General features: G+C 39.2%; 1 pseudogene across 1 annotated transcript; it reads left to right on the top strand.

The window, feature by feature from the left end:
* The first annotated feature begins 23,268 nt into the window (after positions 1 to 23,268).
* On the top strand, positions 23,269 to 29,182 carry LOC149173598 (G-type lectin S-receptor-like serine/threonine-protein kinase At5g24080; annotated as a pseudogene). The gene is made up of 5 exons (XR_016259302.1): positions 23,269 to 23,445; positions 23,776 to 23,963; positions 27,181 to 28,482; positions 28,569 to 28,749; positions 28,906 to 29,182. The product of XR_016259302.1 is annotated as a G-type lectin S-receptor-like serine/threonine-protein kinase At5g24080 (transcript).
* The last annotated feature ends 42,907 nt before the right edge of the window (positions 29,183 to 72,089 follow it).

The raw sequence follows: 72,089 nt of genomic DNA on the forward strand, positions 1-72,089 counted from the left end.
CATGGTAAGCAGGCTCACAATGAGACCTCTTATATTTTAAGTTTAAATATATTTTTGGATTACACTCTAGAAAAATAAGACATTTTTGGACAGGGAGAATCATTGACTCCTTAAGAGTTAAGAATGACAATTTTAGAGTTAAAGGTACTTTGCTGTAAAGTGTCTTTACTTAGTTAAAAATAACTTTTCTTGACTGATAATAGAATTTTGAAAATTATTAATAAAATATTGAAATCTCAAAATAATTAGAATTTTGATGACAAAGAAATTTTTCAGATTTTATGATACTTTGTCAACTTCTCTTGTTTTGTAATCTCTTCCCTAAGTATGTCTACCTTCATAATAATAAAAACAAACTTTATTAAGAGATTTTAAGAAAAAACCAATAGTAGACTATTAACAATTTATCCCTATGTATGTCGACTATTGTTAGGTAACAAAAAGGCCTTCCATAATAATCATGTCAAAGCCACCAAATTTTTTTTTTTAACAATGTCGGCTACTCATATATTAGAAAAACTTTCTGAAAAAAGATCTAGTACATAGCGAGGGAAAGTATGAGAACTGAGGCACAAAATCGGGTACGCAGACCCATTATCCTCATAGTTTCTCTTAATTGAACACAATACAGTAAACAAGCGGCTATACTGCCTTACATAGGAACCTCCTAACCAAGCAAATTTGCAATGCATGAAATCAAGGGTAATGTTGAGTGACCGAGTCTTCCTTCCGGGCGCTGGCTCTAGTCGAATTTTCTGCTTGTTGGCTCTCAGTGAGGGTGCGCAGATGGTCTATAACCGCCTCCATGTGGATACAGCGATCTTTTAAGTCTTCAATTTCCCTTTTCCTTTTTTCCAGCTTCTTTCTTTTGGAATTCCTATCCGCGTGGTAATCTTCTGTTAGTTCCTTCACCTGAGCTATTAGACTGTTGATCATTACGGTGTGTGCCATACACATATTGCACTCTTTGTTATTGAATATGTTCCCCAGTGGATCTTTGATCTGGGCCTGGTTGGAGGTCTGACCTTGCTGTCCCGCCATTGGAGTGACCTGAGGGATAAGAGGTGAGTGCGTGCTTTTGAAGAGGGAGCCTGAGACAGCCTTGGAGGGCGCGGGACCGCTGAGGAGCTGAGGATTTAGGAGGAGACGAGAGGGCCTCTCAAACTTCTGGAAATCACTGCTGGAGGAACAAGAACCACTGTTATATAAAAACAAATTCACATAAAACTGGTACTGTCTTACCCCAGGTTCTGGACCGATGACAAGAATCCTTGAAGAGGAGAGAGCTTCCGAACTGCACCAAGAATTTGGACTGGCTGTAGAAGCTCGATCACTAACTGAGGAAAGGTTATGGAGCTGTCCACTATTTGTAGATGAAGGGAGGTTCTTCGCGCTGGTGGATCGGGACTGAGTAGGCTCGAGGATAGGATGAAAACGTTCAAGGGCCATGATTACCCTTTTGACTGTCTGAGTACGAGAAGTATGGGCATTGCTGAAGACGCAAAGAGAGCCTGCCTTGGAAGGACGAGGAGTCACGCGTGCTATTAGGACGATGAGAGATTTAGAGGCCCGAGATTGAGAGGCTCTGTCATTGAGCCAGTTTGTGCAGCTTTGAGATATTGAGAAAGATACGATAAGATGGCTCGGATGCCTGAAATGACTTCTCCCCTGATAAGGGACGGCGGAGGGCTTGTAGTTACGGGATATCCTTGACATAGTATGAATTATTCTCCCTGACCTGGCCGATACTCCTTCTGACCGCTTGATTTGCTTGCTGGTCTGCCTCCTTGTTGAAATTCCTGAGGATGTGTTTGAAAGTAACTTCTCCTAACACTCTAACATTCTCCATGATTCGATTCTTAATATTGTTGAGGGCCAGGTGTTTGAAATCTCTCCCTGTACTCATGGCAGCTATTATTATAGCTGAATCTCCTAAGATGAGTAGGTTCTGAAGGCCGAGATTCTTTGAAATGAGAGAGCCCAAAAGGAGACCATAGGCCTCTGCTTTGTTATTGGGCATTTGGCCTAATCCCCATTCAAAGGATACCATAGTGTTCCCCTGCAAATCCTTAATGATCCCACCGGCCCCAGCTTGACCCGGGTTCTTTTTTGAGGCCCCATCGAAATACAGGATAGGCCTTTTTTGATTTCTTATCCAATTACTAATTTCCTCTTCGGTGCCACGAAGCTTCCAATTCTGACTGCCCTTCCTCTCTCTGATACCAGCACATGGACTTGGTGTAAGGTTGAATTTTCCCAGCCAATCCTTGAGCCTCTCATCCTCGACCTCCAAGTCTTTCTTAGAAACCCCTATTGCTTCGAAAGACTCAGCAATGAGGGCAATAGATTTAGCCACAATGCCTGAAATGGAAGGCTTTTGGTTATTGAAAATGCACTTATTGCGTGCAATCCAGATTTGCCAACTCAGATTAGCAGGGATGCTGTTCCAGATCCTGTGCACTATGTGATTACCTTTTTTGGGTTGATGTAGTCTTTTGTCCCAGTTTTTATGGAGGGTCGAGATCTGAGGAGGGAGGGCTTCTGAAGAGATAGCACCAGAGAGGAGATGCCAACAAGCTTTAGAAATCGGGCACTCAACGAAGAGATGAGTGATGGTTTCTTCTGCTGACCTACAAAGACAACACATAGAAGGCCCCTGGATACCTCGCTTCCTGAGGTTCTCAGCAGTTAGGATTTTACCGTGGAGAAGAGTCCAATTGAATAATTTGACCTTGGGGAGGCATTCAGGGCGCCATGCAGCTTTGTACAGGGACCAATTGTTTACCACTGAGATGTCCTGGAGGGCTTTGTATCCTTCTTTGGCTGAGTAATTGCCCCCATTTGGGTCCCAAACGAACTTATCTTCTTTCCCTCTGTTGGTGGGGGCTGAACCACTGAGGGAGCTTTTGAGCTCGTCCCAAAGCTTGGCTAAGTTCAGAGGGAGATTGGGGAGGGACCAGCCAGCCCAGCAATCATGATCCCATAAAGAGATTTCGGAGAGAGAGTTGAAATTCGATTCAGCCATCCACCGTTGGAGGGGAAACAGATGACGAAGTGTTTCTCTGGCCTGTGACCCCATTATTCTATCTCTCCAGATGCTTATTTCGCTGCCATTCCCAGGAGCTCTAGAGATGAATGGCTTGCAAAGGGGGAGCGATTTCTTGATAAGGTTCCAAGTTGGAGTGCCTTGTCTTTCTATAATGTTTTCTGTTAGGATATTGCTGTTTGGACCGTTCAGGTATTTCTTCTTCATTATGGAAGTCCACCAAGCATCTTTTTCGTTTAGAATCCTCCAGATAAGTTTGAAGCCCAATGCTAGATTTGCTAGCCTAGGAACCCTTATTCCTAGCCCGCCCTTTTCCACTGGAAGGATCACCTTATCCCACTTGACCAAACTGAACTTCTTGGTATTCTGCTTGCCTCCTTGCCACAGGAAGCTTCGGATTATCAACTCCATATGTTTATGGATGCTTGCCGGAGCTAGAGCGATAGCGAACTGATAGATGGGAAGAGAAGCGAGGACGGACTTGATTAGTATCGATCTACCTGCTAAGTTTAACCAGTGCACTCCCCAACTTTGCAATTTGCCTCTGAGTTTTTCGATGATCTTGACCCAAATCCCTGATTTGATTGTCTCTTTTGCCAGGGGGAGCCCCAGATACATGAAATGGGACCAATTTAACTGAGCTGGAATTTCCATGATGAGGGATATGCGCTGTAAGATATGATTAGGAATGTTCCAGGCGTATAACATGCATTTATTATTGTTGAGTTTGCCACCTGAGGCAAGAAGAAAGAGGTCCAAGACTTTTTTGAATCTTCTCGCCATTATGCAAGATGCACCTCCTATGAGGAGGGTATCATCCGCAAACAGAGAATGATTAATTCCTTTCGACCCTCTGACAATTTCAATCCCTGTTATTTCTCTTTTTCTCCTCAAATTTTCCAGCTTCGAGCTTAGAGCTTCCGCCATGAGAATGTAGAGGAAGGGAGAGAGCGGGCACCCTTGCCTCAGGCCCCTTGAGCTTTTGAAAGCTTTGCTGGGTCTTCCATTAATGAGGGGGGCAGTCCAATTGCCCGATATGCACTCCCGAACCCTGCTTATAAAGAGCTCGGATATGCCCATCTTTTTAAGGACAGCCTGAAGAAAAGAGTGGTTTACTCGATCGAAGGCATTGGCCATGTCCAACTTCATTATCATACCCTTTTCTTTCCTAGTGATACTGCTTTGAATAGCCTCTTGGATGAGAATTACATTGTCAGCAATTTGCCTCTTCGGGACAAAACCCCCTTGGTTCTCAGAAATGAGAGTAGGAAGAATGGATTTAAGCCTGTTAGCAAGGATCTTAGTTATGATTTTGTAGGAGACATTACAGAGGGAGATAGGGCGAAAACGGTTAAAGGAGAGAGGGTTGGGATCTTTGGGGATTAAAGCTAGGAAGGAGGATTTCATTCCACCACCCATCTTGCATCTTTGGAAGAAATTTCTTACTGCTCTGATATAATCCTTTTTGATGATGTCCCAATGTGTCTTGTAGAAGTCCACAGTGAAACCATCGGGTCCCGGGGCCTTGTCTGAGGCCATGTTGCGGATTGTTTGCTCGATCTCTTCTTCAGTAATCTCTTTATCCAGCTCAGAGTTTTGGTCCTCAGAGATTTTGCAGTCCATCGTGTCAAGGATTTCCATGCCATCACTGCTTTGCTGGTCCGCGGTGAGGAGTTCTTGGAAATGAGCAGACGCAGCCTCCATGATTTCCTTTTGCTCTTTTATTTCTACTCCATCCACTGTTATTTTGTCTATATTGTTACCTGCTCTCCTCATTTTCAGATTGTTGTGAAAAAAGGAGGTGTTCCTATCTCCCGACTTGAGCCATAGACACCTTGACTTTTGTCTTTGTTCCTCTTCTTCTTTTCTGTTCAGCTTGTACAGTTCCTTTTGAAGTTCCATCTCTTGGATCTGCTCCTCTTCCGTGTCTTGTCTGCTATCTTTCCCTTGGTCCCACTGCGTGAGCTTGGCTTGGAGTGCTGATTTGTTTCGATTTTCTTCTATTGCCTTGCTTTTGGCCCAATGTTTTATGGCCCAACGCAGGATCTTTATTTTGGATTCCCAGACATAGTGCGGGGATCCTCTGATCTCTGTTGACCACTGTTCTTTAATCAGAGCTCGGAAGTCTTCCTGGTTATCCCACGCTTTGTTGTATCTGAATGGGAGCGGACCCAGGTTTGCTCCTTTATCCAATTTAAGTGCTACAGGCTTATGATCTGAGAAATATCCTTGGATAATGAGGCTTTTGATGCATGCAAATTTAGCCACTATTCTATCTTGGACTAGGATTCGGTCCAATCTTTCCTTGATGTTATTTCGACCTGCTCTCTTGTTGGACCAGGTAAAGCGCCCATTCTGAGGAGGGAAGTCTACTAAATTGTGATTTAGAATGATTTCTTCGAGGGCTTCCCTTGAGGGATCAGCCAAGAAGTTTCCCCCCATCTTTTCTTCAGCATTCCTTATTAGATTTAGGTCTCCCCCTAGAAAAAGGTTCCGTCCTTGTATCCCCTGGAGGTCTGCCGCAATTGACTTCCAGCAAGCATCCTTGTCCCGGAAGTGGGGAGGGGCGTAGACATTATAGATAGTGTAATCTTCTGTCCCTGCTGTGTTTTGTATATCTGAGCGGATCCACCAGCTGCTTTGTCTTTGATTTAAAAGGTTCCATTTTTGTTTGTTCCAGATGGTCCCTATGCCACCTGAGGCGCCAGATGCGCTTACTGCAATTCCTTCATAGGTTCTGCTATTCTTTAGGTAGTTCTTGAAGTCCTGCTCATTAATTTTGGTCTCCTGGAGGAGGAGGATGTCAGGGTGTTCTGATTTAAGAAGATCGCGGACTGCATTGACTTTGAGGGAGGAGCCCATCCCCCTACAGTTCCAAGAGACCAGATTCATCACTTGATTGATTTGGTATGGGAACCTCCTTTCTCTTTCCCTTTCTCTCCATTTCCTTTCATCTTGTCCAGATAGGTGTCCATTGGCTGTTGAATCCCTGTTGTCATTTCTTTTGCTGCCGCCTCATCCCTTATCTCCTTATTTGATTTCCTTCCGACTTTTCTTGGTGGTTCTACAGATGTGTTGCTTTCCTTGGACTTGTTCCGGGTTAATATTCTCTCTATAGTGTGGGGAGGGGAGGAAGGCGGGGGGGAGGCGGGGGTGACAGGGGGGGCTCTCGGGGAGGGGGGGGGGGAAGGAGGATCAACCTCGGATAGGGTTTCGAATTGATTGGAGGATGAGGGAATAGTCGGTCCTGACGGAGAAGGGGGGAGGGGGGGGACTATAGGGTTATTGTTCTTTCCGTTTGGAGGGTTGGGCCTCTTCTTTTTAACAGTTTCCCAGGCTTCCTCTGCTGTTTCAGGGTTAGATTCAGAAACATTTGCATTTGCTTTACTACATCTATTGGCGAAATGTCCGTACTCGTGACATACCTTGCACTTGAAAGGGAGCTGTTCGTAATCGACTTGCTGAAGGTGCGTCCATTGGTCGACTCTGAGCTTGATGGCTTCTGGTAGTCCCTTTCCTAGATCCACTTCTACACAGATTCTTGCACATGCATGCATGTTCTCCTTAGGTTCCGATCTGTCAATATACTTCCCTATTCCATTTCCAATTGCCTTCACTGATTCATCTCCCCAGCAGTGAAGGGGCAGATGCGGGAGCCGGACCCAGACGGGAACCGCGTTGGGGACGTCCATCTCCGGATCGAAGTCCGGGGTCCATCTGTTCAGGTAAAGGCCTCTTGTGTCCATGAAGTATGGGCCGTTCCTGAAGATTAGGTTTCGATCTTCCACTGTTTCGAAGAGGAAGGTGAAGAACCCTCTTCCGCAGAAGCGAATCGCGATCTTGCCTTGAACGATTGAGTTCCAGTTTCTTTCCACCCATCGCTGAACGGTGCGAGGGGAGGGCCATAAACCCGTGAACTGACCGACTAAACCTCTATCGGCTAGAGCTACCGCCGCCCTCCTGGGAAGGGCAGGGGGGAGCGGGATTTCAGGGATCTCATCCATTTTTTTGACGAAGCGAGAAGTAACGGGCCTGATCCTTTCCGAAGAGTTCTCCTGGGTGAGGGAAGCGAAAGATTTCATTAGTTCGTCCGGATCCGGTCCTGAAGGGCCCAAGGCCGCCATGGTCGGGGAACAGTCAGAGGCGGGCGACCTAGCAGCTAACGCTGCTAGGCGCAGGAGCGAGGAGGGGCGAGGGCGAGATCAGAAGAGACGGGGGAGGTAAGAGAAGGGGAGAAGACACGGGGATAAGGAAAAGGGGAAGAACGGGCTCGGGGGGCAGGAGGCCCGATCGCAGAGAGCGCAGGCCTCGCAGCGAGGCTGCAAGGCGCGGGGCAGCGTGAAGGTCAGGTCAGGAGGCGGCCATGGCAGGGGAGCGCGCAATCCTCCTCTCCAATCTTCCTATTTTGGTATTATTATTATTCTAAAAAGGTAGTGGGCTTGGCCACGGTTCGGTTACCTTTTTGCACGACGAGCACCAACCTTGCTCGGGATCGAACACAAGACCGGTCCGTCATAACGAGGTCGACCTTACCACTACGCCGCCTCCACGACCTTCGTCAAAGCCACCAAAATTAAAACTGAAAACAAAAGGAAAATAATTCTTAAACTAAAGTGAAAAAATAAATAAACAAACAAAACTAAAAATAAAAAAGTAAGAGCAAAAAGGAAAATCCAAGTTTTGAAAGATAAACTTCAACAAGAATGTTTATACCAATGTCTCAACAAACTGAAGCAAAAGAAAATAATCATGTAACCATTCCTTCTTATGTCGATATTTAGATAAATTTTACCTTGCAGGGTTGTAAGCGTTTTAGGCTTCAGATAGTAGTGATGATAAAATTCAGCCACAATGAAAAATTTTTGTCTAGTGTCAATCTTCTTGTTTCAAAGCATCATCATAATCATTTTCTAATAAAATGAATGCTTAAAGAAACAAACTAAAGGTTTAGAAACTTCCTAGTGTAGCTGTTTCAATGAAGATTATTTCTGCTTCTTGAAAGAAAACCACGACAAGAGTATAGGGCTTCAAAATCTAATATGGTGGAGGATTGAAAGCTTTTATGAAGAGCTGCAAAATAGATTTTATATTAGCAGAAAAAAACAAAAAGAAACTAAATTAAAGTAATGAAAATAAATGAAAGTGGGTATATGAAACTTACCATTGGAGAATTGCATTTAATCTTACCTGAGAGGTATCAGTTTCTCTAATACTAACTGACTTTTTCTTTTAATTAACATTAAAAACATGAAGAAGTCAAACCAGCCAAAATTGTATAACCCAAAATCATTATTTATTTTATTTAAACTAAAGCAAACAATAAAATGGAAAAAATGGAATGTTTTTTGTTCAAGGGAATCGAAATTAAAAAAAATGCATCAAAAATGAGGATGAGAATATGCAGTGATGAATGTTCTCAAAATGTTATAAGTTTCATATAAACTCTATGAATTTTATAAATTTTCCAGAATTAAGACCAAATCCAAGATGATGAAATTTAAATGTGAAGATAGAGAGGTCTTGAATTTCATATTCAATTATGGAACTATATATTTCAAAATGAAATATATGAGAAATCAAAAATATGCTGCAAATTTGTTATCAACTGCTTTAGTACCATAGTGGTTACCTAATATTGCTTTAAAATATTTCATACAACACAACGCCTTATCAGATGATTCACATTACATGTTTCTTCACCATGTTTAAAGTTCAATCTACAAAATTTCACCTTTGCTGATATACCATATATCGATTAAATGTTAATGGCATGGGGGCATGCATTGGAGTCTATCACATCGTAATTTTCAATGGAAAATTTGCGATATGAGAACATGCGATGAGAATAAATGTGATGAGATGAAGTGATCACAATATTGAATAAATGTTATATCGAGGATCAGGTGACATTCATGTCGTGCTTTGTACTTCGCATATCGCACATCGTACATCGCACATCGCACATCATACATCGCACATCGTAAATCGCAAATTCAAAATTGTGATATGAGCATCAATAAAAATGCGATGAATCTATTGCAATATTGGCATATTAGAATATTGGAAAATAACCATGTTGGAAATGCCAATATGATTTTTGCAATAGCAAGAATGCGATGGATGATGGGGATCTTAGGTGGGACCAACTTTAGATCTCAAAAGAAATTGGCAATCGGAAATTTTAAGTACATGATGTAACTTTGTTGATACGCCTATGTGCGATGAAGAACGGACCCGATAAATTTATTATGTGAATTTTAATATCGTATTGGATCCGGAACATTGATACTTTTAAAATTATGCCCCTACCATTATTGCGATTCAATGGATGTGATATTTTTTATAAATTTGATTTAAATTTCATATCGGGTCCATAATTGTGTGAACATCACAATATTGGTAAAGTCATTTTATCGGAGAATAAGTGAAAAGGAACATCAAAGATGTATGGACTTTGTAGTATCGGCGATATGAAATGTTCCAATATGAATCTTCCGCTATTATTTTAAAGGCCTATTAGGTTTTTAATGAATGAAAGAAAAATTAAAAATGCTCAAATTTTGATGAACAACAAATAATACTTCCCTAATCACACTGCAAATCTGAAATGAGTTTGCTAGTTATTTCAGGTTTGGAAAATGAATGAAAACCTGCAAATGAAACGGAAGAAGAATAAGAAATAAACTAAGGAAAAGGAAAGAAGCAACAACAGATGAAAATGAACTGATGAATGTGTACTTGGAAGGAAATTTTCTATAGATTTTACCTCATGAATCTTCAAATTCTTCCTTCGATTTATCAAAATTCTGACTTTGTTCAAAATCATCTCATTATTTATTCTAAATTAGAGTGGACAATCAAGCTGAAGGAAATCAATTATTCATGATCAGAAAATTTGAAATTCATAGAATCCATCAGAAACGAAAAATGAGAATATGCTCCCTTTTGAAGTGCAATAGCAATTTATTATCTCTGCTCATTTTGAATTAACTTGAGAAAAATTTGTATTGTTATAGTGACTGTTCAATAATGCCTTTAGTAAATAAATATGATGTGTATTACAACATCCGATAATAAACTAAAGATCAGAATAGGATAAAGCCACTCATTATGAAATAATATATTTACATATTCAAATGTGTGCACATAATAGCATCGACAAGGTCATTTTAACCAATTTCGAGGAAAATAACATAAGCTTCATGTGATTATAGTGAAAAGTTAGACTGATTAATAATAATCAAATTGGTATTAAGTTTTTGTGCTTAGACAGTTATATTTTTCACGTGATAATGATGTTAAGAAGCTTTGTATTATCAAAACCTTTGATATATAAATTTCAAAAGAAAAATTTTAGAAGGAAATCTCGAAATGAAGAAAAGTGGCTTTGAGGTGATCGGTGCCAAGTGCAAACTCAATTGAATTTAGTCAAGACATTATTCAAAATAGGCAGAGTAGAGGTATTGCTGCAATATATTTTGATTAAAAAATGGGAAGCAATAATTAAAAAGTTTCCGATGAGAAGAAAATGTTTCACTGAACATGTATGGGAAGGGATGATTGCTTTGCTTTATTATTATTTTTATTTGCAGAACTATTAAGAATAAATTAACTACATAAAACAAACTAAATCAATTTTACTGCTATTCTAACCATATACATAAAAATGACTAGGTATAGTCATATTTCCAGTGTAACCATTCTCTCATTTTAATTTCTGCATATAGGTACATTTCAAACATTAGTAATAGAAATACAAATCTAATTAAACTAAGAAAATTAAATCTGTAATCATAATGTACAGTTATTGTTAGCAGCTTATTTACAATCACCTTCTTTTCAAATGTCTTTTCCAACTGAATTCCAATTGGATCATTAAAATCTGGATGGGTTTCCATTAAGGATTGGGAAATGTTCAAAAAAGGAGATGATAGGCTAGATTGGGGATATGAGCTTTTAAATTCAAAGGCCTGGAATGTATTTTTAGTATTATGTGCAAATGTTAAGCTATTAACAATCTTCCTTGAAGGAAAAATTTCTAAACAGTTTTCAAATAGGTTAATGAAAAATTGATGGAATTCTATCAGATAAAATGGAAAATCATTAAATGGATTAGATTGCTGGTTAGGTTGTGAGAATGCACTCTCTTGTTGACATTGCCTTGGAGAAGGAAGACGCAATTTGTTGTTGGGAAAAGTATCCATTCAGAATGCCCCTATCCCACTCTAAGGTGTGATAGTGCCTTAGCAACAAACAAGGAAAACTAATTGAGTATTTCTTCTTTATGAAACGTAAATGAGGAGAAAGGATGTAACTAACCTGTGTCTTCTGCTAGTTTGTTGATCCAATCGCTCCTCTCTTCAGTGGCTCCCAGCCTTGCTCCTTCACCGGCCCAGATTCACCGAATTCCTGCAAGATCACAAGAGAGAGAAACCACATGAAGATATAGATATACATTCATAAAAAGCTCAAGATCAGATTAAGCTAAACATGTAAGCATAATAAAACATCATTGGTACACAACATGTAGGAGAAACTCAAATAGTTTATTGATAGAATAAGAAAGTCCAAGAGGAGATACAACCAAGTGAGTTCCGATCCAGCATCTACCTCCCAGCAAAGGAATCCCTTCCTCTCCTCCAACAAAGCATAAATCACCCAGTGTGCTAATCTCAATCTCAAACCAACAACAATTCTCCGCAAAGTACAAAATTCCAGCCTCCTGAACCTCTGGGTGAGAGATCCATATATAGATTTAAGCAGAGAGGATGAGTCAGCTTATGTTTTGACTTGTGGCTTCTCTCTGTCAGTTCTTGCTTCCACTTGGAGGTTGAGAGCCTCTTACTCATCACTAGTCGAATTCATTGAGGCAAGTGTCATTGGAGAAGATTCTCGAAACTTCCATGGTCTTTCCACCTCGTTGAATGAGCTTGCCATTTTTCATTTCCCGCTCAGCGCACCCTGGTAGTGCTTCCACCTACGTTGCAACGCACCTAGCCGGTGTAGCCTCTGCATTTCAACGCAGGCAGCTAGTGGAGCCTCTGAATTGATCCCGATTTGACTAGTTTTGGGTAGTTTCTGGTGGAGAACTTCTGGGAGAAGCTGTCATTTGTTGACCTTGTTCCTTTAGGAGCTGTAACAACATCTTTAGGGACTTTGGATCCCTTGAATTATGGACATTTCATGCTTATAGCTGTAAGGCACAAAAATGTCTATAACAGTTGCCCCCTAAAGTATGAGGCCGTTTATCGGGTGAAATGCTTTATTAGGAGCATCTGAAGTTCATTCAATGCTGTGAGGAGACCTGTAATAAGATACAATACAATACATTATTTTTCATACTGTTTTCATGATCTAGCTGAGGCGGGCATTCCCATGCTCAACTTTATAAATTCATTTTTCTGTACATAGGACAGACAATAGTCTGATGGTAGACTGATGATTTTGATGAAATCATCATCTTTTTGGTAGGATGATTATCTGTGCTGCAATGCTGTACATGTCAATGTCTTTATTTTTCCTGAATATATATCGCAGCCCAGATGGATGAAACTAGATCCAGGGTCTTCAATCTCGTCCGATCTTCACTCTAAGTACAAGTCGATCCATGTGAGAAATGTTCTGAAGTCGAACATGGAAAAACATCCTTGATTACCAGTCAATGATGTAAACCGTTAACAAGCACGAGAGGAATCACCGATAATGATAATGACCCTCAAGGTACTGCAGTACAATGCACGTGGTGTGAATAAAGGACTTGGCGTCGAACACCATGCAAAATCTTTCGGTCGAAGGTCATTGATGTATACCTGTCGCCGGAAGTGAGAAACTTGCCATTGAGGCATGCAAGTTTCAAAGTACTGAAGGGGTTGTTCCTAGATCAAATTCTTGGATAATGAGCTGATGTCGACAAGAAGCGATCCGTCAAAGGAGGGCCTTAATGTATCCCACATCAGTGACACGGAACGGAGCAAATGATTTTGATGGAGGTGAAAACGATCTGATGATATATGGTTCAGGGTGGCGGTCATGAAAGAATGAAGGATAATGTATGGTAGTGGACGGGACACGGTTGACTTCTCTGGATGAATTCTCTTGAACATATCGGCGACATTTACGTGATGGATTGGTAGCATTTACCCCAAAGATGGATGGTATGGCGAGACCATGGCGATGTGAACGGTGAATGAAACAACCCAACCCGACTCAGGCACGGAGTGGAAGTGTCATGTTCAAGAGCGACTTGCTACCAATAAAAGTTCTTTGAGTTTCTCCCAATTTTCCCCAGTCATTGCTGACCAGTACCTCTTTATTTTTGTCAAGCTTGAGGAGGATAACATATGCTTGTTCTATAATTTGCCCTTCGGGCAAACCCATCGCTATGCTTTAACGAGCCTAGCGATAGTGAAACTCGTTCTCGTCTAAAGACAAGTTTGTCGCTATTAATGTTTTTTAACGAGTCTAACGACAAAGATAACTCGGTCCTTTTCATTTTTAGAGAGTTTGAAAAGGTACGTAAAGATAACTCAAGAGTTCCTTTTTCGTCATCTAATCCCTTAAGTCCAAAAAGGTATAAAACAATACAGAAGGGATGAATTTTCGATAGTTTTAACGAGCCGAACAAAACAAGCGCTCGATCTTTTTGTGCAATAATCCCTCAGGTCCAAAAAGATTAAAATCTAGAGGAGGGATAACACTTCCGGTCGCTTTAACGAGCTGGAAGGCCAAAACTTGGCAATCTTTTCATATTTTACGAGTTAGATGAAAAGAGCTTAAAGAAGACTCGTCTTTTGAGGAACGAGTGATAAAACGGGTTAGCAGCTGATTCCAGGTAAGGGTTGGAATTTTCCAATCACGGCAGTGTCACAAGGATGGCTAGTGAAATCACTCTTCGCAACTGTTCCTCAAAATGGGTAAACAATCAAATGGAGGTGAATGATCGGCCAATGGAAAAGTGGAGGTGACGGTGCAAACACGACCAAGGCTTTAATGGCTGATAATGTTACATTCACGGTGGTTATTTACCGGAGGATAGTTCATTTTTTAACGAGCTTAAATGCGGGTTGAAACACTTGCTCGATCTTATGTTTATTTTTTACCGAGCATGAACTATGTGCTAAAACTGCTCGATAATCCAGTCATATGATAAGAATGTCTCATGTAAGATTCCATTTTTTATGGAGCTTGCGCCTTACAAATCTATGCCCCACATCCTTTCGTTATGCAAGTTCGGAAACGACTAATCCTACGAGTTTAAAGGGTTAGACCTACAGGTTTAAAGGGAGGACCTAAAAATTTTAAAAATAAATAGCCGCCCCTGGCTTGCACTCCAAAAGGTTTGCATGCCCCCAGGTATAAAACAGAGTTTCAAGGTTACCTCTACTTCACTTCCGCCAAAACAATTGTTTTACCGAGAGAGGCCTACCTCTTTCAGGTTACCCAAAGATTGTTCTGTTAATCTTTCAAACAAAACACTTCTTTGGCGATGTCTACCGAGATAAACAAAGGTGAGCAACGAGGCCCGCCAACTCACATAAATTTGACAAAATAATCTTATTCTAGAATAACCCCTATCTCAATCACGGACGGGGTACATACTAGTCATATTCTCCCGCGGAAACCTACCCTATACCCAAAGTTTTCCTGCCGAAGCAGACCAGGACGCATGCCCCCTGGGTTCCAGTCATATCCCTGCGAATTACTCGCGCTCATCGGGAGGACAGACCGTGGGTTGAGACATTTCTTGTGTGAAGAGACCATTTAGGGACGGTATATGACTATTTGCGATGCGTGATCCGGGAAATGAAAGTTGGTCCACGAGCTTGACCACTCTTCCTTCGTGCGGAAAACACATTACTCTAAAGAGTGAGGAGACGATGGCTCCCATGCAATATTTATAGTCTCGTACAAGGAGTAGGTTATAATCCAAGGGTCCTTGAACGACCATCACGTTCATTTGAACGGTCTTCCCTTTCAATGTGATGGGTACATTGGGGAGGATCCCTAAAGGTCGACTGGTTCCTTTATCAAAGCCTGTCAGATTTCTCATTTTAGGCAAAAGCGTTGGCGAACCAAGCGCTTTCCAAGCAGTAGAGGAAAGGATACTCACAGATGCCCCCTCATCAATGATGGTGCCAGCCATGACCATTCTGTATATTTGGACGATAATTCTGAATGGTATTCTTGCTGGCAAACAGGGTCTGCCTAGTTGGTTCCAGTCGAAGGAGACAACTAGGTTGCTTGGTGGTGGGACCACGTAGACGGCTGGGTATCGCTCTGATGAACTTCCTTCCTGCGATAAAGGAATGGGGGGATTGCCCCCGTGCTCGTCAGAGTCTGTGTTGATGAAGAGAATTTGGATGGTGTCATCTTTATCCTCTTCAGTGACTGTATCATTCGAAGACAAAACCTCTGAAGGCAAGACCGGGTCAACTGCCGCCTCGACCTTTTGACTTTCGTCGAGTATGGATTCAGCTGGTTCATCTTCAATGACCAACGCTTCAGCTGACCACTTGAGCGGTCCAGCTGGATTTTCAACTAACGAAGGACTTGGCAAGAGTTTTTTATATCCAGGAGGAAGTCGTAACGGTGAAACCGGACGATCATCCAAAACTCTTTTTTCTTCGTCTAAGAAGGGACAACGGTGGATAGCATGATTGCCTTCGCACAGTCTACAGGGAGATCTAGCTCTCCCTTTTTGTCCTGGGACTTCACTTTCGCTAGTTGACGGTGTGCATTCAACATGGCTATCAGAGGTTGATGCCACCGGATTGTGCAAACGGGGAGACCAGTCCCTTAGTATCCAAGGGATGCAGGGACAATCTCTGTGGAAGTGGTCTCCCTTGCATATGACACATGGCGATTTAGGCCTAGTCAGTGCTGTGTGTGGATTTTTGTTAGACGACACTTATTTGCCCCAGTCGCTTTTGGCTCCTTCTCCTTCTTCTCTTTCTTCTTCTTTTCCTTCTTCTCCTTAGGAACTCGGTTTTTTGTTTTACCAGTTCTGTCAAGCGAAGAAGAAGGGGGAGAGGAAGAATTAGAGGAAGTAGAAGGCTGGTGGGTAAATTTGGACTGGTCTAACTGCTGATTCGACTGTTCAGGAATAGTGGTGTTCTGAACGACATTGGTTGAGAAGAGCCAGACCGGCAAGCCAATTGTCAGTCCTGGAAGCTACAATGTGGCCATATGGGGCGCACCAACATCTCCCCAAGAGGAGAAGGGACTAGGATTTCCACCAAGGGGAATTCCTTGGTTGGCAGGCTCCATTTTCTCAACCTAAAGATCAACGCAGGAAAAAGGGTATGAATATTCCGTTTAAAATAAATTTTAACGACGCTTAGACACAACTTGCTTTTTCAATTTTAAAGAGTCGAGAAAAAGCAAAAGATGACTCCAGTCTCCTTCAATGTTTTAACGAGCCCGAAGTGACAAATGCTCGGATGGACTTTTTCCGTTATAGAGTCTGAAAAAGGCCAAAAGGAACTGCTCTGGAGTTCTAGGTAGAGGGTGTGCCAAACTTTTCGCAAAAACACAGAATACTTTTTAAGGTATGGACGGTCAATCTTCCCGAATGCTGTGTTCAGTGCATTGCGATCAGTAGGGCGGCCGACACGGCTTCCTAAGGATAAAGGTTTTATGCCTATCGGGGTCTCCCAATATATACTCGACGGTATGTGGGAGCACAATCCGTACTGGTGCTTATCGTCTCTCAGGAGGAATCACCCAACCATCAGCGAGATCGACAGTCACCAGGTTTTACGACGCCGGAACACATCTCTAGCCTAGACCTCTATGTTGTGCGTTAGGTTACAAAGCGTTGTTAAGTTCATTCAATTTATTTTAGGTTGATATTTCTTAGAAGTTTGCCTTTTTGGATCACCACGAGATGTATGATACAATTCCTAAATGCAGTCTAAAGATGATAAGCAAGCTTTTATATCTCTTCAACAATGAAAATCCTAGCTACAAGGGGAAAAGAAAGACACAATCTTTTCTCAAAGAGCATAGAGCACACTGTAAATGCACTTTTCCTAAATCAAAGCATGCAAACTATCAAAATGCAAATGCACATATGCATGTATTTGTTTTCGCTTTCTTAATATTGATGCCTAAAAATAAAGCTGTTGTACAAATTTGAATTTGATTTCAAGTGAAAACATAAACAAACTCCTTTTTCGAAATCAAAAAGACGATTACGACACTTTATGATTTTGAAGTAAACACTTGTTTCGACACTAGAAATGCATAAATTCAAACCAAACGACAAAAGTAAAAGCTTAATCAACTATGAACAACAAACAAACTCACTCCTAAGATCAAAACGACACTTACGACAGGTCTAGATCTAAGGGCGACAGTATGACTAGTTTACTTTTGTAATGGGAAACTGAAAATGATGTAACAAATACACAAAGAACAAATATAGTTTCTTTATACAACTGAGGCAGAATTGAGGCAAAGAAAAGGGGTTTCAGATAGGTACACTGGCTGATAACAGGCTACAAAAAACAGAGATAAAACTGAGCAAAAGGAAGCAGGGAACCACAGCTGCACAAGGCAAAGGCTGATCAACGCACCCTCAGCACAGAGAAACTGAACTTCAGCGCAGGTAGCCTTCACGGGACCTGCGTTGAAATGCAGAACCTCTTCACAGAGTCTGCGCTGACGCAGAAATGAGAATTGTCTCTGGGTTCTGGGTCACGGTTTGCAGTTTAATCTACAGTTTTTGGCCGAATAAAAGCTATCAATTAGGTACAATTAGGAGGATGATTTAAAGGAGGACTAAGATCTATCACAAAGGGCTATTAGAGCACTTGTGGATCAGCTGTTCAGATCATAAAAACAGGCCTAGTGAGGGGACTATAGTGGCAGATCTCTACTTTGCATTTGAAAATGGCAAATGCATTTCGATTCGGCACTCCTGAGTTTATGAGAAGAACAACAATAGAAACACAAATAGAATAACAAGATACGTTCCCCAGTGGAGTCACCAATTTGTTGTTGGGAAAAGTATCCATTTGGAATGCCCCTATCCCACTCTAAGGTGTGATAGTGCCTTAGCAACAAACAAGGAAAACTAATTGAGTATTTCTTCTTTATGAAACGTAAATGAGGAGAAAGGATGTAACTAACTTGTGTCTTCGGCTAGTTTGTTGATCCAATCGCTCCTCTCTTCAGTGGCTCCCAGCTCCTTGCTCCTTCACCAGCCCAGCTTCACCGAATTCCTGCAAGATCACAAGAGAGAGAAACTACACGAAGATATAGATATACATTCATAAAATTCTCAAGATCAGATTAAGCTAAACATGTAAGCATAACAAAACATCATTGGTACACAACATGTAGGAGAAACTCAAATAGTTTATTAATAGAATAAGAAAGTCCAAGAGGAGATACAACCAAGTGAGTTTCGATCCAGCATCTACCTCCCAGCAAAGGAATCCCTTCCTCTCCTCCAACAAAGCATAAGTCACCCAATGTGCTAATCTCAATCTCAAACCAACAACAATTCTCTGCAAAGTACAAAATTCCAGCCTCCTGAACCTCTGGGTGAGAGATCCATATATAGATGTAAGCAGAGAGGATGAGTCAGCTTATGTTTTGACTTGTGGCTTCTCTCTGTCAGTTCTTGCTTCCACTTGGAGGTTGAGAGCCTCTTACTCATCACTAGTCGAATTCATTGAGGCAAGTGTCATTGGAGAAGATTCTGGAAGCTTCCATGGTCTTTCCACCTCATTGAATGAGCTTTCCATTTGTCATTTCCTGCTCAGCACACCCTGCTAGTGCTTCCACCTGCGTTGCAATGCACCTAGCCAGTGTAGCCTCTGCATTTCAACGCAGGCAGCTAGTGGAGCCTCTGAATTGATCCTGATTTGACTAGTTTTGGGCAGTTTCTGGTGGAGAACTTCTGGGAGAAGCTGTCATTTGTTGACCTTGTTCCTTTAGGAGCTGTAACAACATCTTTAGGGACTTTGGATCCCTTGAATTATGGACATTTCATGCTTATAGTTGTAAGGCACAAAAATGTCTATAACACAATTGATAAGAGATGAACATCGATTGAAATTGAAATATTAATAGCTTTTGATGTTCATGGTTATAATATGAAACTTTAATTTCCCAATAAGGCAATGCATCAATTGAGTCTTCACTATTAAAGTTCTCAATATGCCAACATAAAGTGTCAAAATTTTGAAAAATAAAATCAGAAAATAAATCTAAATTTAAACAAAATAAGTGTAAAAGAAAAAATAAAATTAAATCACTATTGATACAACTAATGTTACAACACAATTGGGATTATTTTGAAATAAATTTTTTCACAAGGATTGGACAGAATAATGGAATTTGAATAATTGCCAATTCCAACTTGTGAATTAGAAAGAGAATTATGATTCTGAGTAGGAATGGGAGCTTGATCATGATATGGATCATAAATAGGAATGTTTTCTTGAATGGTGAAATCATGAAGATAATTTGCTGGTCTAGAATGAGGATTGGTTGGAATAATTTCTAAATTGAAACATTCATCACTCTCAGATGTTATTTGAATTTTCTCATGAGGATAGAAATCAACATCCTCAATGTCATAGTAATTATCATAAACGACTTCACAATATTCTCTAGAATTTCCTTCGATTTCATCCAATATATCAAAACAAGGAGGAATAAAAATTTCATGTTCATTAATGGCAAAAGAATGATCAATAATTGTTTCTCTATCTTGATAAAAACTTATTGGCAATTCATTTAGATCAGCCTCTTTATTTTCTAAAACATTATTACTAACAAGATGAGGAAAATTACCATCAGTAAAAATATTATGGTAAAGGGAAAAATGTGAATCTGAGACAATGCATTTAAATATGTCTCTGTTTGAGAACTCTTGTACATTATGTTTATTGTAAATTTCATATTGTAGATCATTCCTTTGTCTATTCATGCTTTCTTGAAGAATTGTGCTTTGGTTCTCTGAATTTGGCACTTGTTCATCATGAAAAAGTTCAGAAATTTGTAAAACAATTTGCGTGTTATTATTTATCTTGATTACTGCTTGTACTTGATGATTTGCGATCTGATTTTCTGAATTTATGCAGAGTAATTTTCAGATTTCAAGGAAGCTCTTTCTCAAAAATTGTTGTTGTTGTCTTCTTGCATTTGGATAGAAATGTTTTCCAAGCTTTGTGAGACCACTTCATCATAATTTATTTGCACATCCAAATTGGAATTCTCATTTATGTTGGAAGGGGATGGAACAAAGCTTAAACTAATTTCATATGGATTTGGAATGGGAGGAAGGGAGAAAAAAAATACAAACCAATCTAGTGATTCTTCTTCCGTAGGTTTATCATCGACTTTAAATTTTAAACAATTCAAATGAAATCGAATATTAAAATCTCTAACAAACTCATTTTCAAATCTTCGTAGACATTCAATTTCATCACATACCTATTCATAATCATAGCCGTTAAATTTAGAAATGAAAATTATAACAAATTGATCCCAGCTGTGAATTGAAGCAACTGGAAGAGTTCTACACTAGTTTCGGCTTTTTCCGCAAATGTGAGAGTAAAAATTATGCATAAAGTGTCTTCATCAATTCCTTGAAAATCATAATTTGAAACTTTTTGAATAAATTGAAAGACATGATTAAAAGCAGAAGAATTCCTCTTACTGTTAAACTTTACCTGAGACAAGAGTCTTACCACTTCGGGTGGAGTATTGGAAGATACACATCCATGGATACAACTCCAAATTGGAAGTATAAATTCAAAATACTCTAGTAGACAACAAGTTTCAGGCCGTCCTTCTAGCGCCAAAATGTTGAAGCCTCGAAAATCGCTGCAACAACATGGGGGATGACCACCCGATCCACACCTTAAAGCAGCTCCTTTTCCGTTTGGAATGGTGGTTTCGACTGGTTCAACTAGGTCCAATAACCTTCTCTCAATCTCCAATGGCTTTAAATATGACTTTCATTCACCAATGGAGAAGAGACATCAGATCAACCCTCTTGCTAATCAGGGAAGAAAGTGATTCTTAAGCTGATTTGGGGCTCAACCAATCCACTACTAAAGTTTGCCTCTTTGGGAAGAGGACTTAAAAGAATGAAGAAATTAATCTAAATGCAAACTTATTCTAAGATGTAAGCGAAATTAACTATCTTCATGTTATCTCAATTAGGCAAATATAGATATAACCCAACTAAGAGAAAGATATTTAAAGTATTGGGATTTAAATATGTCTGGCTTATAATGAATATCAAGCTAATGAAGTAGTTCAATTAACTAACATTATGAATATTGCACACATCCTATTGGGACCTCTTAACTGAAATAATCAATCAACAACACTCAGGAAGAAGTTCGCGGAATGATTTTGATCATTTAATCAGTAACTTGAATTATTAAACAATAATATGTGGAAGAAGTTCACAACATATCACTATTTATTAAACCAGTATTAAAGACAGATTTATGAGTAAATAGTTACTCAGAAATCAGAATTCAACCCATAAGAGCAGAGACAAATAATAACATAAAATAGAGACAAATTACCCATACCAACAAAAGTGCACAAATATGTAAGTAAATTGACACAATTCTATCATCATAAAGTAAAACCAACATTTAAAACAATAGTATTCGAAATACAAATTTATTGAATCCATTTCTCTGGCTCTGGTCTCTAATAGTCTTTTACAATCCCTGATCTTTTGCTTTCAAAACCAGAGCTACAATAGTGCAAACTCTGTTTATTATACATAACTCAGAATGTAAAAGAAAAACCTCAATAATCTCCAGATATGAGATTCCACTCCTCCCACCTACAACTCTAAATCCTTATTACAAAAGTGCTTTTAGAATTCCAGAATTGCAGAGGAGAGAAGCCCTTATTACATTTTTCAATCTGTTATTTAGAATATTTGCAAAGGAATTCTTTACAAGAATGTTCGTTGAAGAAGAGATTTTCTCAATCAATTTTCATCTGCTGAAAATTCCATTCTTTAATTACTGGAGCATTCTCATTTATTGAGATCTTGTTCTCCTCATATTTTCAACTTTTTTCCTGCAAAAAAAAAATCAAAACAAAATTGAAATGTAAAAATAAAATCAAAATTCCAAATCTGGAATTAAAACAAATCTAATCAAATTTAATTAAATAAATAATTGAAAGGAAATCCAAGCTTTCTATTGATTCTTGTGATGATTTAATTGGCCAAGGATATCATTGACGAATGGATTTGCATTGAGAAAAGGCTTGAGCAAATGAAAATGAAAAAGATAAAGCTCAAGAAAATTAGTTTTATTCAAAATTCGGAGCTTGGTATTCTACTGGATTTTAGATCTAGTTAATAATCAAATCTGTTAATGGAATATCCCCAGAAATGTTCTCCATGATTTTATCTTTCCAATGAGTCATCCTAGGGCTCATTTGGCCAAGTAAAACTTAATCTATGAGTCTCCGAAGTTGATGAGTCAAAACTGCCAAAATTCTGGAAATTCTATTGCCTAGGCCAAAAATCAAGATTTGATAATTAAATTCTAGTCCTAAATTAGATTTTGATTATTTAATAATTAATTCTAAATTAATTATTAACTAACTAATAATTAATTTAATTACACCGTAAGGCGTTCCCTCTGAAATGAACTCCCCTCCATGCCATCGTGTCTCGTTATGGGCCCTCAGATCGATTGTTAGACGATCAAATAATCTCCAACCATTGGATCATCGGTGAAGAATGTTGTAGGCGGTTTAGAATATAAGAATGTTCTAGGTGGTTCAGAATATTGGAATGTCATAATTCAGAGTTCCAGGACACCCCTTGGGTGCAGCACAATCCCAAATCCAGGTGCATGCACCTGTGTGCACCTACTCCTCCCTCTATATTCGACACTACCCTCGCTCCCTTCATTGCTTTTCCAACCTCCCAAACCCTCCTCATTGGCGTTCCAGGAAAATGGGAAGCACTGACGCCAATAAGCCTCTAAAGATCATTTCAGGAGCTGATGACTTCGACTGCACGCTCAAAGATTCCTTTGTCGAACACCTTCGATCAAAGGGCATCGAGGTCCAGGATCTCGGCACCAATAAGTACTACAATGTCGGGGAAGAAGTCGGCATAAGGGTGAGCGAAGCCGAGCACAGTGAAAATCAAGTGGAAATCAAGGGACTGGTGGCCTGCGGAACCGGTGTCGGGTCTCCATTTTTGCCAACAAGTTCCCAGGCGTCTATTCTATCACCTGCGATTCTATGGAGGATGCCCAGAACTGCAGGTCGATCAACAACTCGAACGTTATACCAGTTGGAGGAATGCACACCATCCCCGAAGAGGGTTTCTGTCTCAGACCCCACTTCACATTTCTTTGACAATGGAGGGCAATTCAAGATAATGTCTGGTACAACCCTCCGCCTGCCCAATAATCAAAATCCCTGTTTCCAATTTAATGCAATTCAAAATCGACCTTTTCGAATTAAAGTTTGGATCAGATTGGACATTGCTGTCCGAATCAGTTCAAACTCTGGTTTTGATTCTTATATATACATGTATAAACTGAGTGATACATGTGGCAGTGGAGGAGGAAGCAGAAGTGGGAATTGCATTGATAGAGAGGCCATTATTATTAGAATCATTATTTACTGATTCAGTAGTAGTAGGAATGTATTCATATTTAGCCCTAATAACGTTCATGATAACCTGCTTCATACCACCCTCCTTGCAATTTCAGGGTGAGATGACGACGGGTCGGGTTTCCCTCAATTCCACAATTTCAGTGAAGGGGCAAAAGTTTTGGATGTCCAAGAATGGGACCTTTGCATTAGGCTTTTATCCCGTCTCTTGCCAATTGTATGTGTTGGGCATTCTGTATGTAGGCATACCGGGCAATAATAACAAACCTGTTTCGATGGCAAATAGGTATGTTCAACTCTGCATTTTTATTTGCAACATTTTGTGTGCTTGTCGTTATCATTAAAAGAGATTTGATGCCATTAAGATTCAAGAGATACAGCCAATGGTGAATAACTCCTTTCAGGCTATCATACAAACTAAGAGAAAACTTCCCCCACATAAAACCAGAATGCCTCTTATGAACATAAGAATCTGTTTATTGATGCATTGTTGGGTGGCATGTTGCCACTTGCCAAGGTTGGATTCCCTCAAGAATAAGTTATTTGGACTGAGTGCAAGTCCCGACGATACTTAGCCAAATGAAGGTGCTTGCTTTAGGTAGCTTCTTCTTTTTAAATTTGATCTAAACTCAAATAGTATTACATTTCTTAAAAAGTATTACATTTCTTTGAGCTTGCATACGTCGGTTTCCTGGCATGGAGCAAAGCCAACAGTTAACTTTGTTTCATTCTCTTTGGGATGTCTGGAATCTGTAATTGAGATAAAGACGTCTATTATATTTAGCTTAATGTTAAGTATGAGGAACTTGCTAATAATCATATTTCAAAAATTTGAAAAAACGAACTACTTGGAAATTATCAAACCTGGTGTTGCTATGTTGCTATTTCTCTAGTGAAGCTCACTGCACGGAATGATGGGAGAGTATCATCAATTCTGGTGTTGCTACTTCTCTCGTGAAGCTCATGCGTTAGGAGATGAAAAAAATTACAAAGATATGAGAACAGCAGACGAGAGCTCATAACTCATTATCTGAACTTCTTGCTTATTGATACCTGTACCAGAGAAAGTCTACCCTCCAAATCCCACCAATTAGGATCCAAAGCCTGGTGATTTTCTGTTGTGTAGATTGCTGGTTTGGGCCATCCGAGTCATCTCCTCTATAGCTATCTCTCCTTTTCACCATAACATCATACATGACAACCCAGTACCTGTGTAACCTCAACATCTTGTAGAGGATGTATTTCAATTCCTTGCAGTCCTTTTTGCCCATCCTGCTCTCTTCACTTGTTTACTCCTCCTGAGATTTATTTCGATCATCTTTGAATGAATGAAGACTTGAGGAGCAGGATTTGAATTTAGCATCTGAGGTGCATGCATTAATATAGGACTATGATGAGCCAGCCATGTTACACCAGCCTTCAACTCTCTGTCATTGCATTTAGTGTAAGGTCCTAATCATAGCTTTTGAGAAGATTGTTCCTGTTGTTTGGCTGACATGCAGCCAAGCTGTTTCTTTTTCTCATCAAGGCGTGATCATTGGCCTTAGTACCATATTTGGTGGGCAATATTAAACATCATGTAGTAAGTGAATGTTTGATTCTTTCTGTCCTGTTCATTGAATATTATTTTATTCTCATTCAAGAGAGAAGATGTAAAGGCAGTGAGTGAATCAGTAACTTACTATATGGTGCTTAATATTTGCTGTGAAGGTGCATTTTGTGTGCTTGTCATTATCATTAAAAGAGATTTGATGCCATTAATATTCAAGAGATACAACCAATGGTGAATAACTCCTTTCAGGCTATCATACAAACTAAGAGAAAACTTCCCCCACATAAAACTAGAATGCCTCTTATTAACATAAGAATCTGTTTATTGATGCATTGTTGGGTGGCATGCTGCCACCTGCCAAGGTTGGATTCCCTCAAGAATAAGTTATTTGGACTGAGTGCAAGTCCCGACGATACTTAGCCAAATGAAGGTGCTTGCTTTAAGTAGCTTATCCTTTTTAAATTTGATCTAAACTCAAATAGTATTACATTTCTTAAACAATATTACATTTCTTTGAGCTTGCATATGCCAGTATCTTGGCATGGAGCAAAGCCAACAATTAACTGTTTTTCATTCTCTTTGCGATGTCTGGAATCTGTAATTGAGATAAAGATGTCTAATATATTTAGCTTAATGTTAAGTATGAGGAACTTGCTAATCAATCTTATTTCAAAAATTTGAAAAAATGAACTACTTGGAAATTATCAAACCTGGTGTTGCTATGTTGCTATTTCTCTAGTGAAGGTCACTACATGGAATGATGGGAGAGTATCATCAATTCTGGTGTTGCTACTTCTCTCGTGAAGCTCACTACATGCCTTAGGAGATGAAAAAAATTACAAAGATCTGAGAACAGCAGACGAGAGCTCATAACTCATTATCTGAACTTCTTGCTTCTTGATACCTGTACCAGAGAAAGTCTACCCTCCAACTCCCACCAATTAGGATCCAAAGCCTGGTGATTGTCTGCTGTGTAGATTGCTGGTTTGGGCCATCCGAGTCATCTCCTCTATAGCTATCTCTCCTTTTCACCATAACATCATCCATGACAACCCGGTACCTGTGTAACCTCAACATCTTGTAGAGGATGTCTTTCAATTCCTTGCAGTCCTTTTTTCCCATCCTGCTCTCTTCACTTGTTTACTCCTCCTGAGATTTATCTCGATCATCTTTGAATGAATGAAGACTTGAGGAGCAGGATTTGAATTTAGCATCTGAGGTGCATGCATTAATATAGGACTATGATGAGCCAGCCATGTTACACCAGCCTCCAACTCTTTGTCATTGCATTTAGCGTAAGGTCCTAATCATAGCTTTTGAGAAGATCATTCCTGTTGTTTGGCTAACATGCAACCAACCTGTTTCTTTTTCTCATCAAGGCGTGATCATTGGCCTTAGTACCATATTTGGTGGGCAATATTAAACATCATGTAGTAAGTGAATGTTTTATTCTTTCTATCCTATTCATTGAATATTATTTTATTCTCATTCAAGAGAGAAGATGTAAAGGCAGTGAGTGAATCAGTAACTTACTATATGGTGCTTAATATTTGCTGTGAAGGTGTGTAAAATGACAGGGAGAACGAAAGCAGTAGGAATTATATTAATGTCCAAAGATCACCAAATCGGGTCGATGGGAATCATGAATGCCAATTCCTTATCATCAAGTACAGAGATTAGTCAGCAATGTTCAAATTGGAATTCATGGAAAAATAGCCCCCAAAAAATACACCCTCTGTTTTTGCATTTTTACGTTCGTCTCTTATGTTTGTTACTGTATTGCTTTTGTATTAGCCGACTCATCTTTCATATATGTTATGGTAGTGTCTTTATATAGTGAAATTTCCTATTTGGATGCATAAGTTCTTGGATTGCAGTGATGATCGACTTTTATTATTGTATTGTCTATGTATCTGTTAAATTTGAAGGTTTGTGGTTTTGGGTTTGTCAGAGACCAGCCAGTAAGTGAAGAAGGATTCCTCACTCTTGGCCAAGATGGAAATCTTCAACTGGGAGATGGAAAATCAACGGTCTGGATGGCTGAGACCACTGGATTGTCTGTTGAGTCAGGGGAGATGCAAGATTCAGGCAATTTTGTTCTCTACAACTCCGACTCAGACATTGTTTGGCAAAGCTTTGCATCTCCAACAGACACACTACTACCAGGACAAGAATTGACACAATCTTTAAACCTCACCAGCTGGAATTCTTCTACTGATGTATCTAGAGGCCGTTACTTTCTCAAAATAATGCAAGAGCCAGAATCTCTGAAGATTGCATTGAATTACAATATCCCTTATGAATTTTTCAATTATTCATACTGGTCAGGGCCCATGATATACAACGCGACCGGTTCTGCGGTTGCTTTCCTCAATCTGTCTGGAAGTTTTAGCATGAGCTTTGGTGAGCCCTCAAAGGAGTTGGTATATATTTATCATAACAAAAATAGTTTGGCTCAGGACGGTCGAGCGTTGAGGCGGATCACTCTCGAACATGATGGCAATTTGAGATTGTACAGATGGGATGCTAATGTCAGTTCCAGCTGGATTGTAGATTGGGTTGCAGTTTCGAATCCCTGTAGTATTGCTGGAATTTGTGGGAATGGTATCTGTTGCCTTGATGCTAAGGGTAACCCACATTGCAGCTGCCCACCTGGATCAAATCCAGTTGATTCAAGTAGACCATTTCTAGGGTGTTTGCCTATAAATTCTTCACCAGATTGCGTCAACGATATTAATAATGAGTATTCAAGGTACAAGATTGTGACTGTTCCACAAACAAATTACTATGGTGGAAGTTCAGTCATTTTCAATTACAGAAATATTTCTGCAATGTCTGCATGTCAAGATCTCTGCTTGTCTACATGCTCATGTGTAGCTTCTGTATATGGGGTTTCTGACCTGAAACCCTACTGTTGGACACTAGGAAACCTTCTTTTTGGAGGTTTGCAAAATCCCAATTACACATTTTTCATGAAAGTCAGCCTCATTAATAATAGCAGAATGGGATCCTCAAATGGGTGCCCTCTCTGGCATTCGAAATATCAATCCCATCTAAAGATACTTATTCTAGGAACTATTCTTGGTGTTGTATTTCTGGTGTGCGTGTTTATCTTATTTGTTGTAGCAGCATAATTATGATGAAAAATAGACGAAGCTTGGATGCTTCCATTTTTTTCCTGGGACTCCTGTGAATTTTCCCTTTGTGAATCTGTAGATTGCGACAAACAACTTCAGAGAGAGGCTTGGAACTGGTATGAAAGCCTAACAATTTATCTGCAGAATATAAAGGTTTTGATTTTAAAATTTGTTTTTTACTAATGGGAGACCGCTTTGGCAGGAGGTTTTGGGACTGTATACAAGGGTTCACTCTCAGACGGAACTTTGATTGCTGTGAAAAGGTTGGAGAGATTGCTGCCACAAGGAGAGAGGGAATTTAAAACAGAGGTGACAACGATTGGTGCCATTCACCATAGGAATTTAGTTCGTCTCTGTGGATATTGCTCCGAGGGATTACAAAGGTGAGTGTTTGTTTGCATTCCTTTTGATTTTTCACATCTTCATCTTAGCAAAGAATAGGCCAGAATCCCAGATTACATGTTAAGGTAACAAATCCCTGCTAAAGTGTGTATCACAGAACTACTACTGAAATTTAACTTGTAAATTATTCATTTTAGGCTCCTTGTCCATGAGTTTCTGCCAAATGGATCCCTGGATAGATGGATATTCCGTTCATCTTCAAATGATCCAAGGTTTCTAGATTGGGATACTCGCTACAGCATCTCCTTAGCTACAGCTCAGGGAATTGCATATTTTCATGAGCAATGCAGGGATAGGATCATACACTGTGACATCAAGCCTGAGAACATCTTGCTGGATGAGAACTTTTGCACTGTGAATAGTTGTCAGATTTTGGGCTGGCCAAATGGGCTTCAACAACATCTGCATATATGACACGTAGTGATGTTGTAGGTAAATTTGGGTAAATATCCATTTCTTTCTTTACACCAGCTCTTTCCTTAGGAAAATAAATGTCATTTATAATCAAGACTTCATAAAACTAGCTGCTATCATATTCCAGGTATCTGGCTCCAGAATATTTCATGTATGGCAAGGTTAATGAGAATACGGACGTGTATTCCTTTGGAGTAGTTCTTCTAGAGATAATAACTGAAAGAAAACCAATCAATGACAAGAATCCTAAAGGCCAAGAAAGCCTGGTTATGTGGGTAGGGCTCTAGTGTCCTTGCTTGTTTTTTATTTTATAATTTTGGATTCTTTTGGTTTCGTTGCCTTGGTTCAGAATCTTAATCTCTTGTAAATTTCAAAATTTAGGCAAGGCCATTAATGGCAGATGACTTTGTAAAAGAACTTGCAGATCCACTTATGGAAGATGCTTATGACATGAGCGAGATGAAGAGAATGGTCATTGGTGAAGCATGTTGTCCAAGACAGGCAGCTCAGTTTCGACCTCGAATGAACAGAGTAATTACTCTTATTCTCTTTCGTTGCGTATATATGTTTCAGTTTCTGATCTTATGTCAAATTTAGTTTCTTGAAGACGTTTCCTTTCCTGCGAGGAGTTAGTGTTAGAATTGTTTTTGCCCATAACGAAGAAATTGTTTCATTAATTGGTTACTGTGTTGAAGAGGAGTGCTTTTTGGGCTACAACTTGTTACTGAGAGGAAGTATGGAAGAAACTCTTTATCGTATGTAGTATGCCAATTTTCATGCATGTATCATGTTATGTCCTTCGATATTTTTATTATTTTTTAGTGTTAAGTGTTGTTCCCAGTTCTCAGAAAAAGTTGGGTTACAGGAGGAAAGGACAAGCCACAGGCTCATTGGAAAGGTAGGCTGAAAGTGGCCATTGGAATTGCTGAAGCTTTGACTTATCTGCATGAAGGTTGTTCTCATCCTATCATCCATAGAGATGTGAAATCATTTAATATTTTTCTTTCTGAAAACTTCGAACCTTAGGTATCTTGATCTTTGTGAGAGAAACAAGTTCTCAAGCTTCTGTTGAATTGTTTGTATTTTTTGGTTGGAGATTTTATAATAAGATTTGCTTGATCATTAACTAGCAAATCATATTTCGATGGATTGTTAACTAAAGATATTCTGTGAATAGTTGTCAGATTTTGGGCTGGCCAAATGGGCTTCAACAAAATCTGCATATATGACATGTAGTGATGTTGTAGGTACATTTGGGTAAATATCCATTTCTTTCTTTACACCAGCTCTTTCCTTAGGAAAATAAATGTCATTTATAATCAAGACTTCATAAAACTAGCTGCTATCATATTTTAGGTATCTGGCTCCAGAATATTTCATGTATGACAATGTTAATGAGAAGACGGACGCGTATTCCTTTGGAGTAGTTCTTCTAGAGCTAATAACTAGAAGAAAACCAATCAATTACAAGAATCCTAAAGGCCGAGAAAGCCTGGTTATGTGGGTAGGAATCTAGTGTCCTTGCTTGTTTTGTATTTGATAATTTTGGATTCTTTTGGTTTCTTTGTCTTGGTTCAAAATCTTAATCTCTTGTAAATTTCAAACTTTAGGCAAGGCCATTACTGGCAACTGGCTCTGTAAAAGAACTTGCAAATCCACTTTTGGAAGATGCTTATGACATGAGCAAGATGAAGAGAATGGTCATTGGTGCAGCATGTTGTCTGAGACAGAAGCTCAGTTTTGACCTAGAATGAATAGAGTAATTACTCTTATTCTCTTTAGTTGCGTATATATGTTTCAGTTTATGATCTTATGTCAAATTTATTTGCTTGAAGACGTTTCCTTTCCTGTGAGGAGTTAGTGCTAGAATTGTTTTTGCCCATAACGAAGAATGGCATATGAAATATCGAGTTGATGGTGGATTATGGAAAAATATTCAAAGCCTCAATTGCCAATAATCTCTTTTTCCATTAATGAAATTTAAGATTCTTTGAATATTAGCAAAAGAGATTACATCATATCTCAAACCAAATCTTCAGTATGCAAATTAGCCCTCCCTGAATAGGCAAGAAGAGCCAGTATATCTGCTTTCGTTCAAATATCAAGAGAGTATATATCTTTTCTGAGAATCACTATCCTAGCTAAAATCTGGATTGCAAGATCTGAATTGAAAGCTTTAGTTTCCCCATATAAAGTGGCCTACCTTTGCATTAAACTGGCTTTGTCAAATTTCAAACAATGGATAAATGTTAATGTAAGAACGTGAACTTATTCTTCCTCATTGTTTGTCTATAAATTATTATTTGAGATTTTGAAATTACTACGAGGAGAATGAGATGACCTACCTTATTGGACCAAGAGGAAATTGACAATGTCCATGGAATTAGATAAATTGATTGAGGATGAATCTAGAGCAAACTCTGGGATTTGTGACATCCAAACTCATCTATCACTTGCAATGCTTGGAGTTGATGATGATTTGGTATCAAACAGTAGTCCAGATCAAAGTGTAGATCTTGTACATGAGAGCAGAACCTTGGAATATTATTTCTATGGATGTTATAGCCATTCAACAAGCTTTGATTGATTTAAATCTACTTATCTAAGCTTCATAATTTTTCTTACTCCTTGCTTCTGTAAAAGCTTCAATATTTTATACTTGGTGTATCACTGTGAGCCAATGTCACTACTTAGCTGTGTTCAATTTCAATCACTCTACATATTGGCTGAAGATGTGTTTGAAGTTGAGTGGAGTCCATGTAAAATCCCTTCCATGTTCCTTGTATAAATGTGAAAGTCATTAGTGGTCACTAGTTTTAGTGACCCACTGGTGCTCACTAGAGCTGAAAATTTTCTTGTCCTTGCCTTTGGAGCAATTGTATGTATGTGGAAGGAAAACCAATTATGATATCACAATTGATTTTCCAAACCATTGTTATGTATTTTTTCAGGTCTGAAGATGTGTAACTTGTGGTTTAGCAGAACTGTCTGCATGACAGAACTGCATTGGGCTTGAACTTTTCTAAAAAATTAAGTTGTATTTAAAGAAATATGGTGTCCAAAAAGCATAGAACTCCAAACATCAAATCTCTTTGCTCCTTGTAGACTTGAACCAATATCTCTTCTTAAAGAAATTCAACAATTCTAATTTAATAATCCTGTCGGCCTCTTGTTGTACCTTTTGGGACAATTGCTAGTAATAGCCAATGTTATTTGGTTATGTTCCTTGGTAGCACAAATAAGAAGAGTAGCTCTCGCCGCCTTTTATTTTTATTCTTTTCTGGGTTTTCAAGTACACGTGCAACCTTAAATTGTATATATTTTTGTTAGTGGTTATGTTGATGTCTGGGATGGAGTGAATGTGTATTTAAATTTTTCCTAATTATATTTTCTTTAATATTTGTAATTACATTTCTATGTGTTTTTAAAAGTTTTTGGTGCTTTTGAAACAAAATGTAATGATTGCATGATCTCGTCTTCTTTTTATTTTCTTTAATATTTATAATTACATTTCTGTGTGTTTTTAAAAGTTTTTGGTGCTTTTGAAACAAAATGTAATGATTGCATGATCTCGTCTTCCTTTTAGAGGAATATCAACAAGTAATTTTGTGTTGTTACAAAATGTTGCGCTGATTCCTGTTTTTTTTTCCACTTCAAGACAATGAATTTGAAGTCGTCAACAAGATTGTAGGCAATTTTCTAAGGCATTTGTCAACTTACCTTAGAGCTTTGTTGGGTTTTCGGTATGGTATCTTCTTTATTGTTATTGCTTCCTAGAGACTGTTATTGTAAGATAAATTCATTTAATAATATCAAATTTACCTGAAAGCTTTGTAAGAATTCTCACTAATTGATATAATTAATTGATTCTAAGGGATTTTATGGGATTTAAGGGATTTTAACCTTGAAACAGTTTTTGAAGTTGGCAAGAATCTGCTTGAAATTACTAGCTCCTCTCATGTGGGAGTCGCATGTCTAATGGTCATATAGACATTTTTCCATTAAGTTGCATTAATTAAAAAAATTCACTTAGACCATTAGTAACGATGATGAAATGCGCAGTAACATAATTTGCATTTTTAATTGCATTTTGTTGACTGTTTCAATGCAGTTCTATGTCCTTTTAGTTCAGTCCAACCCTTGGCAAGCTTGTCAAAGGAATTGGTAGCAATTTAGTTAATGAATTTTGTGCATATTCTTATATGCATACATACACATTTCATGGCCATTCCAAACAAATTGGGGTTAACGCACAAGCCCTCTTCAAAATATATAGTGAGTTATATCAGTAATCCTCACATTTCATGGCCATTCCAAACAAATTGGGGTTAACGCATGAGCCCTCTTCAAAATATATAGTGAGTTATATCAGTAATCCTCGAGAAAGGATTGAAATTTTAAGGAGTTTTCTCTACAATGTATAGTGAATCTTTTTACAATTCGTGGGAACCTGTTAGCCTGAAGATTACTCTAGAATGCAGTATGTAATTTTCAGAAATAATATTTGATGTCAGAATTAAATTATCTCAATGTATAGTGAATCTTTTTACAATTCTCCAAGCTGAAGAATCTTCTGGAATGCAGTATGTAATTTGCAGAAATAATATTTGATGCCAGAATTAAATTATCTCATGCATTTGAAATATTTTAAGAGAGTCTTCGTTTTACAATATTAACATCAGTGATTAAACAAGCAATACCTTTAAAATGTTCTACAAGATTAAGATTATAATTTCCTTGAAAAGTTACAACAAATTTCTCTTTTATGTGGTAACTTCTATTCAAATATTATTAATTTTTTTGACGAATTTTTCACCCTCCCCTCTCTCTTCATTATGCTTAAACACCTTTTTAGCTTCTAACCAATAACCCTGCTCCCCATAGGCATCAATATTCAAATATTTTGCTGGACCATGGATTGCATGTCAGTCTTAGAATTTGTATAGAGACTGCCCAGGCATTTCTTAACTGCCATGAACCGCCTATTTTCCACAGAGATGTAAAATCTTCAAATGATTTTACAAATATTCTGTTGGACGAGGAATTGCATGTCAAAGTAGCGGATTTTGGACTTTCAAGATTTGTAGCAGGTTTGTAATTTTAAAATTTATTCTTTGGGACAACCCAGTAAGTTTAAGTTTATAGCGCAATAAGTTTATACCTTGTAACTCTAATTGCAGTATGGAAAATGTTTATATGGATAGAATTCTTGTAAATCTATTTCAAACTCTAAAATATTCCATAATCTGAAACTTGTTTTTTTTATTATTTATATTTTCCTACACTAAAATAGTATGAATGACAGCTTCCAAAAATTTAATTGCATTATGGAAAATGATTATATAGATAGAATTTTTGTGAATAGATTTGAAACACCAAAAATATTCCATAAACTAAGGCTTGTTTTTATTTATTTATATTTTTCTACTCTAAAACAGTATGAATGACAGCTTCCAAAAATTTAAACACTAATAAAATGGTTGCATGTACACTTTTATTTACTGCATAGAATAATATTTATAACCACATATCTCGCCACTACATAACCATCCGGAGATGTATATGTAGTATGGCTTCTGTGTCTCTGCTCTCTGTTTCTCAGTGATTTTCATTCCAAGTCAATATCACAGCGCCACTTACATACACCCAGGATTTAAGCAGAATAAAGCAAAGCAAAAATCTGTTAATAGGAGTAAAGCAAAGGACAAAGTGCCCAACCGTTGAGATTTTATATTTCTTATTTTATTGACCACTTAAATTTTCTTTAAATCAATGTATTTTAGGAGTTTCCACTATAATGCATGTTCTTAAAAGTTAAGATTGTGGTTTAAAAGAGAAAAGAAAAAGAGTAACAATCTAAAAAGTAAAAGAAAAAAGAGTAAGCATCTCACTACTCATTGAAAAATTCAATTATTTGCAAGAACAAAACTAAACATAATTTTATTTAACTTGTAAAGCTTTGCAATTAACCTTATTTTGAGTTGGTGGTTTTGGAGGTGACGTCATTAGTTAAATACCTTTCCCAAATGAATTTGGATTAATTTTCTGACCTATGTAAATGTTTGTTATTATATTAAATAATCAGAGAAAATTTTGGATTAATTGTTTCCTTACTAATTTGAATTATGTAGTACATAATGTATATGTTTTTTCTGGCAACTAAATGATCTGTGCTCAACTCTGAACTAATTCAATACTATTGACATAGGATTTAATGTTCACTCTAAAGGTGACAATTTAGCTCTCCATTAATATATCATTCTTCAAATATACATTTCATTCATAATAACTCTCTTAATGTTTTCTTTCTGCCTAGATAAGCAAGTGCACATCTCCTTCCTGAATGGTTTCACTCATTTCCTGCACAGACTTTAATATTAATTAGTCAAACTCAATAATAGAATATTTTTTCAACACGGATACGAAACCTTCAATTAATTATTAAACCTAAAAGTTCCCAGTTAAATAGATATTGGAGATATGGTGAGAATAGAATATGAGGCACCTAGGTCGAGTTCCTTGGTAGCCTTCATTGCTCTGTGTGTAATTCTACACAAGAAAACACTTTCATTTTTATTTATTTTATTCCAAGATAGAAGCTAATCACAAACACGTGTGCGGTTGAATGGTGGGAGGGAGGACTTTTCAAAATCACACCCAGGTTTCATAATCCACGTTCAAGGCACGTTTAATATGTTAAATAGTTGATAATGATCTTGCCAATTGTAAATTAAAATAGGAATAGACGGAGGAAACTTAAAAACGATATTTGGAAACATATGATTTTATCAATTAGATCATGTATGCTAGAAGGAATACTCGTATATTGTTTAGTCTAAACTATCCATAATTTTTTATAATTAAAAAGATGAAAATTTAAATTACTTTTAAAACAAATATACCATGGCCATGCTAACAAAAACAAAAATAGTTTTATTATAGTTTTAAAAAATAAATATGTTTTTTTTTAATAAATATAGTTTGATACCATGTTTGACTACAAAAAAAAATATCTAAGTGCCTATGTGAATATAAAAGAAATTAAAATATGGTTTAGGAAGAGATGAAAACGAAAATTCTGTAAACAGGGCCCCACTTTGATGTTGTCCATGCTGGCCAACAGACCACATGCACCCTCGTGCACATATGCAATCGCTGTTGTTTGTGGCCTTTGATGTTGCCGTTCAGTCTAGGTGGATCCCACTATAATCTCCAAGAAATTATTCGATGTGATCTCTCCGAAAAATTCTCTTCTAATACATTTATTATATTAACATTGTTTTATATATTAATAGAATATTAGTTATTACATAAATATTGTTAATATATTGACAGCTCTATTTAAAATTATAATCTAATTCATATATAATATAATAATAAAATTTAGTTATTAATAATAACATGCATTTATCTAATGATAAAAAAATATTATATATTTATTAACATAATTGTCCATATATTTTATATATTTACTTGGAGTATATTAATACTATAAACTATATATTAAATTAAAATATATTATAGGAAATAAAATATGAAATAATCTATCTATCTATCTATATATATATAATGATGGTGACGGTGATGGTGATGGTGGTTAACGTTCATGACCAAACTTTGGTCTATCTGACCTAAAGAAACCAATTATTTAGTTTGATTTAAGATTTTATTCTTGTGCTCAAAAAGCTTGGAGGTTTGGAGAGAAGCCTCCCAAGCTCACTATAATTTTGACATCGTAAAAGGCTAGGAAGGTCAGTGTTGCAAAAAATATTATGAAATTGAGATCTAATGTGGTTGTATGCGGGGCACTCTAAGAGGAAGTGACTTTCATACTCGATGTTCATATTCTCACAGAGATGGCAGATCCTTTCCATCCATAGTGTTTTAGGAACTGCCCAACGACTCGTTTCACTATGGAGCTCATAAGAGTTCGTTCTAATCTTGGCTATATTAATTTTCTTCTTTGAGCTAGTTAAAACATAGAGATGCTTTTGATCTTATAGGGTGAGGTTGATGACCTCCTTATAATATCTTAATTTTCTTTTCGCTGCTAAATCTTTCTCACACCACATTTTTTCTTTGAATTTAGAAGTAACAATATTTTTAATGTTATTAATGTTTTGCAATGCAACATTCTCGTTGATCTCCCATTGATTTAACCAAGACCTCATGTCTTTATACCAACCTTGTTTGAGCCTTAGGTGGTTTTGGCTGGAATTTAAAGCTAACATAGGAAGTCTACGGTCTCCTATGTTATTGAGTTTGTTCTTGTACAACAAAAGCCTAGTCATAGCTAGGCTCTCGATAGGGGAAAGACACACTTCTGTAAGGAGAATAGGATAGGATGTATTGCTTTTAATTTTGAGGTTATACCTTATAAAACGCTTCTGGAACATAAGATAACCATTAAGCAATTGGTATTCCCATAAATACTCAGTAATAGGATTTAGAAATACAATTTGTTAATTGAAATTTAGAGTGAAAATCATTTTGATACCTGGAAAAGAGTGAAATGGATCAAGAAAAGGATAACAATTTACTTTTACTTGTTGGCTGCACAGTTGGGGTTCCTTTAACTACATCATGCCTCCCTTGAATTTCTAAGGCCAACTATGTTATTATAACTTGTAGCTTTGTTCCAACCAACAAAATTATCTGTATATTTTGGAGATAAAATGACATAAAACCCAAATAATTCAATCAAAAAAATTGTTATGATTATTATCTCCCATTATCAATAATTCAGTGTCATATAAGTCCAAGATTTTTGTGCACTTACATCTAAGGGAACTAAAGAGAGCCAACATAATGAGTACCAACAGCAGCACAAATGCCTTTTAAGAATATGCAGATTGAAGTCAATAAAAGCAGAGATAGAGTGTTGAAGACTTATCATACATACTGAGAAGCAAAAATATTACAGAAAAATCCCACAATGGAGGACTCTAGATAACCCTTTTTAACCCTTCTTAGTTCCTCTTTTCTCGTTGCCCTTATTCATCTTACTAATGACGACAACATTCTGCTCCTCCTCAATACCTACAATAGTATTTAGTATTGTCTCCTTCTAGTTGAAGTCATTCCATAGCCTCCTAAAAATGGGAAGTTTTTTTCCCGAGATGTCATAGCCAAAAACTTTCCAAAAAACAAGACCTATTTAATGCAATGGACATTGGGTATTAGCTCTTTACCCTTCACCTACTAATTTTCATCTTCAATGATTCTTTATATGTCACAATGCTTCTTGAATTTATGCCTTACGACGTTTCTTTTGCAACATCTGGTGCAAATGCTAGTTAATGCTCATTTAATTAAATATTAATTAAGTTACAGTTAAGATTAGTTAATGCTAATATTAATCTAAATTATTTATAGAATAATTATTAACAGAATTAAATAAAATTTAAAAATTAATTAAAATATTCTCATATTATATTTATATTATAATTTAAATTATATCGGAATTACAATATAAATTATAATTATGATATAATAATATTATAATGTAAATTTAATATTTTAACAAGCCATTATAATCAATCTATTATATAAATAAATCATTAGAATCAATCCAAATTCCATACCATACAAACCATTAGATTTTGGAAATAATAATCAGCCGGGGGGGGGGGGTGGTGGATCAGTATTAGAAAATCACTAACTTTTTCATTTCCATACTTAGATTCATATATGCTACTTCAGTTAAGGAAATCCTCGTGTACACACAATCGTGTTTAATGCAACTAGTGTATATCTAGTAAACTTATGATTCAATTAATCCATTATATGTTGATCTTTAATTAGTGCATAAGAACTTCATTAACCATATGAACAGTAAATAGGTGTAGTAAAATAGAACAGATCATCACACATAAGAAGCGCACATGAACACCATGATATAAGGTGGAAACCCAGTGCGGGACAAAAACCACCTACTGTTGTTTTCTTTAAGATAAGAAAAACATGTTTACAATCTTGTACTGGCACAGACTCATACCAGTATGCAGGCACCCACCTATAGAAGGATACAACCTTCTATCATTCTCCAGCTACTACTGGAAGGGAGCTACAACCCCCTAACTCTTGTACTAGCCGATCCGTTTACTAGTACATAAGCACTGACCTACTGAAGGCTACAACCTTCTTGATTCATCACAACACCATAATATGAAGGCCATGTTTCATACAATTTTCATATTGGACCCATCAACAACATTGAAGCACAAAATCAATCACCACTGCAATACAACCATCAACTACACTTGCATCATTCATTTCTGAATCACCGAACACTGAATCACTGAAACCCTGTCAACAAAACACAGTCACTAGAACACAGAGCAGAACACAAAACTTTGCAACAACAATCAGAGCCAACTGCAACTTCAAATATCATATCTCACAATGTATACGCTACTATGATGAACCAAACCAGCGTGTATACGTGCTTTTACCAAAGACAACCCGCGTACAGATCTGAAAATATTTACTCATAACTTTGCAGTTATTCCAAACATCAATCATACCCAGATCGTAACATTTATACAATAAAACATGTGTCAATAATTCAGATCTAGTCTATCCATGATCAAACCACATAATGATAATGCATTCCAAGCCTTATGATCATGATCCATCATCCATCATCAGCTACATAGGTTCATCCTTCGTTCAAATCAAGCAAAGCATCACAAACCCATAACCAGCATACTAGATCTCACACTTCATCAGATATTCAATCCTTGCACCCTTGCCCTTTGGCCTAATAATCTTCTTCTCCTTATATAGGTTTATGCCTCTCTCAATACCATGGTCCAAAACCACGTAGGACCAATACCTTGGACCCAATAAATGGGGTCAATACCTCAGACCAAATACCATGGACCAAATACCAAAATACCATGGACCAAATACGACGGACCAAAACATAGTTTTCCAACATGTACACGCCTTTCCTTCTGTGAAAATGTGTGTGTACGTTATACATGCCCTTGTATATAGTGAACCTGTGTGTATACACTACTTGGTATATAGTGAACCTGCATATATATGTGACTTGGTATATAGTGAACCTGCGTGTGTACACGACTTGGTATGCGTATATATGTGACTTAGTATATGGTGAACCTACATATACCTTTCTCTCTTCATTCTGTGAGTCTAAATTGTGATCTGTCATCTAAGTGAGTTGCCATCAAGGAAAACACTTGAGTCATACCTGTATCATAATGCCAACAATCTCCCCCTTTGGACTTGATGGCAACAACCACACCAAGTCACTCTCCCCCTTTGACATCAAGGGCAAAGGGAAGACCAAGATATTCTCTCCATTGATATACATTTTGCTATCCATAATCACCCTGAGTACATGCTGAAATCTCTGATTGAGCTCTTTGTACATGCTGAGATATACCAATCCGTCCATGCATCCTTTGATCGAACTCCCCCTTTATACATGCCAAGATGTACTAATCTGTCCATGCTCCGCGTGAGCACATGCAGAGTCTACAAAGATACTTTTCAAAAGAATAGCATGACTCTACAACTCAACTGAGTATGGCCTTCCTATCACCAATGACTCATACATACATAAATTTCCCATGCAAACTAGGGTTACAAATCACATCATATGACTCATGGTTCTTTAAAAGAAATACATGACATTTTTAACAAATACCAACGACCTAAACAAGACCATGATAGTCATCAACAACTATCATACACCATATGATCTACACCATAAGCATCTCTCATCAACATCAACAACCTGTAACCTGCAATACCATTATTTTGACCAACCAACAATAATTAGCAAGATGTATCATTTAGCTACATAAGTATTATCACCAAAGACTTCTAACCATACTGCCAACAATGCATTATTCGAAGCATATGCTCATGTTAGAAAATTGTATATTACGGAGCAATGGAACACATAAAATATTGTAGAAATATAAACACAGAAAATGCACAAAACAAGAGAGACACAGATATATGTGGTTCACCCAGTTTGGGATACATCCACCCCGAACAGCCAGTCCTTCCTTTCTATTATCCAGCAAAATGAAGAGACACAACCTACAGCAAATCCGTTGTAATATCCTCTGTTTCTCTCACAGTCTCACCTCTCTGTTTCTCGCTCACCGAATACACATCTATTTCACAGCCTCAAATACAATACCCTCATACAAAGAGAGGGGTTTCCTTCTAGGGCAAAAAACCCTAAACTAAACATAAGTTCTACCGTCAGATCACCCGCCTAATGAATGACCCAGATTGACTAGAAATTACTATACTTTTACAAGGCAATTTTACATTTGTTTTTATCTTCGGGGGCGATACCCCCGAGCCCCCGCCGGGGGACCGCTAGCCCCCGTACCCCATAGCCGGGGGGATCGGCCCCCCCGGACCCCCGCGGGGGGGACAAGTCCCCCCCGCACCCCCCCGCGTAGAGGGGTGTACAAGACTTCCTGGGGTATACATCTGGCTGAAACAAAGACCTTTGAACAATCATGCTCCACACACAACAACTCCCCATGAACCTGTTCACTGTCAAATCGGATCATGCATATATCAGCAAGAAGTATTAAGGCATCATCATCATTAAGTTAGGATGAAAAACACTTCTAAACAACATCTTATGAGTACCAACACATTTCCACACATCATCAGCAGATTGTAACCATTATCAAACAGAGCAAATAATGGATTGAATCATATCAGACCATTTCTCCTGAGTCTGTCCTACTACTTTTCCTCAAACCGACGTATACGCGACTGTGCATCTTCGAACTTGCGTATACACACAACTTATCTTCATGAAACTTGCATATGAGATTTAGAACATTGAGGTTCCACACTTTCAGCTCCCTCTGAGTCTGTCAAGTCTGTATACTCTACTATGTCACATCTTTCTGACTATACTTCCCTTTCCTTCCATATCTTCCACTGTGATGATGTTTTCTCCTTTTGGTATGGTTCCCGTACTTTCTTCTTGCATTCCTTTGCTATATGTCCAAGCTTTTTACATCCATACATCTTACATGTTTCACATTCCTTCTGTAGCAATCAATAGCTTTGTGACCAAACATATTGCAAGAAAAACAATATCCCTTAAAGTACTTGGAACGTGATGATCTTTCTGTGTGATGGTCTTGAACCATTCTACTTCTGCATCTGGCTACAACATGTCCAAAATTATGACATACATAACATTCAACATTATTCATCGAAGGAAAATTATCATCTATCACTTCCATATTTAGGAGAAAAAGATTTTCTTTGAAGATTATCTTTCCTTGGTTGTTGATGGGTTTGACCTCTCATCTCCTTGTTGAGCATTTCAGATTTTGCATTATATTTCCTTGTCTCACCTTGTGAGCTAGATTCACCTTCAATAGATTCATAAAAACCAAGACTAGTTTTGATAGCAGGTGACCTTTGACTACTAAGAATATCATCCAAAATCTTAGTACTGTCTTGAAATCGCAATAGTTTATCTTTTTCTTCTAATTTACCTTTCAAAATATTTACCTCAACCTGATGTTGTTCTTCTTTTTCCAGATATTTTTTCTTCAAAACCACCTGCTCCTGTTTTCTTTAAGATAAGAAAAACCTATTTACAATATTGTACTAGCGCAGACTCATACCAGTACGCAAGCACCCACCTGCAGAAGGCTACAACCTTCTCTCATTCTCCAGCTACTACTGGAAGGGAGCTACAACCCCCTAACTCTTGTACTAGCCGATCCGTTTACTAGTACGTAGGTGCCAACCTACTGAAGGCTACAACCTTCTTGATTCATCACAACACCATAATATGAAGGCCATGTTTCATCCAATTTTCATACTAGACCCATCAACAACATTGAAGCACAAAATCAATCACCACTACAATACAACCATCAACTACACTTGCATCATTCATTTCTGAATCACCAAACACTGAATCACTGAAACCCTGTCAACAAAACACAATCACCAGAACACAGAACTCTGCAACAACAACCAGATCCAACTGCAACTTCAAATATCATATCTCATAATGTATACGCTACTATGATGAACCAAACCAGCGTGTATATGTGCTTTTAATAAATCCAACCCGCGTACAGATCTGAAAATATGTACTCATAACTTTGTAACTATTCCAAACATCAATCATACCCAGATCATAACATTTATACAATAAAACATGCATCGATAATTTAGATCCAGTCTATCCACGATCAAACCACATGATGATAATGCATTCCAAGCCTTATGATCTAGATCCATCCTCCATCATCAACCGCATAGGTGCATCCTTGGTTCAGATCAAGCAAAGCATCACAAACCCATAACCAACATACTAGATCTCACACTTCATCAGATATTCAATCCTTGCACCCTTGCCCTTTGGCCTAATGATCTTCTTCTCCTTATATAGGTTTAGGCCTCTCTCAATACCATGGTCCAAAACCATGTAAGACCAATACCTTGGACCCAATAGCTGGGGTCAATACCTCAAACCAAATACCATGGACCAAATACCAAAATACCATGGACCAATTACCATGGACCAAAACTTAGTTTTCCAACGTGTATGAGCCTTTCCTTCTGTGAAAGTGTGTGTGTACGTTATACGTGCCCTTGTATATAGTGAACCTGCGTGTATACACTACTCGGTATATAGTGAACCTGAATATATACGCGACTTGGTATATAGTGAACCTACGTGTGTACACGACTTGATATGCGTATATACGCGACTTGGTATATAGTGAACTTGCGTATACCTTTCTTTCTTCATTTTGTGAGTCTGAACTGTGATCTATCATCTGAGTGAGTTGCCATCAAGGACAACACTTGAGTCATGCCTGTATCATAATGCAAACAATATCCCCCTTTAGACTTGATGGCAACACCCACACCATGTCACTCTCCCCCTTTGACATCAAGGCCAAAGGGCGGACCAAGATATTCTCTCCCTTGATATACATTCTGATGTCCATAATCCCCCTGAGTACATGCTGAAATCTCTGATTGAGCTCTTTGTACATGTTGAGATGTACCAATCCATCCATGCTTCCTCTGAGCACATTTTGATCGAACTCCCCCTTTGTACATGCCAAGATGTACCAATCCGTCCATGCTCCCCCTAAGCACATGCAGAGTCTACAAAGATATTTTTCAAAAGAATAACATGACTCTACAACTTAACTAAGTGAGTATGACCTTCCTATCACCAATGACTCATACATACATCAATCTCCCATGCAAACTAGGGTTACAAATCACATCATATGACTCAGGGTTCTTTAAAAGAAATACATGACATTTTTAACAAAGACCAACGACCTAAACAAGACCATGATAGTCATCAGCAACTATCATACACCATATGATCTGCATCATAAGCATCTCTCATCAACATCAACAACCTGTAACCTGCAATACCATTCTTTTGACCAACCAACAATAATTAGCAAGATGTATCATTTAGCCACATAAGCATTATCACCAAATACTTCTAACGATACTTCCAACAATGCATTATTCGATGCATATGCTCCCTTGAACCTGTGCCATCTATTCACTATCAGATCTGATCATGCATATATCAGCAAGAAGTATCAAGGCATCATCATCATCATCAAGTTAGGATGAAAAACACTTCTAAACAACATCTTATGAGTACCAACACATTTCCACACATCATCAGCAGATTGTAACCATTATCAAACAAAGCAAATAATGGACTGAATCATATCAGACCCTTTTTCTTGAGTCTGTCCCACCGCTTTTCCTCAAACCGGCATATATGCGATTGTGCAGCTTCGAACTCGCATATAGACGTGAATTCTCTTCATGAAACTTGCATATGAGATTTAGAACATTGAGGTTCCACACTTTCAAATCCCTTTGAGTCTGTCATGTTTGTATGCTCTACTATGCCACATCTTTCTGACTTTGCTTCTTTTTTCTTCCATATCTTCCACTGTGATGATGTTTTCTCCTTTTGGTATGGTGCCCGTACTTTGCTCCTACATTCCCTTGCTATATGTCCAATCTTGTTACATGCATAACATCTTACATGTTTCATATTCCTTCTGTTGCAATCAATAGCTTTGTGACCAAACATATTGCAAGAAAAACAATATCCCTTAAAGTACCTGGAATGTGATGATCTTTCTGTGTGATGTGTAGGAATTTACAGGGTAAGTTCCTCAGACAGAACACCAAAAGGACACCGCTCACAACCAGATTGCAGATCAATACACCAGTATTTTGACGTGGTTAAAACCCTCAAAGAGGGAAACAGTCCATGGCCTGAGCCAACGTGGCCACTTCAGGCAATTTATTAATAAAAGAATGAAAATTTACATATGTTTCTCTCATGCACGGATTACCCTACAAATGACCCTCCATGCACTTTAAATAGAATTCATGGACCAATCGGGTGTCAAGCCACGGATCAAGTGTCGGTAATACCGAGGAGAGAATGAACCGTCGGATCACTACATATCGTGACCGTCGAATTGTAAGTTACAAAATGTACAACGGTAAAGAAACACACTTTACCTAACTCTATACCTAACTCTATACTAGACCAAGTTGTACGTAACTATTTCCTATGTGTCGAAATACCCTAACATCCCCCCTTAAGAACAACTTGGGATAGGATTGAAGGATTTACAAATATGACACAATAGGAGAAGGAAGGAGGCACTAGAGCCTATCACCCTTAGTGACAACTTCCTGAACTCCAACCATAAATCGAAGTTTAGTGAACTTCGCCTCTGTGAGAGCCTTTGTGAAGATGTCTGCAACTTGATCATCTGTTGAACAATATTGCACTTCAAGAACATGGTTGTGAATGAGCTTTCTGATGAAGTGCATGTGCAGTTCAATGTGTTTGCTGCGCTGATGTTGGACTGGATCTTTGCATAGTTGAATGGCACTTTGATTATCACACCAAAGTGTAGTCGGATGCTGCTGCTCAAAGCCAAACTCTGATAGGATTTGACGAAGCCACAAGGTTTCCTTACTAGCTTCTACGGCACCACGATACTCTACTTCTGCTGATGAAAGAGAAATGGCACCTTGTTTCTTGCAAGCCCATGTAATAGGTCCTGAACCAAGAGTGAACACATAACCGGCAGTAGACTTCCGATCATCAGGGTCACCAGCCCAATCGGAATCAGTGAAACCAACCAATAGAGGAGATGCTTCGGCACTGTAATGAATCCCAAACTAAATTGTACCTCGAACATAACGAAGTATTCTTTTAGCTGCTTTCCAATGAATTTCACGGGGGTTTTGCATGAATCGAGCAACAAGGCCAACAACAAAGGAAAGGTCAGGACGAGTATGGGTTAAATACAAAAGTTTTCCTACAAGTTGACGATATAAGGTAGCATCAACTTCAGGAGAAGTACAAGTGACTGAAAGTTTGACTCCAGAATGAAAGGGAGAAGGGGCTGGCTTACAGTCTTCCATGTGAAAATGACGTAGAATATCACAAGCATACTTGGACTGGGAAAGGGAAATACCCTCCTTGGATTGCAAGACTTGAAGACCGAGAAAATAGTGTAAGTGTCCTAATTCTGTCATTTCAAATTTCCTTTTAAGGCTAGACTTCACATGGTTTATAAGGTTGGGATCACTACCAGTAAGGATAAGATCATCAACATAAAGAACAAGGATGATAAGAGAGTTGCCCACTTTCTTGGTGTAGACAGTATTGTCAGAATGACACCTAGAAAAGAAAGATTCTAAAAGAAAGCTATCCATTTTGGCATACCAAGCCCAAGGAGCTTGCTTGAAACCATAAAGGGATTTCTTAAGTCGACATACAAGGCTGGAGTCTGTTTGTATGAAGCCAATGGGTTGTCCCATATAGATTTCTTCATGCAAGTCCCCATGCAAGAAGGCATATTTAACATCCATCTGATGGACTTCCCATTTGAAAGAGGCAGCAAGGGAAAGAACAAGGCGGATAGAGTTCATTTTGGCAACAGGGGAGAAGGTTTCAGTGTAGTCAATGCCTTCAACCTGTGAAAAAACCTTAGCAACAAGACGAGCTTTATGTTTATCAACTTTCCCATCTGGTCCATACTTGGTTCTGTAAACCCATTTGCATCTAACAAGTTTTTGTCCATTTGGTAGAGGAACAAGATCCCATGTATCATTTGCCAATAATTAATGGTATTCTTCATTCATAGCTGCTTCCCAATCTGGATGGCCTGAAGCTTCTGCAAAGGTGTCAGGATCATAATTTACTGGAGCTTGAGCGAGTAAAGAAGAGGCTCTCTCGAGCTGAGAACGTGTACGTCGCTGATCTGTAGGATCACCGGCAAGATCACCTACTGCATCTCGAGTAGCACGAACCCATTTTGGAAGCTGAGGAGCTGAAGGAAGATCCTGAGATGGTGGGGGTGGATTGTCATCCTCACTTTCATCATCTGAAGAAGAAATGTTTTCAAAAGTAGAAGAGATAGGGAGAGGTGGCACAACCGCCGGACTAGGCTCGCAGGCCGATATATTTTTATCAAATTTTACATCTCTTCTAATGATAACATTTTTGGAATTAAATGGAATAAGTCTATAGCCTTTGAAATCTTCAGAATATCCAACAAAAGTACATTTTTCACTCTTAGGTTCTAAAGCTTTATGCTTTTCATCTGGAATATGGGCCCACGCTTCACTTCCAAAAACACGAAAGTGACTTACATCTGGTTTGATTGAGCTCCATGCTTCTTCTGGAGTGATATTCTTTAAAGCCTTAGTAGGAGTGCGATTTATTATGTAATTTGCACAGTTAATTGCTTCTGCCCAAAAACTAAGACCAAGTCCTTTAGATTGTAGCACACAATTAGCCATTTCCTTTAAGGTGCAATTCTTCCTTTCAGCTACACCATTTTGTTGTGGAGTATATGGAACAGTATGTTGCATTTGAATTCCATTCTCAGTGCAATAGTTGATGAATGTGTTTTTAACATATTCTCCGCCATTATCAGATCTTAACTTAAGAATTTGATGTCCAGATTGTTTTTCAACAAAGGCCTTGAAGGCCAAAAAAGTGTTAAATACTTCACTCTTGAGTTTTAAGAAGTATACCCAAGTGCGTCTGGAGAAATCATCAATGAAAGTTAAGAAATACTTGCAGCCAGAGAATGACACAACTGGAAGTGGACCACATAAATCACTATGCACAAGCTGTAAAGGGGCTAAGGCGTGCCAAGAGGCACGTTTTTCAAAACTGTCCCGATGATGTTTTCCGAGTACAAATCCGGAACAAACACCATCTCTGCAAGATACCATAGGAAGACCTGTCACCATATTTTATTTACATAGATGCTGAAGGGAGCGATAGTTTAAGTGACCAAATCGCTCATGCCAAAGTTTGCTCACTTCATCGTTATGAGCAACAAATACTGAGGGAAGATTTGATGACCCAAAGTTGTGAAACTTATACAACCTTTTAGAATCATCAGCAATGCCAGTAGCCAAAATCTGTTTAGGACCTCTTAAGTCCTTGATTACAACATCATGAGGTGAAAATTCAACGATTTTACCTTCACCTGAATGAGTTATCTGATATACAGATAGAAGGTTGTAGGATAAGGTTGGAACACATAATACATCATTAAACTGACCATTGTCTAGATGAACAGTTCCAGTCCCTACAACACTAAGAGATCTATCATCACCAACATATATATTTTTGGTGTTACAATCATTTAAAGAAGAAAACATGGCTTTGTTTTTGGCCATGTGATAAGAAGCTCCAGAATCAATGAGCCACTCATGAGAATGAGAAGAAGAAGATACATTTAATGCATAGCCAGACCGAGATGCTTGACAACCACATGCAGAAAGTGCCATTCCTGAAGGTGAAGTTGAATTTGAATATTGCCCCAAATGGATGTTATGCTTCTTCATTGCTGCTTCCAAGGCTTCCATCTTCTTAAAGCATTTTGATTCTAAGTGGCCATCTCGATTACAAAAATTGCAATTTCTATCAGTCTTCTTCCCTTTGTTTTTATTTGTCTTATCATTTTGTTGAAATGATTTTTCATTTTGGGGCTGAAATTGCTTAGGACCCTTGTTTGGTTTAGGACCATTCTTTTTAGGATATGACTTCTTAGGATTCTTTGAATTTGGTTGCTTTTGGGCGGCTAACACTTTCTTGGAAGAGTTTCCAAGATTAAGAAGACCGAGGTGTAAGAGTTTTTCTTGTTCTCTTATTAAAGAATCACAAAAAGAGTCAAAGGAAGGGGGCTTGTAGTCTGTTCCTTGAGAAATGAAGGCTTCTCTTGTAGAATGGAAGGTGGAAACAAACACAGAGTAGGCTGGTCCCAACTTTGTAAGAATGGAATAGATAATTTTACTATCTTCTTTCTTAACTTTAACACCTTCCAAAAGATATCTAAGGGTCTTGAACTTGGACAAGAAATCTTCAATGCAAGAAAAATTATTAGGGTCCAATGTAAGCAACTCATTTTCAAGTTGATGGGCTCTAATTTCATTTTTAATCCCAAAAACTTTATTGATTTGTTTCATTGCTTCATCAGGAGTATCAATTTCTGCAATATGGAATCTAAGATTTGGAGAAATAGACATCCCTATCAATCCACGTGCTTGATCTTGCCTATTTTCCCATTTAGCAGCCTTATCTTCATCCTTTGGTTGTTTTTCTTGGCCTGAGGCTATTCTGTAGAGACCTTTACTTCTAAGTAAATCCTCAATGTAGGCCAACCATTGGAAGTAGTTGGTGCTGTCAAGGGTAACTTGGTATTGACTTTCCATTTCAATGGAAACTGAAGCTAAAGATGCTGAAAATAAGTGTTCCAATGGATAGATCTCGAAAAATTAGGCTGGTTTAAAAAAAACGGCTCTGAAAACGGCTTCCGGATGAAGAAGTTATGGCTTTTTGAAAAAACGTTGTTGAAGTTGCCGACGAAGTGCGGGAATGTGCGGAAATGAAAAGTCCGCCCCCAAAAAATGGAGACTTGAACCCAAGACCTCTACTCTCTTAAAATAGCTTTGAACCAATTGATCTATACAAAAAATTTGAGAGAGAGAGAGAGAGAGAGGGGGGGGGGTTGCTTTGGGTTGCGTGCTTGCTTTGAGAAAGCTCTTTTTCCCTACAAAACAAAAAACACAAAACCCAACACGGACATGTAAAGAAAATGAACCTTATGGCTCGAAGTTAGCTTTAGCCAAAAAACTAAATATTTTCAAAAATGAAACTTGCGGCTCAAAGTTAGCTTTGGCCGGAAACTAAATATTTTCCTCAATGTTTTTGATTTTCCAAGATCACCCTAAGGCGCAGGGAAAAGAGCATACGCATGAGAAAAATCCTTCCTTTCTGTTTTTGATTTGCCCAGGTTGCACAGAGTCGCAGGGCAAAGAGCATATGCAGAAATGAAAGGTATAGATCCGGTAATAAAAAAACTCAATAAACCGAAACCGAAATAAACAGAGAGAAAATAACAGTAAACTGCAAATAAACATTGTATACCTCCAGATCTTAAAAATGACGCAGCTAGGGCTACCAGAAACCTTTTCGCGTGAAATGAAAGGGGTTCCTCACTGGAACAGATGATCCCAACACAATAGAGCAGTCCTCTCGGCCCGAAAGCAGTCAGAAACAACAGATCTAGGAAACAACAGTCAGATGCAGTTATACCGGCTTCAGATTTGGATCACCAACAGACGCGGCCCTCAAATAGCTCTGATACCATGTAGGAATTTACAGGGTAAGTTCCTCAGACAGAACACCAAAAGGACACCGCTCACAACCAGATCGCAGATCAATACACCAGTATTTTGACATGGTTAAAACCCTCAAAGAGGGAAACAGTCCACGGCCTGAGCCAACGCGGCCACTTCAGGCAATTTATTAATAAAATAATGAAAATTTACATATGTTTCTCTCATGCACGGATTACCCTACAAATGACCCTCCATGCGCTTTAAATAGAATTCATGGACCAATCGGGTGTCAAGCCACGGATCAAGTGTCGGTAATACCGAGGAGAGAATGAACCGTCGGATCACTACATATCGTGACCGTCGGATTGTAAGTTACAAAATGTACAACGGTAAAGAAACACACTTTATCTAACTCTATACCTAACTCTATACTAGACCAAGTTGTACTTAACTATTTCCTATGTGTCGAAATATCCTAACATGATGGTCTTGAACCATTCTACTTCTGCGTCTGGTTGTAACATGTCCAAAATTATGACATACATAACATTCAACATCATTCATTAGAGGAAATAACCGTCTATCACTTCAATATTTAGGAGCAAAATATTTTCTTTGAAAATTATCTTTCCTTGGTTGTTGATGGATTTGACCTCTCATCTCCTTGTTGAGCATTTCAGATTTTTCATTAGAGTTCCTTGTCTCACCTTGTGAGCTAGATTCACCTTCAACATATTCATAAAAACCAAGACCAGTTTTGATATTAGGTGACCTTTGACTACTAATAATATCATCCAAAATCTTAGTATTGTCTTGAAATCATAATAGTTTATCTTTTTCTTCTAATTTACCTTTCAAGATATTTACCTCAACCTAATGTTGTTCTTCCTTTTCTAGATATTGCTTATTCAAGATTTCTTCAGACTTTCTTCCTTCTTCCACTTGTTGCCTTAGTTTGAGAATCTCATTTTCTTGTTCTTCATTTTGCTCCTGCAACATTTGAGGTACTCTGAAGTCACACTCCAGCTGAGCTTTCAAGCTGATAACTTCTTCTTTAAGGGCACTCTCCCTTTTTTTAAATAGATCTTGTTGATCTATGAGTTTATCTGATGCTTCATTTGCTTGCGCATATTTAATCTGAGGTGATTCAGAATCTGAATAGTTTATTCCACTCAACAGCAGGCTATCATTGTTCAGTTGAGCGGTCTTCTTCTTTTGACGCGCTTTCTTTCCCATTGTTCTATGGATATCCTTCAAGCGATCAAGCTTCTACCAAAGGACCTGCTCTGATACCAATTGTTGGAAATAATACTGAGAGGGGGGGGGGTGAATTAGTATTAGCAAATGACGAAATTTTTCATTTCCACACTTATATTCATATACGCTACTTCAGTTAAGGGAACCCACATGTACACACAACTGTGTTTAATGCAACTAGCGTATATCTAGTAAACTTATGATTCAGTTAATCCATTATATGTTGATCTTTAATCAGTGCATCAGAACTTCATTAACTATATGAACAATAAATAGGTGTAGTAAAATAGAATAGATCATCACACATAAGAAGCACACATGAACACCATGATATAAGGTGGAAACCCAATGTGGGACAAAAACCACCTATTGCTGCTTTCTTTAAGATAAGAAAAACCTGTTTACAATCTTGTACTGGCGCAGACTCATATTAGTACGCAAGCACCCACCTGCAGAAGGCTACAACCTTCTCTCGTTCTCCAGCTACTACTAGAAGGAAGCTACAACCCCCTAACTCTTGTACTAGCCGATCCGTTTACTAGTACGTAGGCGCTGGCCTACTGAAGGCTACAACCTTCTTGATTCATCACAACACCATAATATGAAGGCCACGTTTCATCCAATTTTCATACTGGACCCATCAATAACATTGAAGCACAAAATCAATCACCACTGCAATACAACCATCAACTACACTTGCATCATTCATTTTCGAATCACCAAACACTGGATCACTGAAACCCTGTCAACAAAACACAGTCACCAGAACACAGAGCAAAACACAGAACTTTGTAACAACAACCAGATCCAACTGCAACTTCAAATATCACATCTCACAATGTATATGTTACTATGATGAACCAAACCAGCATGTATACGTGCTTTTACTAAAGCCAACCCGTGTATAGATCTGCAAATATTTACTCATAACTTTGCAGCTATTCCAAACATCATTCATACCCAGATCATAACATTTATACAATAAAACATGCTTCAATAATTCAGATCTAGTCTATCCATGATCAAACCACATAATGATAATGCATTCCAAGCCTTATGATCTCGATCCATCATCCATCATCAACTGCATACGCGCATCCTTGGTTCAGATCAAGCAAAGCATCACAAACCCATAACCAACATACTAGATATCACCCTTCATCAGATATTCAATCCTTGCACCCTTGACCTTTGGCCTAATGATCTTCTTCTCCTTACATAGGTTTATGCCTCTCTCAATACCATGGTCCAAAACCACATAGGACCAATACCTTGGACCCAATACCTGGGATCAATACCTTGGACCAAATACCATGGACCAAAACTTATTTTTCTAACATGTACGCGCCTTTCCTTCTATTAAAGTGCGTGTGTACATTATACGTGCCCTTGTATATAGTGAACCTGTGTGTATACACTACTTGGTATATAGTGAACCTGCATATATACGCAGCTTGGTATATAGTGAACCTGCATGTGTACATGACTTGGTATGCATATATACACAACTTGGTATATAGTGAACCTACGTATATCTTTCTTTCTTCATTCTGTGAGTCTGAACTGTGATCTGTCATCTGAGTGAGTTGCCATCAAGGACAACACTTGAGTCATACTTGTATCATAATGTCAACATTAGAATCAATCATTCCTTATTTATTCATCCACGTGAGTTTATGGAGGGATACGGTGAGTGGAGTGTGAGGTGAGTGTGACATGAGGGTGAGTGAGGTGGAGGTACGAGAGGCATAAGGAGTAAAACAAAATAACTTTATACTAAATTTTTGTACCCATCACATTTGGCCTCATCGCGTATCACATTTTGATTTGTAAAAATGTTAAGGCTTTTAAAAATTTGCGATAAGACTTTGCGAGAAGAAAAGTTGTGAGAAATTTATTTTCTGCAAGAAATGTTTTTTTTATAAGTTTTTTGTGTTCTAGGTCTCGGGGGCTATTAAATTAATGAAGACGAGTGGGGCCCACATGATTTATTAATCTCACAAATTGAATTATAGCTATTTTGCATTTTTTAGAACCTGGTCTTAGCAATTTGTCTTCTTTTTCTAAGTAAAACTAATTCTATTAAAAAAAACAGTAAAATACAGTGAGGTTCCGGCCTCTACGGTGCTGAAACATAGTTATATCATGTTTAGAAATTTAGAACTGAAACAGGACTATCGACCTAGGGGAAACCAGTTCAAGTAAACCAATAAAACGTGTTTCCAACATAGGGTTCCCAACTCAAAAACCAACATAGACATTTGTGGAGTTTTACCAAAATTGAAAACATATTTTGACAAAACATTAAAAAAACCCCTAGGAGTAGGAGCGGGGATTCTAAACCTGACATCATGGAAATATGGCTGCATGGACCCACTAGGTGTTGTTTGGTGGAGGCTCTTCCATAATGAAACATATCTACTCATCCCAATCTTCCACAGTTGCTTGCATGCCACTTGGGATGCCCCTGATTGCTTGCGTGCCACCCAAACTGCCCTCGACCGCATGCCTACCTCCAGGGATGTCCTTACCATGCTGATCGCTGGCATGACCATCTTTGTGTTTGAGCAAACCAGAGCTGTTGTCCAAGTGCTTCCATCCACTGATGACTCGCTTCTCCTGTGCCGTCTTCTGCTTGCTGATATCCTCCTTCTTCTGAACTGTGTCGTGAGTCTATACATCATGCTCATCCTGTGTGCAGATTTATTCACTGAAATCCACTGTGACAGTGGCAATGATATTAGGGTAGTTCATGGTGCTGTGAAAGCAGAATTGGGTCAAGTGGTGCGACTATTGAGGGGGCGTAGGGGGATTGGTCATTCGAGTTGCAGCATTAACTCTTCGAGCACCAAAAGCTTGGGCCTGACTTCTTCCGCTGCGGGTGGCGTGACATCTGCCAGAGAATTAGCCTCTGGATGAAGTTGAGGAAGGGGAGGATGACGGGGTCATCGGCTCAGGAGGTGGCGGCAGGGGAGGGCAGATATTTCTGCCTCGGTTGCTACCGCACCTGCTACGCATGTTATAGCTCTGATACCACTTGTTGTAGATCTGATCCAAAAATATATGAGAGTAGAAAATAACCCAAGAAAGAACAAGATCGAAATAGATAGAAATTCTTCTTTATTATCAAACCCATAAGGTAGGGCAACACCATACATTCACTCCTTAAGGAAGGAGAACACTCCACAAGCCATATGCCTGTTCATACAATAATCCTTTACTATATTCCTTGACATGGAGTGTCTAGCCTCTATATAGGCCTCATACATACAATACCATGGGTCATTACCATGGTTCCCTCATACCATCAACTAATACCATGGACCCATTACATTATTATTAACTACTTGTGGTCCCTTACATGATATGGGTTAACCACCTTATTTATTACTATGGCCCATCCCATTATTACATTACTACCTTGGGTACCTCCCTTGGTACCCCACATTATCCCCCCTAGGTATATAACATTCCACCCCCCTAAGTATGTTTCGTCCCCGAAACATGGGAAGAACACAAATAATAAGATCTACTCAAAAGAGTAGTTCATTGATACCATGCACGTGCATCTAGCCATCCAAGAGAAAGGTGAACCCTCGATCTCGCTGATGCCTCGCTCGCTTGAGATGGAAGTTGACCGTCGCAGCTCTTCTGTGTTGATGTGTAGTAGGTGGATCTTCTCTCCTCGATATCCGTCATACGGGGGTTGTTGTCCTTGTGACTACTTGGTTTCTATCTTGATGGTTGTCTTGCGAGGTGATGTGGGTGATGATATGTTGAAGTTTTAACCCACGATGTCTTTTTCTTTAATTCACCCTGCTATGATGCCTGTTGTGGTGTCTTCTTTTCCAATATGACTTCAATCACTGAACTCTCATCTGATGTACCTGTAACCCTTTCTGCTTCAGCCTCTGTTTGTGTTTGATTGTCGATCATCAAAGGCTCATCATCTGATATGTCAGTCCTTGGAACATCTTCTGCTTCCGCCTCCATGTACTCTACCTATTTATTGATGGAAATATCTTGTAATGTAATTTTCTTCTTTTTATACCAGAGCTTCAAGAATTTCTTTTGCACATTAATATTGATAGTACCCATAGATTCCATCCAAGGATATCCCAAAACAACATCCATATTATCCATTTCTGAAGTATAAAAATCATGCAACACATAATTATCCATAGAAATCTTCAAATCCTTGTACACTTGAACATTCTCATCATCAACCTGTGTATTTTCAATGTGTTTTGTTGGAACTTGCAATTTTTTTTCCAAATTAACATTGATGAAATTATGCTTGCAACTAGGATTTATAGAAACCATGATTTTCTCTTTCTGAATCAATCCATGATCCTGCAGTAAGGAGACACCCGTATCAATTAACCCCTTATGTGTCTCATTCTCCTTTTTTTTAGCCTGAGACCATTTGTCCAAAAAGACTTTTTCAAATTCTGTATCTGAAAGTTTGGTCAACTGCTTGTGGTCAAGTGATAACCACCAGTTTTCAGCCTCATCTCTCATATTAAGCTTCATTGAAATCTTCCAATATGTCCCATGTATGGACTTGTATCTCTGTATGAATTCTTCAATAGTAGGACCATCATCTTTCCCTGTAAAATATAGCATCTCCATGAAGAGGGTTTGAGAAAAATTCACATGGTGAAAATTTGAAATTGTCACAATTTCATCAATATTGCTCAGAATCCCTATTATGACCTGTTTTCAGAAATGGAACAATCATTCTGCATCTGTCCATGTGTTAGAAATTCTGATCCAGGCAATGAAATTTCAAATCTGCACTGCAACTCTCCCGTCGTCACCAAAATTTCTGCAAAAAAGAGCTGATTTTAAATCAGCGATATCTCCCTCATCCGGACTCCGATTCGACTGATTTTTTTTTTTGAATTTGGGTATTTTTTCACAAAGAACCCAGATCTACAATTATATTTTGTAGATATTGCACCAGGACGTCCAAATAAGCGCCGCAAACTCGCTGCCCTGAAAAATTGTCTACAACCCCACTGATTTTTAGATCAACGATATCGCCTTCATCCATACTCTGATTCAACCAATTTTTCTTTTGAAATCAGTTATTTTTTCACAAAGAATACAGATCTGCAATTAGATTTTGCATATTTTTCACCAAAACATACAGATATGATCTACAAACTCGCCGCCCCGAAATCTTGCAAAAAAAAATAAAAAATTCTCCCCTTGTGCCCAAGAAAGTGCTCTGATACCACTTGTTATAGCTCTAACCCAGAAATATATGATAATAGAATTAACCCAAGAAATAACAAGATAGAAATAGACAGAAATGCTTCTCTTTATTAAAATATAAGACAATGCAAATAAACCCAAAAATAATATGAAATGATTCTTTATTAATATCAAGACCCTTAAGGTAGGGCAACACCATACATTCACTCCTTAAGAAAGGAGAACACTCCACAAGCCATATGCATGTTCATACAATAATCCTTCACTATATTCCTTGACTTGGAGTCTCTAGCCTCTATATAGGCCTCATACATACAATACCATGGGTCATTACCATGGTTCCCTCATACCATCAACTAATACCATGGGCCCATTACATTATTGCTAACTACTTGTGGTCCCTTACATGATATGGGTTAACCACCTTATTTATTACTATGGCCCATCCCATTATTACATTATTACCTTGGGTACCTCCCTTGGTACCCCATATTATCCCCCCTAGGTATATAACATTCCATCCCCCTTAGCATGTTTCGTCCCCGAAACATGGGAAGAACACAAATAATAAGATCTACTCAAAAGAGTAGTCCACTGGTACCATGAACGTGCATCTAGCCATCCAAGAGAAAGGTGAACCTTCGATCTCGCTGGTGCCTCACTCGCTTGAGATGGAAGTTGACCGTGGCAGCTCTCCTATGTTGATGTGTAGTAGGTGGATCGTCGCTCCTCACTATCTGTCATACGGGGGTTGTTGTCCTAATGACTAATTGGTTGCCATCTTGTTAGTTGTTTTCTTGCGGGGTGATGTGCGTGATGATATGTTGAAGTTTTAACCCACGATACCTTTTTCTTTAATTCACCCTGCTGTGGTACCTGTTGTGGTGTCTTCGATTCCAATATGACTTCAACCACTGAATCCTCATCAGATGTGTCAGCACCTGTTACCTTTTCAGCTTCAGCCTCTGTTTGTGTTTGATTGTCGACCATCATATGCTCATCATCTGATATGTCAGTCCCTGGAACATCTTTTGCGTCAACCTCCGTGGACTCTACCTTTTTATTGATGGAAATATCCTGTAATGTAATTTTCTTCTTTTTATACCAGAGCTTTAGGAATTTCTTTTGCACATTAATATTGACCATACCCACAGATTCCATCTAAGGATATCCCAAAACTACATCCATGTTATCCATATCTGAAGTATAAAAGTCACAATGCAACACATACTTATCCATAGAAAGCTTCAAATCTTTATAAACTTGAACATCCTCATTATCAGCCTGCATGTTTTTAATGTGTTTTGTTGGAACTTGCAATTTTTTTGCCAAATTAGCATTGATAAATTATGCTTACAACTAGGATTTATAGAAACAACGATCTTCTCCTTTTGGATGAATCCATGAACCTGCAATAAAGAGACACCCGTAGCAATTAACCCCTTATGTGTCTCATTCTCCTTTTTTCTAGCCCGAGACCATTTGTCCAAAAAGACTTTTTCAAATTCTGCATCTAAAAGTTTGAGCAACTGCTTGTAGTCAAGTGATAAATGTCATTTTTGAGCCTCATCTCTCATATTAAGCATCATTGGAAGCTTCCAATATGTCCCATGTGTGGACTTGTATCTTTGTATGAATTCTTCAATAGTAGGACCATCATCTTTTCCTGTAAATTATAGAACCTTGCTAGAAGCCATGAAGATAGTTTTGAAAAAAATTCACTTACTTGGCGAAAATTTGAAATTGTCACAGTTTAGTCAATATTACTTAGAATCCCTATTATGACCTGTTTTTGGAAATGAAATAACCATTCTGCACTACCCATGTGATAGAAATTTTGATCCAGGCAATGAAATTTCAAATCTGCACTGCAACTCTCCCACCGTCACCAAAATTTCTGCAAAAAAGAGCTGATTTTAAATCAGCGATATCTCCCTCATCCGGACTCCGATTCGACTGATTTTTTTTTTGAAATTGGGTAATGTTTCTCAAGAAATCTAGATATACAATTATATTTTTCAGATCATGCACCAAGACATCCAGATCTGCACCGCCAACTCGCTGCCCTGAAAAATTGTTTGCAACCCCACTGGTTTTTAGATCAGCAATATCTCCTTCATCCGGATTCCGATTCAACCGATTTTTTTTTGAAATCGGCTATTTTTTTCACAAAGAATACAGATATACAATTAGATTTTTCAGATCTTGCACCAAAACATATAGATCTGATTTGCAAACTCGCCGCCCCCGAAATCCTGCAAAAAATTTAAAAAAAATCTCCACTTTTGTGCCCAAGAAAGTTCTCTGGTACCACTTGTTGTAGCTCTGATACCACTTGTTGTAGCTTTGATCCAAAAATATATGAGAGTAGAAAATAACCCAATAAAGAACAAGATCAAAATGTATAGAAACTCTTCTTTATTATCAAACCCTTAAGGTAGGGCAACACCATACATTCACTCCTTAAGGGAGGAGAACACTCCACAAGCCATATGCCTGTTCATACAATAATCCTTTACTATATTCCTTGACATGGAGTGTCTAGCCTCTATATAGGCCTCATACATACAATACCATGGGTCATTACCATGGTTCCCTCATACCATCAACGAATACCATGGGCCCATTACATTATTATTAACTACTTGTGGTCCCTTACATGATATGGGTTAACCACCTTATTTATTACTATGGCCCATCCCATTATTACATTACTACCTTGGGTACCTCCCTTGGTACTCCATATTATCCCCCCTAGGTATATAACAACGCATTCGATGTCAAAGACGCGACATGGTTCTGCAGGCGGGATGGAGCTGATTGGTGTGGGCTGAGCTAATAAGAGTATTAGTAGAGAGCATTGAGGGTGAGGCAGAGTCTACATAGGATTTAATAGAGCTATTTAGGTGAGAAACAGTGGCATTCTGAGAAAAATTTAGAGTGCAGTGAGCATTTTGGGAGAAATGGAAACCATCCCCCAGATCAATACCGCTAAAGAGCCAGCAGCGCCTCCCTATTGTCGTACGAGAGCTCAGCTCCGCAGCATCAGGGGGTAGGAGCAATTCAGTGGGGAAGGGGTGAAATTATGCAGGTTTGCAGAAGCCATGGCCTTAAGCTTGCAGAGAACGTCTTGACTTGTCCACCAGAGTAATGGTGCCTGCAGGTTGATGGTGTATCGCCATAAATTACCTTGGATGGGGACACAAGTGGCCATGTGGCTTATCCGCCTACCGTCCCCCTGTCTAATCCTTATTAAATTCATCTTAATCACTCGCACTGAGGGACGCAGTATCGTTGTGCACCAGTTCAATATATTCCTGTAGCTGGGAGGCATTGGTAATTATGTTGAACAAACCTGTGTGTAGAGTCCGATCACTTTCCACCCCCAAATTTGCCAGGAGATCAGCCACTATGTTTCCTTCTCTTCTAATATGTTTGAAGGTGATTTCTCTGTTAGTTGTGAGCCATTGTTCAATGACCTCTAAAGGTGCTGCCAATCTCCAACTGCTGACCACTTTGTGAGAAGGGGTCCCCTGAAGAATTTGATTAGCCATGTTGATGAGAATCTGAGAGTCGCCTTCAATTACTAAGGGAAAGAAGCCATGATGCTGTGCTAGAAGAAGCCCTTGCCACAGACCCTCAAGCTCAGCAGAGTTGTTTGTGTCCCATCCAATTGAGCCTAGGAAAATTAATAGAGGTTTTCCTTTGTGATCCCTGAATATTCCTCCATAGCCTGCCCTGCCTGGGTTGCCTTTGGAGGCCCCATCAAAATTTAGTTGAATCATTTCATGTGGCGGAGGGATCCATTTGCTGGGAGTATTGTGATTTGAAGAGGATTTACTAGGTTCTTCCTGTACCTATTTAATCTGAAGATTCCAACTCAGCCATATGTTTTGCTACTGTGAAAGGGTGGGATAGTCATCTTCATGCCATGTTTGGAGCGCTAAGGTTTCCTGAAGATTATTGCAAAGATTGCTCCATATGATCTCTATTGGTGTACAATGATCTTTGAAGATGCAGCGATTCCTTTCTTTCCATATAGACCAAATGAGCAGACCTGGGATGATTTTCCACAAAGAGTTTAGCAGTTTTCTCTTATACGGATTGATTGCCTAGCTACGGATGGTGTTGGTAATGTCCTCTTTAACTCTTCCTTCTTTTTGACATCTGAAGCTTGATTTTTCCCAGAGTTTATTTTCCAAATTGCAAGTGTTCATGAGGTGCTGGATGGTCTCTTCCTGTTGTTTACAGTTGGGGCATATTGAGGGCCCATGGAAGCTTTTTTTCCGTAGGTTGTCCCAAGTGAGTATTCTTTTTTGACATAACAGCCAGAGGAAAGTGGAGACCTTGGGCCAAATATTAGGAGACCATACTTTGTCCCAAAGAGGATCCTTGACTGTCTGATTGCCAATCAGTAGTTTGTATGCCTCTTGAGTGGTAAAGGTTCCACGTGAAGTGTACCCCCAATGTAAGATATCCCTCTTGTCAGAAAATCGAATTTTCCTATTGGTGAGCTCTGTGTCCAATTCCTTATGTATAGACTCTGTTCCTTGTCTGATGAAGTGAGCCGCATTTAACCATTGTCTGTAACCCTGATTGAGGGTGGGAGTCCAGTGCTAGCTGACTTTATCCATCTGATGCTCTTCCCCATCCTCTGTTTGGTGTGGTCTGATCAGGTTACTTAGCCTGGGTCTTTGCTGCCAGGATTCAACCCAAAAGCGGGCATTGTTGCCATCCCTTATTTCCCAGAAACTGTGCTGTTGGATCATAGTTTTGTGTTGACTGACCGTATTCCAGATTAGAGAACCTTTTTCTATTTTTGTGAGTCAAATTAACTCATCTGGCGGTCCGTTGTTTGCATATTTGGCAATCCAGAGGATGGCCCAAGGTATGAACGGAGCAAAGAGCCATTTCCACCATAATCTTGCTCCCATGACTGCATTTCTATGTTGAGGGTCTCGGAGGCCAATGCCCCCTAAATTTTTTGGGAGGAAAACTGTGGCCCATTTGACTAGTGCCCATTTGTGATTTTGTCCCAAGGATCCCCATAAAAAATTTTGTTGTAGATTTTTTATTTTCTTAAGAACCCATTTTTGTGCTGCCAGAACAGAGAAAAGATAAAAAGTGTTGGTAAGGTAAATCCCCTCTGCGGACAGAGGCGATCCCACTAGCCTATCACAGAACTAGCCACAAACAAACCACGCTGCTACGCAAGTTCCTAGTTATGCATCAAAGGTGAATCACGAAGACTAACCTGGAGTCCAACGCTATGATTGAAGCAAAGTTGATATCCTCGCTCCCTTGCTCCAACAGATCATAACGAATACCTGCAAATGCAAAGGAAGAGACAGATACCAACATAAAAACTACTAAGGCACAACTATATTTCAGTCAGAAAGGAAATAAATCAACATATCACCATGATAGATAATGAGATTGGAACTATAATAGCAATCGCTCATCAATTAATAAACAGGAAAAGTTACAACCATTGTTCTGACGTCGACCCTTCTCCTGGCTGGGCGAGTAACTATATGTGTCTTGACATGCATCTCTTCTCCAGCACCATAACCTCTCTAGCACTCACTAGCATTCCTCCAAGAACTCAACATCTAACACTCCATGACCAATAATCATCACTACTAACACTCAATCACCAAATCACTAGCATAACACTAACACCAACACTCTCTCCCTCTTGTCCAATGCATAATGACAAGCTTATATAGACGAAGAAGGGAGGAGGATGCGATGAACCGGGACACCTTTCGTGGAATTAGCAAAAGCCATAAAGATGGATAAATCTCGACAAAAAACTGATTTTCTATCCTCAGAAAAGCTCCATGTAATGAAGGAAACAACAGTCGGACGTGCATTAAGGCAAAAAGCACGACTAAATTTGGTTGGCGCGACTGTTGCTCTAAGATAGAGCACCAATGGTCACGCCGTCTTTTGAGGATCTCCATCATTGGCGCGGGTAGGATACTGTGGACTTGCGCCAATGGAAAAAGAGCACTTTTTAGGGATGATCTGCAGAAGGTGTCTTCAGGGAACATGGAGTACATACTCAGGGGAACATAATGCAAGTGTTTTTAGCCCTTGTCACTTCTTATAACTCTCGGAATGAGTCCTCTAAGGTACGAAAAGAGGAGTAACAGGGATGGTGAAAAATTACTGTGTAACAGATGCCCCCTAAAGCATGAAGTCGGAGAGGTGGAGAGGGGTGAAATGCTTTACCAGAACGCACATAAGAGTACACAAGAGCACATATAGTTACTGCCGCCGAGGAGCTGTATTAAGAGACATGACTGATAGTTCAATTACATGATGTACGTGGCATGGCCGCAGCCATCCATAAGAGAGTACATAAATAATCTGGATCCATAGTATGGACGCAACCATCTGGTTAGGATCAATGAACTGACTCAGGTATGGTCGCAGCCATCCAGTGAATGAGTCAAGTACCAAGAATCACGCCTGGATTACAACAGACACAATCCAGGGTCTTGCGCTCCATCTCGACCCGAACAAGAGTACAAGTCCAAGCATGTGAATATATGAGCTGAAGTTGAACATGCATGAACATCGCCTGATTACCAGTCAATAATGGAAACTGTTAACAGACGCGAGAGGTACCACCAATAATGACAATGGCCCTCAAGGTACTATAGGTACAATCTACGGCGTTTGAATTAATGATCTGAAGTCGAACACCCATAGAATCATTCGATCGGGGGCCAATGATGAAAACCTCACGTCGAACACGAAGAACCTGCCATTGAGGCATGCAGGCTCCAAGGCACCGGAAAGGAGTCTCTAGATCAATTCCCTGGATAATGAGTTGAAGTCGACAGGGAGTGACCTTGATCGAAGGTGGGCCATAATGTTTCCCACATCATCGACACGAGACGGAGAGATGAAGTTTGTGAATCAAGATTGTGCGAACTATCAGAAGGAGGTTGTTTTTTCAGAGGTCAACTTCTCTTGAACATATCGGCGGCACATTAACGGAATTGGCAGTATTTGACATCAATGTATCAAAGGTCATTATGACGAGGCAATGAATGAATGAGAGGTCAAATAGGGTACCCAAGTCCATGGAAGCAAGTGAAAGATATGAGATGAAATATCCCCACCCCGGACACGAAAACAAAAAGTGCCATGTTCAAGAGCGACATACTGCCTTTACAGTAATAAATATGGTTCAAAATTTTCTTTTCCCCCCACCATTTCTGGCGAGTACCCCAGTTATTTTTAACAAGCTTGATGGGGATAGCATATGCTTGTGTTGTGATAAAATCCGATGTCATTAAGTTTTAACGAGTCTGACAAAGGAAGAACTCGGCGTCTTTTCATGTTTAGAGAGTTTGAAAAGACAGCAGAAAAGGAAACTCCAGGGATGTCCTTTTTCGTAAAGTTGTGTCCTGGGCCCGAAAAAGTATAAAATAATACCCGAAATAACCGCTCGATCATTACAATCGAGGAGTACTTTTCATGATTAGTGACTTCGACCTGAAAAAGTAAAAAAGCGGTCAAAACCACGTCGTTTCGTAACCACTAACGAGTTTGAAACGACAAAAACCCGGTAATCTTTTTATGTTTTAACGGTCGACAAAAAGAACTTAAAACGACCGCCCCTTATCACCATTTAATGAGTCAAGAGGAGCGACTCGGCAATCTTTTCCTCTTTAAATGCTCAGAAAAGAGCTGAAAGCGGACCTCCATTTTTATTTTCTTTAACGAGTCAAAAAGAGAAAAATACTCGGCAATCTTTTCATATTTTACGAGTAAGAAAAGAGCGTAAAGGCGACTCGTCCTGAAGGAACGAGTGGTATAAGGGATAGCAACTGGTTCCGGTAATGGTGGAACTCACTTGAAACACATAAAGGTTAAGAGGCTGGCTAATAAAACCACTCATCGCTGTGGTTCCTCAGGAAAGGAAAAATAACCAAGTGAAAGCATATGATCGGCCAAAAAGATGGTGGCGATGGAATGAAACAACCAAGGCTCATCTAGCAGAATTTAACAGATAAAAGGCAATTACGGGATGTAAATCAGGTATGGGTTCATTTTTACACAAGCTTGAACCATGGAGAACTTTGCTTGGATTCGGTTTCATGTTTATACAAGCTTGAAACGAAAAACTATGCTTGCTATAAATTTGCATGCCCCCAGCATGATAATGCAAATCGAGGTACATGCCCCCCAAGCTTCATGGCATTCACGGAGTGGATGGAATGAAGGTTCACTCTCGAGATTTGTAAAAGACTCGACTTGTATTTTACGAGATCTTAATCAAAAGACTCGATTTGGAAAGGAGGAGATGTTTCATTTTTTAATGAGGTTGACACAGTAAAAGAACTATCCTCATAACCCTTATTTCATTTTTTAATGAGCTTGACACAAGATCAGGAACTATGCTCGGCTAGACCTAGTTTCATTTTTTAAGGAGCTTGACATAGGAAAACGAACTATGCTCCGCCACCTAATTTCATTTTTTAAGGAGCTTGACACAGGAAAACGAACTGTGCTCCGCCCGAACTTCATCATAATGAACAGGAAGTCGGGGCTTCCAAGAGTGCCACTCCCGGTGGAAGGACAACATCTCAGAAGTCAAGACCCAATGCCCCCAGGACACTATGCACGACGGTGGCATCGCTGGATACAGGCACGGGATAGGTGGCCACGTAGTTGACCTGCGGTGAGGCAGATGCAACTGGTGGATGAACACCAGGAGGGGATGACGACTGCGCAGGGGGGACCCGTGGACTAACGAACGATAATTGATCGATAGTCACAATTCGTCCATTGTGTGGAAAGCAAACCACATGGAAAAGTGAAGAAATAAGGGCCCCCATGGCATAAACATAGTCACGACCAAGGAGAAGATTGAAATCTAAAGCACCTTGGGTAACCGATACGTCTATATAGATGGTCTTGCCTCCCAAAGTAATAGGGAACTTTGGAAGGATCCCTAATGGTTGGCTAGTTCCTTCGTCAAAAGCAGTCAGATTCGATGCTATGGGCACAAGCTGTGGGGAACCCAAAGCTTGCCAAGTAGTAGCAGACATAAGACTAACAGATGCACCCTCATCCAAAACATTGCCAGGTATTGCCTTGTCATAGGCGTGTACCATGACCCAAAAAGGCACATGAGACGGGAGGCGGAAGGTAGTCAAATGTCTCCAGTCAAAGGAAGCGACTGAACTACTTGGTGGGGGAATCGTATGATTGCCCCCCTGCTCGGGGGAGAGCGCGGTAGGACTCTCAGATGTAGGGGTATTTCCAGATGTAGGAGAATCTGAGGAGACGAGAAGAACATGAGTTTGATGCTCTTCCGAAATAGAGTGGTCGGCGGGTGGTGAACTCGAGTCGACTCTCTTTCCGACCAATGGTTGGTCTGGAACAGGCTTGGCAGAGCCAGATTCAGGAAGAGGAGGCTGGACAAGAGAGGAATCTTGGTTGATTTCTTTGTCAGCAGGGGAACGTTCTGCAATTGCAAAAAGACGTTGATAACCAGTAGGAAGTTGGGTTGAGGGAGCTGTAAGACTTTCCAATACAATAGAGGCTTTATCCATGAATGGACAAAGGTGAAGGGGATGATTGCCTTCAAAAAGTTTACAAGGGATTCAAATCTTCTCTTTTCCCTTACCGTTTCCAGGTGATAAGGTAACATTGCCATGATCTACAGAGGATGATGCAGGGCGGTCCGGATCATGAGACCATACTTCTAAAACCCTAGGAATGCCAGGACAATCGCGGAGAAGGTGGTCTTCCTTGCACAACTTACAAGGAAATTTGACCTTCCGCGGAGGAGCACAAGGTGGCTCGACTTGGGTTATACTTTTAACCTCTGGTTTACGGGTCTTCTTCTTCTTTTTGTTCTTAGCCACCTGGTTAGTTGAATCCAGAGGTTCACCAGGCGAAGTAAAAGATGAGGACGTAGCAGTAGGCGAAGAAGGGGAAGGGTCCACCTTGGAATCAGCAAGACGTTGTTCGGGTGGAGGAGGTGGTTGTGGACCCGAACTGAACGGAGGAGCACTAGAGGGTATCTCAGGCTCCTTCCCGGTAGATGGCGGGTAATCCTTCGTTCGAGTACTGATATTGATGGGTATCGTACCGGCCGTAAACACTTGAGAACCAAAGGAAGAGGGAGGCTGAGTAGGGTCAGCCACCATTTGAGTTTTTTGAGTGTGTTGGGTGGGAAAGGGCTCTTTGAGCACCGCAGGAGTCCCAGGGGTGCCTTTTAACAAACGACTCACTTCGGACCGCCTCGGGCAATCCTTGGTATAGTGATCCTCATCACAAATAAAACAAGGATACTTGGGTTTGCGTTTGGCACCATCCTCGGGCAGAGGGTTAGGGGTTTCCTGCTTGGGTTGATCTGGCTTATTCCTCGGTCTCCCTTTCTTCTTTGCTTTCGAGGCTTTGTTTTCCGTGGTGGTTTGGACGACATTGACCTCAGAAGTAACATTCGAAGTGGGTATTACCTGGGAGGTGGGTTCATTCGGAGCAGAAGTTGTCGCACTCGAGACCACCGAGTTTGAAAACAACCATACGGGCAAACCGATGGTTAACCCAGGCAAAGACAAAGTTGCGATATACTGAACACCGACATTTCCGACAGAAGGAAATGGGCGAGGGTTTCCATCAGGAGGAACACCTTGGCTGGTGGGCACTGGAAAGGCTGCCATTGAACGAGAAATAACCCTACTCAAGCTAACGCAAACAAAATCTAATTGGGTAATGTTATCGTGGCCAATAATTTTTTAAGACACTAAACTTCACCTTTTCATTTTTTAAGAGTCGAGAAAAGAGTAAAAGATGACTCTAGTCTCCTTCAAATATTTAACGAGCACGAAGTGACAAGACGCTCATAGGCACCTTTTCGTTTAGGGAGTCCGAAAAGGATCAAAAGTGACTGCTCTGGAATTCTAGGTAGAGGGTGTGCCAAACTTTTCGCAAAACCACAGAATACTTTTTAGGGTACGGGTGGTCGATCTTCGTGAATGCTGTGTTCACTGCATTGCGAATCGTAGGGCGGCTGACACGGCTTCCTATGGATAAAGGCTTTATTCCTATAGGGGTCTCCCAATATATACTCGACGGTACGTGGGAGCACAGTCCATATTGGCAGCTACCGTTTCACCGTGGAGGAATCACCCAACCACTCGACGATAAACTACCAGGTTTAACGACGCTGGAACACATCTCTAACCTAGACCTCTAGAGTGTTTGCGTTATGTTCCAATGCGTTTTTATGTTCATTGAGTTCATTTTAAAGTTTATCTTTGATTATGTTTCAGTTTTTTGGTCCTACCGTATGTGATATCTCGAAAACGTCTTACATGCAAACTATATGCCGAAATTAAATCATTTGATTCGATGAATTCTATCTATAGGAGGGTTGAGATCTTTTTCACAAATGAAATGATCACTTCAACAAAGAACAAAGATCCTAATGCAGCTAATAACAAGAAACGAAATTTTGTCTTTTTTCTTTTCAATAGAAACAAATAACAATAAATGCTAACTACTATAATGCAAGAGATTTTTTGTTTTTCTTTCCTTTAAGATGGTATGATGCATGTAAACAAATTCTAAGAGATATGCACACTCCAAGTTCAGTCAATGAAATAGAACCAATTCTAAAACACAAAATGAACCATGCAAGCAAGGAAAAACACAAAAACTAGTGAACTTCAAAGAGGCTAGAAGTGAAGTATTCAGAGTATAGAAGATCAAGCTTTAACAAAGCACTGGATAGGTGTAGAACAATCAAAAAGCTGACTGGATGATCAAGACACCGAAACTTCCCACAGAAGGCTAGACATGCAAAGTCACTGGAAATAAGCAAATAGCTGAGGGATACAGGCTAAAACCAGTCAAGCAGAGGTTCAACACAGTTCCAGAGGCTGAAAGAGATATATAAAGAGACTGAATGAGCTTTCCACCCACACACAGGCAAAATTATAGAGCTGGCGCGACTGTCAGCCTGCAACTTGCGCTACCACAGAATTGGCGTGAGTTTCTTTTGAGCAACGTGCGCCAACTGGCGCGACTGTCAGAGAAATAACCGCGGCAATTAAGCTTGCCAACTAAAAAGATAAATGATACGACCTCAGGTCGGGTTGACAGTGCTCAGATGGGTCAAACAGTAAAGAATCAACTCAAAACTGACTCAGGAAGCTCATGCACTCAAGCAAGCAGAAGAAAATTAACGTGCAAGACAGAAATCAAAGAGTTACTCCCCAGAGGAGTCGCCAATTTGTTGGTAAGGTAAATCCCCTCTGCGGACAGAGGCGATCCCACTAGCCTATCACAGAAGTAGCCACAAACAAACCACGCTGCTACGCAAGTTCCTAGTTATGCATCAAAGGTGAATCAAGAAGACTAACCTGGAGTCCAACGCTATGATTGAAGCAGAGTTGATATCCTCGCTCCCTTGCTCCAACAGATCATAACGAATACCTGCACATGCAAAGGAAGAGACAGATACCAACATAAAAACTACCAAGGCACAACTATATTTCAGTCAGAAAGGAAATAAATCAACATATCACCATGATAGATAATGAGATTGGAACTATAATAGCAGTCGCTCATCAATTAATAAACAGGAAAAGTTACAACCATTGTTCTGACGTCGACCCTTCTCCTGGCTGGGCGAGTAACTATATGTGTCTTGACATGCATCTCTTCTCCGGCAGCATAACCTCTCTAGCACTCACTAGCATTCCTCCAAGAACTCAACATCTAACACTCCATGACCAATAATCATCACTACTAACACTCAATCACCAAATCACTAGCATAACACTAACACCAACACTCTCTCCCTCTTGTCCAATGCATAATGACAAGCTTATATAGACGAAGAAGGGAGGAGGATGCGATGAACCGGGACACCTTTCGTGGAATTAGCAAAAGCCATAAAGATGGATAAAGCTCGACAAAAAACTGATTTTCTATCCTCAGAAAAGCTCCATGTAATGAAGGAAACAACAGTCGGACGTGCATTAAGGCAAAAAGCACGACTAAATTTGGTTGGCGCGACTGTTGCTCTAAGATAGAGTGCCAATGGTCGCGCCCTCTTTTGAGGATCTCCATCATTGGCGCGGGTAGGATACTGTGGACTTGCGCCAATGGAAAAAGAGCACTTTTTAGGGATGATCTGCAGAAGGTGTCTTCAGGGAACATGGAGTACATACTCAGGGGAACATAATGCAAGTTTTTTTAGCCCTTGTCACTTCTTATAACTCCCGGAATGAGTCCTCTAAGGTACGACAAGAGGAGTAACAGGGATGGTGACAAATTACTGTGTAACAAAGAGGCATTGATTGCAAGAAAACTTTGACTAACACTATACGACTAGCCATATTGAGGGCTCTGACAGTCCAAGAGGAAAGGCGAGCTTCAAATTTTTCTAGGAGCAGTTTCCAAGAGGAATGCTTTAATGCAGAATCAGTCATGGGGGCACCTAGATATTTAGATGGGAGAGAGGCGACTGAGAATCCAAGAATATAGGCTATAGATGATTGAGTAATGGAGGGAGTATGAAAGAAGAAGATTTGGGATTTGACATTATTTATGTTGGCTCCAGATGCTTCAGAGAAATCGTCTAGAAGGGATTTGAATTTAAGGGCCTCTTGAACCGAGGGGTGGCCAAACAGCATGTTATCGTCCACAAATTGTTGGTGGGTGAAAGCAGGGGTATTGTGGAAGGAGATGCCTCTGAGCTGCTGAGATTGAAGTGCATTCTTGATAATACGACCTAACCCTTCTGCCATTAGAACAAAGAGAAAGGGGGAAAGGGGATCTCCTTGATGGATGCCTCTAGAGGGATGAAAGGGGTTGGAAGGAATTCCATTGATGAGAATGGAGAACAACATAGAGGAGATAAGACTCATAACCCATCTGACCCATGGAGGAGAGAAGCCAAAGGCAGAAAGCATTTTTTGAATGAATGTCCAACTCAACTTATCGAATGCTTTTGAAAGGTCAATTTTGAGGAGCATACCTGCTTTTTTGAGGTTCTTCAGGGAGTGTATGATCTCATGGGTGAGAATGATGCCATCAGTGATTTTCCTCCCTTCCACATATCCCGATTGTTCTGGCGAGATGAGCATGGGAAGCAGCGGCTTCAGACAGGAAGAAATAACTTTAGATATGACTTTGTAGATGACATTACAGAGAGCTATAGGCCTGAATTTGTCCGGAGTTATAGATTGCTCTTCTTTGGGAATGAGAGCAATAAAAGTCGCGTTAAGAGAGGGAAGCATCCAGTGGAGTGTCCTGGACTCTTCTACTACCTGCCAAACTTCCTGTTTAATGAGATCCCAGAAATTATGACAGAAGTTTGAGGTAAAACCATCTGGAATAGGTGTTTTTCCTTCCTTTAGCTGTTGCATGGCAGATTCAACTTCCTGTAAAGAGATCGGATGAAGGAGAAGTTGATTATGTTCTTCTGTTATGATTCTTGGGATGTTCTAGAGAATTTTTTCTATAGCTGGTTGTCTGTTGATTTGTGGCTCTTGATGCATTTTTTTGAAATATTTGAGGAGCTCTTTTTCAATATCCTCATGTTCTTCCAATAGTTCTCCTTGCTGATTCTGAATATGAGAGATATTATTGTGCATTCTTCTTTGTATAGTGGTACGGTGGAAAAATTTTGTATTCCACTCTCCCTCTTTTAGCCATCTAACTCTAGATTTTTGTTTCCAGAGTA

Source organism: Pinus tabuliformis, chromosome 4_2 (genome assembly GCF_031772625.1).
Source record: "Pinus tabuliformis cultivar Carrire ecotype Pingquan chromosome 4_2, CPIR1, whole genome shotgun sequence".
Taxonomy (NCBI): domain Eukaryota; kingdom Viridiplantae; phylum Streptophyta; class Pinopsida; order Pinales; family Pinaceae; genus Pinus; species Pinus tabuliformis.